The 69,057-nt window shown below is 56.4% G+C and overlaps 3 protein-coding genes across 5 annotated transcripts; 2 read left to right on the plus strand and 1 right to left on the minus strand.

Annotated features, from left to right (window-relative positions):
• Positions 1 to 9,165: 9,165 nt before the first annotated feature.
• PLIN3 (perilipin 3) lies at positions 9,166 to 28,913 on the plus strand. 3 transcript variants are annotated; one of them, XM_080799578.1, is made up of 9 exons: positions 9,166 to 9,204; positions 11,879 to 11,959; positions 14,795 to 14,993; positions 15,169 to 15,251; positions 19,218 to 19,503; positions 24,436 to 24,635; positions 25,899 to 26,024; positions 28,080 to 28,354; positions 28,511 to 28,913. In XM_080799578.1, exons 2-9 carry the CDS (start codon positions 11,897 to 11,899, stop codon positions 28,545 to 28,547), a joined length of 1,269 nt encoding a protein of 422 aa, XP_080655704.1. In that variant the 5' UTR covers positions 9,166 to 9,204; positions 11,879 to 11,896; the 3' UTR covers positions 28,548 to 28,913. The 3 variants fall into 3 exon arrangements, with proteins under 3 accessions (XP_080655704.1, XP_080655702.1, XP_080655703.1); XM_080799576.1 differs by having other exon boundaries at positions 28,080 to 28,913; XM_080799577.1 differs by having other exon boundaries at positions 28,083 to 28,913.
• Positions 28,914 to 38,327: 9,414 nt separating this feature from the next.
• Positions 38,328 to 55,747, plus strand: TICAM1 (TIR domain containing adaptor molecule 1). Its single transcript, XM_080799500.1, has 2 exons — positions 38,328 to 38,396; positions 46,957 to 55,747. The coding sequence occupies exon 2, from the start codon at positions 47,088 to 47,090 to the stop codon at positions 49,506 to 49,508; it is 2,421 nt and encodes an 806-aa protein (XP_080655626.1). The 5' UTR covers positions 38,328 to 38,396; positions 46,957 to 47,087; the 3' UTR covers positions 49,509 to 55,747.
• A 2,680-nt stretch (positions 55,748 to 58,427) lies between these two features.
• On the minus strand, positions 58,428 to 61,648 carry FEM1A (fem-1 homolog A). Its single transcript, XM_080799536.1, has 2 exons — positions 59,194 to 61,648; positions 58,428 to 58,901 (listed from the first exon to the last, which is right to left on the minus strand). Exon 1 carries the CDS (start codon positions 61,547 to 61,549, stop codon positions 59,546 to 59,548), a length of 2,004 nt encoding a protein of 667 aa, XP_080655662.1. The 5' UTR covers positions 61,550 to 61,648; the 3' UTR covers positions 58,428 to 58,901; positions 59,194 to 59,545.
• Between the last annotated feature and the right edge of the window lie 7,409 nt (positions 61,649 to 69,057).

The raw sequence follows: 69,057 nt of genomic DNA on the forward strand, positions 1-69,057 counted from the left end.
CATTTGGGGTCACATAACTCCATTTATGGGGGACAATCCTGTGCGAGGGAGGACGATGAACAGCATCTCCTGTTTTTACCCACTGAATGCCAGGAGCGTCTCCCAAGCTGTGACAACAGAGATGTCTCCAGATGCCGCCAAGAATCCCTTGAGTGGGCAGAATCACCCTCAGCCGAGAGCCTCTAGTCTACTCTTATCATACAAGTGGCTACATGTGTGGAGGCCTTTGGACATTTCAGGGACGGGGGGGGGGGGACCTCAGTGCGGCCACAGCTGAACCTGCCATCTCGTCTTCTCCCCACCCCAGCCCCACCTGCTCCGTCCGTCTTCATGTCCCCAGGTCATGAAGACCCCTCCTCTGCCTTTTATTCTCCCAAGTCCTGTTTGTCTGACTTCTTAAGTACCTGCTCAACCTGTCCACTTCTCTCCATCTCCTCTGCCACCACCTGAACCCAGGCCACCATCAATGCTCACCTGGATGATGGCTGTAGCCACCTCCCAGGCGCTGTGTTCTCTCACCCCTGCACCCTTACTCCAGCAGCCCGAGAGGGAGAGAGAGAGAGACAGTGAGAGAAAGCGATTGCAGGCTTGACTGGGGCTGGAGAAGCCCCTCCCAAGAAGCCCCACCCACACTGGCGCCACCAGAGCCTCCTGGGTGTCCTTGCAACACGCCCGCTGGCTTCCTCGGCAGCAGTTGATCCACGATCGGGCAGGGAGGGCACCATGACTTTTATGACCCAGTCTCAGGGGTGTTGGACACCATCACTTCTGCCATATTTGTTAAGAAACAAGTCACTCAGTGAAGCCCACACTCTGCCTTCTTAAAGGAGTGTCAAAACATTTGTGGATTTTGTTTTTGTTTTTGTTTTCTGCCTTTTGGTTTTTTTTTTGTCTTGTTTCATTCTTTACTTTAAGTAAGCTCCACGCCCAACATGGGGCCCAAACTCACAACCTGGAGATCAAGAGTCACATGCTCTATGGACCCAAGCCAGACAGGTGCCCCTTTTGGGTGTATTTTTTTTTTTTTAAGATTTTACTTATTTACTTGAGAGAGGGAGAGAGAGAGAGAGAGCGCACGCACAAGCAGAGGGAGTTGCAGGCCGAGGGAGAAGCAGGCTCCCTGCTGAGCTAGGAGCCCGATTAGGGACTCAATCCCAGGACCCTGGGATCGTGACCTGAGCCAAGGGTAGACACTTGACCGACTGAGTTCCCCAAGCATCCCTCCATGGGTGTATCTTGTAAAGCCACATGTCCTGACCGATTGCTTGACAAATCCCATTGGATTCGCCTTTAATACCCTTCTAGGCTCTCTCCGCCATCACCACGCTGGTCCCGCAGCTCCAGTGCCCATGCATGGTTGGGCTAACAAACAAATGAGTCCATCCACGTGACGGAATATTACACAGCCTTCGAAAGGAAGGAAATCCTGATACGCACTACAACATAAGTGGACCTCCAGGGTGTTAAGATAGTGAAGGAGGCCAGTCTCCAAAGGACAATTCTCATCTACTTCTACTTCTAGGAGGTCCCTAGAGGCGTCCCATCCACAGAAACAGAGAGTAGACGGTGGGCGCCAGGGATGGGGACAGGGGTGGGGAGTCAGCGTTTCATGGGGACGAAGCCTCAGTTTTGCAAGAGGAGAATGTTCTGGAATCGGATGGTGGGGATAGTTGCACAACCTTGTGAATGCACTTAATGCCACTGATCCGTGCACTTAAAAACAGCTAAGACAAATTAAGGTAAGCTTATGTATGTGTATTTTACCACCATGAAAATGCTTTAATTATAGCGATGCCCAAGCCTCAGACAGTGCTCTCTGTGCCCCAGGCGCTGAGCTAAGCTGTGGGCTGCTTCATTTAATCCCCTCCATCATCCATGAGCCAGGACTCGAATGCCCCGTTTCACGGATGAGGCCCCAGAGGCTTGACATTTGGGGTCACATAATTCCGTTTATGGGGGACAATCCTGCGCGAGGGAGGATGTTGAACAGCATCTCCTGCTTTTACCCACTAGATGCCACACAGAAGCACAGGGGGTGTCCAGGCTCGCAAAGCCAGGACGGGATCCCCTAACCACCTTCAGTAGTGTCTCTCTGAGCACCCCGGAGAATTATTTTTGCTGCTTCAGCTAAGAGGGGAGGGACCCATCTCTAGAGACGCAGAGCTGAGGCAGGGGAATGGCCAGCCTGGGCCCCCAGCATGTGCCCAAGCTGAGATGGGGACCCAGGGTGGCCTGAGCCTGTCCTTGGGTTTGTGGGTTTGAGTTCTGAGTATGTCCCCTCTCTGCTCCGGGTCCCCTTCCTGCAAAGCTTACAGCGTGTTATGGAATCAGCCAAGATTCAGGTACCCGAGAAGGGCCGGGGGTCCGAAATATAGGCCCTGTGGACCTCAGTTTTCTCGTCTGTAAAATTGCTGAATAATTATTCTACCTAAAATAATATGATTAATGATAATAGCTGGTATTGTTATGAAAGGTTAATTACTATTATTCATCTTGGCACAACTCTACATGCGGGGCTGGGGTCACTCTCTGTGGGGGTGTCCCGGGCACTGTGGGCGTGGGGAGCTGGGCAGCATCCCTGGTCCCGTCCGCTCCGTGCCAGCCCCTGTCCACACGAGAGGGCTGAGGTCTATGTTGAGTTCGGGTAGCTGATGGTAACTGCTAATGAGATTCCCAGCTCTGTTATTTCTATGCTGTGTGACTTCGGGCAAGTCACTTGCATCTCTGAGCCTTAGTATCCCCACCCGTAAACCTCCTTCCCCAAGATGCTGGATTACACAGCCTACGTCTATAAATGTATCACCCAAAGTAAGCACTTACTCCAGGGCACTGCCGTTACTACAACTGAGGGCTTCTGGAAGATTCTGACTCACCATAGAGGGCCCCTGCACCCTCCCCACGGGCTGCCTCCCCTCTGGGCCCCAGATTCAGGAGGCCACACAGGACGGGCGTTGGGAACACTTCCTGTGCGGTGGCCTGTGGTGCCCACTGGGACAGGTGGGCCAACGGGAGAACACAGCTGGGACCACCCCACTTCCTGCCCTGGGGGGGCAGGGCGCTGCTCACGTTCCTGCGTCCTCCCACCCCCCAAAATAACACCTCCCCGCCAGGAACCAAAGCCACCGCACCAGCTGCAGCCTCCAGCTCAGGGGACATAGGACAGGCGGGGCCCAGCATCTGCCACCACGGCGCCTGCCCCCCCGCTGGGAATGTCCTCCCCCCTGCCGCTGCCACCTCCGGCATTCCAATCCCAAGGGGGTGACCTGGCCTCCCCCAGGGGCCAGGACACTTGAGCTCTGAGCAGCCAGGGCCGGCTGGGGGGAGGGCGCTCCTTTGCCCCGCTGGGGGACAGGGGACACCCTCCAGGGCCAGACCCCCCGACCCAGGGTGCCTTCAATCCTCACCTCCAGGGATTGTTTGAGGGGGAAGGGGCTGGTTGCTAGGGCAACAGCCCCCCACCTCTGCCTGGGAACAAAGGGGCAGCCAGGAGAGCCAAGAACAGCGTGTTCTTTCCCCGCCAACGTGCCTGGCACATCCTGGCAGCTGGCGCTTGGAGGGCCATTCCCCAAGCTGCTGGGCCCGGCCACCCCGGACAAGGCCACTCAGTGTGGGAGCGGTCAGGGAGCGGCTGTCGCGCTGAGGGATCTAGTTCCCGGTCAACCACCCCCAGGCCTCTGTCCTTCCGGTACATTCTGACGAGGAAGTCAGCCTGCTCTGCCCGCACGACTTCACAGAAAGGGCCTCAGCTGTCTGGCTCGGAAATGGACGGGCCACCAGAGCTGGGGGTGGGTGGGGGCGACCGAGGCCACACGGAGCCCTCCCAGCTGCCGGACGCTCTGGGGCGAGGGGTGCCCGGTGGGACCTGCCTGGCCTGGGAGGGGCTGGCCCAGGGACAGAGAGTGGGTCTCAGAGCAGCTCCCCTCCCCCAAGCCCATACCTCCCGTGCAGGGGACAGCGGGCAGCTGGCGCCACGAGGGCGGGGAGGGGGGGCGGGGACAGGCCAGGGCCTGCATGTTAAAAGAACCCCGGTTTCCCGCCGCGTGAGTTGGCCCAAGGAGACAAAACCTTGCCGTTTGGCCATCGGGCCACCGTCGGTCAGATTGTCCAGCCACTGGCTGGAACTGCCTCAGGTAAACAGACAAGTAAACAAATATTTCTTAGCATAAGTATGTCCCAACTATTGTAAGGGAGATACTTACGCTAAAAACGATTCATTATGTATCCGGAATTCACACTGAACTGGATATCCTGTATTTTTATTTGGTAAATTTGCAACCCCAGGCCGTGTGGGCTCTCAGAGAGGAAAAATTAAGCCCATTGACGTCCTCCCACACTTGTGTCCTCTACTGGTCCTAGCCCTGGGGATGGCCCAGGTGTCCTCCCCCTTCCTGGGTCCCTCACCAGAGGCCCAAGTCAGCTTCACCTTCTGACGAGTGGCCTGTCCACTCCCTGCTGTGGTCTCTCCCACCCACCGTCCCCCACCCCCGACACACACACACTCCTGCAGGCCTGGTCATGGGCCATCAGCTCCTGCCTGCCCTGCCCTCACCCCTGCCTTTCTCTGCATCTTGAAGTCTCCACCCCCCTTCCCCAGAGACCTAAACAGGGCCTCCCTGCTCGGAATCCAACACTTGCTCCCCACTGCTCCCACAATAAAGGCCCAAAGCCTCTGCCTGACATTCGAAGCCCCTTCCCCAGCGGGGCTCCCAGCAACCCCTACTCCCGGTTCCCAGCCCCCTCTCCCAGAAGGAGCCATGGCTCCCCAAAAGCTTCCTAATCTTTCAGGACCCTTGGTACAGACCGTTCCCCCCACCTGAGTCAGGTGCCCCCCTCCACAGCTCTTCAGGCCACCCACCTCCCTTGGGGTACAAGCCCAAGTCCTCCCCTAGCCCACCTGCCTTGTCCCCTCCCTGTCTCCCCCTGGATCACTCTGCTCTGGCCCCTAGGGCCTTCGCTGTTCTTCCAAGACACCAGTCACAGTGCTGCCCCGGGGCCTTTGCACAGGCTATCCTGTTGCTTAGAGCACATCTCCTCCAGAGAGCCTTTTTCTCTGTTTCACTGCTGTATTCAGTGGACCACACCAGAGGTGTTTAATAATTACTTCCTGAATGAATGATTCATCATGGTTCCTGGAATGTTCCCCCAGTCCCCCCCTTCTTCCATCTTTCTATGACTGCCACCTTTTCTTTAAGACTTACCTGAGGCAGGTGGGCTCATCTTCTTCTTCCTGATTTCCTTTATCCATAGGGGAGCCCAAAACATCTTTCCAGTGCTCCAACCTGCCCTTGCTGACCCCGCTTCAGAACGTCCTGTGGCTTCCTAATGTCCTCAGAGCTCTTGTCAGCCTGACCCTTGCCAAACTGTCCAATCTTGTCTCTCCCCTGACACCCCGCCCTCACCACATTCTACCCTCCAGCCTCGCTGTGCACGTGCACTCTCTGTTCCCCCTGCCCCAGAATACCTCCCCAGTACCTTCACCGGCCTGACGCTCAGCACAGACATTACTTCCTCCTAGAAGCTTCCCAGCACCACCCACAGCCCAGGCCCAGTTCTCCTCTGGACCCCCCCCCCCCCCCCCGTGCACCTGCAGCCCCGATCACAGTCCTGATCCTCTCTGTTTCATTCACTTGACCTCCAGAGCCAACTTATTCATCAGACATAGGAGACCCGGGGCCCATGACACTTTTAAGGGCCCATGGAAGGGGTTTGTTTTTAATTTAGCTTAAAACCAGAAGAAAATAAGGACTAGAAAACCAGTGCAATCATAAAAGATCATTTGCAGAATTTTTTCATGGGGGGAGGGACCCACAACGGCAAAAGGGCCTTAGGGCTGTGAATTTTTTTTTTTATTTTTTAGATTTTACTTATTTATTTTAGAGAGAGCAGGTGAGTGAGAGAACACAAGTTGAAGGGAGCGGCGGAGGGAGAGGGAGAAGCAGACTCCCCACTGAACAGGGAGCCCCATGTGAGGCTCAATTCCAGGACTCCAGGTTCATGACCCGAGCTGAAGGCAACGGCTTAACTGACTGAGCCACCCAGGTGTCCCAGGGCTATAAAAGTCTTAACACAGTCCTGCTGGTCCCATACAGGTCTCCGCATTAGATTATGAGTGCCTTGAAGGTAGAAGTGGGGGCTGAATCAGCAGGGCTGCCCAGCATGGACCTGGTAGACAGCAGGCACTTAATAATTGTTTGTTGAATGACTACATATCCAGTCAGGTCCTCACAGCCAGGCCTGGCCTGGCACACAATATTAGGAGATACTTGATAAATGGATGGATGGTTGCAAGGAGGGAAGGGTCAGAGGGTAGATTGGGGATGGGAGGGTGGACACCTGGGTCAGGAGACCAATCTGGGACCAGCAGCGCCACCTTGTGGCATAATGCTGGTCTGTCTCTCCTTCCCTTAGGCTCAGTGGGAAAGAAGGGAGAGTTTTCAGAGCCCTTCCACTGGAAAGTGTGGAATGAGGAGGAGGAAGAAGGGGAGGAAGAGGAGGAAGAGAAAGGGGAGGTGGGGAGCAGGAGGGATGGAGGGGAAGGAGGAGAGCGGGAGGAGAGGCAGGGTGAGGAGCTGGAGGGTACACTGAGATCTCCAACAAACTCAGGCGGTCCCTTTCTGGCTGTGTTACCTGGGGCACGTTAATCACGTCTGTAAACCTCAGCTTCCTCATCCAAAAAATGGGGAAAATAAAAATGAGGCCTCTGAATAATGTAATGAAATAAATCAGAAAACAATATGTTTCTTACCTCCCACGCTGGGAATCGTGGACAGGCGTCGGCCTCAAGGAGCCCAGCAAGGCTGGGAGGTGACAGTTTTCCGGGGGACACAGCAAAGGCAGAAAAAGGGATTGGAGTTTGAAGGTAGAGTTGTCACAGTTAGCAAAAACAAAAATAAAAAGGATCCCCAGCTCAATTTGCATTTCAGGTCAACAAGGAATAATTTTTGTAAGTATATCCCAGATATCTCATGGGATATACTGATACCCTCCAAATGTATTCCTTGTTGACCCGAAATTCAAATTGAAATGGGAACGGAGGTTTAGTCTGGCAGAGTTAGCCTTGGGGGAGACTGAGGAGGTAAGTTGGAAGACTTCCAGGAGGAGGTGGCAGTGGTGTGGAAAAGGAAGTGCTAAGGTCCCATGGGGAGGTGCCCTTTCCTTCCCTTCCCCCACCATGTGCACATGCGCAGTGGCAAATGTCCTTGATTGCACTCACAGGGAACTGGAGGTGGGGGTTGAGTGCCACATTAGGAAAGATGGTGAGCATGGCTGTTCTCCTTTTGTTGAAAAGATGTTGGGAAAAAAAAAAAAAAGATGTTGGGCAAAATCACCAGGACTTTATTTTGCTGATCAGAATTGCGTTACATCTCCTTAACCAGGAATATTTTGGCCACGTCGCAGCACTGAAGGCCATTCAGAAGCTCAAGACTACCAGACATTTCTCCCAGTGACTTTGGAGCTGTGTGACCTTGGACAACTCACTTAACCTCTCTGAGCTCTATACATCCAAGAACTCACTCCACTCCAGCCACGTCAACTTCCCGGCTGCATCTCCAACTTCCCAAGTATAGCCTGCCTCTGGGCCTTTGAACGTGCTGTTTCCCCAGATCCCTAAGTGGCTCTCTCCTCTCCTCCCTCACTTTTGCATTCAGATGCCAATCTGGGAAGCCTCCCTTGACCACCCCATTAAAAATTACACCCCCCCAAAAAAATCACACCCCACATTCTCCATGCCAGTCTTTTTCTTTTCTCAGTGAGCTGACCCATGATGCGTTCCACTCATTTCTCTCCTTTATTATCTGACTCTGCCATCGGCAGTGAGCGCCACAAGGCTGGGATCTCTTTGACCCGCTGCTGTGTTCCCAGCACCTAGCACAGCAATAAAAATTGCTGAATGAATGAGGAGGAAAATGAATGCATGAGTAGGAAAAAAGGCCAGCAGCAAACAGGAAATTTTGAACTGTTGTAGCTGATTGCTTTAATCCTTTTGGTGCCTCAGACTCACCTGAGAATCTGAGCGGCTGCGTGTGGCTGCTTGGATATGAATATTCAGTTTCTTGATGAGCAAAAGCCATGTGGTGCCGGTGGGCACCATACTGAGCGGTGCGGGGTTCTGGAGCCTCCCCATCATGGCAGAAAGCTCTACTGTATGGTGCGACCGTAACCACTGTCCAAAATATGCGCTCAGTCACAGACACCAGCTTTTCTTCCGTGTTCTTTCTGGAAGTTTCAGAGGCCCCGTCCCACCCCGCCCCACCTAATTTAGCAGAAGTGAGGCACTAGTGGCTCCTGAGCTGAATATGGCCACGGTTGGGTTTTATTTGGTCCAGTGGTTTTCTAAAAAGCAGGGCACCTTCTTTAGTCTAGAATCCCCACGGATATGGGAATCTCTGGGTGGGTCTTTCACAGGGCAACACTCTGCCATGCTGCCAACACGTTGGAGGAGGCATTTACTTCCTTTTGGCCCCCGGGGCCGTCTGAGTTTGAGACTTCATTTTATAGACCCAGAGGATAAAGGATGGGGGGAGGGGTGGAATCCAAGTGGTTGCTGCTTCAGGAAGGGGTTGATCCAGGAGTCAGTCCCAGCACTGCTCTAGGCTGACCGGCTCTGGGCCTCAGTTTCCCCATCTGTAAAATGGGGATGATAAAGGAACAGTTTTGGGAGGATTAATCGGTGCCACGCAGGTCAGGGCGGGAGGAAGGCACTCCGTATCTGTTAACTGCTGCGGCGAAGGCTGCTCATACTGCGGGGTCGAGCTCTGCTCCATCACCTTCCCGCCCAGGGCTAGGGCGTGGCTCCTCACGCGCAGCGGGGCAACGATCTCTCTCCGCCTCTGGAGAAAAAGGGGGCCGGGGGACCCCAGAACTAGGATAGCACCTCCCTGGGCCGAGTTCATAGGACCCCCTAGGTCGGGAGGGGGCGCCCTTGGCTGGATCAGGCGTCTTATAGGGGTCCCCCGGCGCGGGGTACCGCGCGGCCCGCACGCGCCACCCGCAAAAGTCTGGCCCTTCCCGGACTTCGCTTGTGGCTCCAACGTCCCAGACCGAGCGGGGGCGTGGCCCGGCGGCGGGCAGCCTCCCGATACGATTGGCCCTCCGGCCCGTCCTTCCCGAGCGCCCGCCCCCCCGACTATAAAAGCGTCCCCGGGGCGGGCCCCAGACGGTTTCAGAGCTGCCCGTCGTGCCGCGATCGTCCCGCTGGCCGCGGTAAGAGGAGGGGGCCTGATTGAGGTGGGGGGCGAGGTCCGCCGGGCCCCGGGGCGTCCCAGAGGAGGAAGACGGAGGGGAGAACCTTGCTGGGGGCTCTGCGGTCTGGGAAGGGGGTCTCCAGCCTGGGTTGAGCTTTCCCGTCTCTTCCCCCAACGCCCCCTCAAAAACAAAACAAAAAAGACCTATTTCTGGAGCAGAGTCAAACTTCCAAACTTTCTCTTTTCCGTTCCTGAGACTTTCGTTGGAGGCGACGGGGGGGGGCGCGCGTGAAAGAGCCCCCCCAAAAGTGGCAGTATGGAGAGGGGGGTAAACCCCCCTTCTAAAACACAGCCTCCCTAGAAAGTCGGCTTGCTTTGCTAACGCAGTTCGGAGGCGAGCCGCAGCCTATCCTGCACAGGAAATGGGCCCTCCTGGGTCCTCCGGGCGCCCCTACCCCCCAATCAGGGGGCTCTCTGCCCAGCAGGGACCCCTCCTCGGCAAATGGGTTTGCCGCCCGGGGGCTTAGCTCCTCCCCCGCCCGAGTTTCTGGTGGGCTCAGCTGACTCTGGGGAGGTCGCGGGCAGACCCCGCCCTCTTCCTTTAGGTGGGTGTGGCCAGGGGGGGTTGCTCAAGGCCGCTGGGAAGGCCTGCTGCCCCTTATCTGAGTCCCTGGGACCTTTGTCAGGATCGCTGGAACTGATGGACCTGGGACCTCGGTCTCTGGGAACTTTGGAAGTTGAATCCTGGCTGCCGCTGGGCGTCTGCGTGACTACAGCCGGTTCCAGCTAGCTCTCGCTGTGGCGGCTGGAGCCAAGTTCAGGCAGCTCGCAGACCCCACGGACTTTAATGGGATGCTGACATCTGTAGGGGCAGATGTAGGGGCTAAACCCGCTCTAGGAGGGATTGATGGGCCAAGGGGATGGGACAATGGGCCTCCAAGACGCCCAGGGAGGGAAGAGGGGAATGACCAGACTCCTGATGATAACCAGGGGCCGCTGTGCCGACTTGCTCCGCTTCCCAGCTTGGGGAACTCAGTACCAAGCAGAAGCTCATTCCTGGGTGGCTTCATCTGTGTGTGGAATGGTTCTGTTTCTTGAACACCTACTATGTGCTAGGTCCTGAGCTAAGCGCAACGTGTCGCTCTGCCCGTCTGTAGGGACTCTGAGCTAGGAATACGTATCCCCATTTCCACAGGTGGGGCAAGCAAGGCTCTGAGAGTGGGTGCTGCTTTCCCGAGCTCCCACTGGCTAGTGAGTTGCAAAGCTGGGATTAGAACCGCTTTGGACTCCAGCACCGGTGCTCGCTTTGGGGGACAGGGCAACATGGCAGCCAGGAGGATGGGCCCCCTTCCGCTAGAAGGAAATGTTCAGAGTCAAGGTCAGGGGTTCACAACAGGCTCATCCCAGAATTACCAGCGGAACCAGCCCTGAAGGCAGGTTCTACCTTTAGCTCCTTTGTGTAGGTGAGAGGACTGAGGCCGGGGAAGGGGAGGCTCCTTGCTCAACAGGGTACACCACGGGCGGGGCTCGGACTCTGCGTCTGTAGTCTGATGAGGGTTTACCCATGTCATCCCACCTGGCTAGGAAAATGGGAGACACCTGTGGTGTTTCCTTTAGTACCTTGCAGACGAGAGCATGAGCCTCTCCTGGGAGCCTCCCTGGTCCTCTCCTGCCCTCCCTCCTGAGTCTCACTTGATAGGTCTACCGTAGGGTTTTCTTTCCTTTTTTTTTTTTTTAAAGATTTTATTTATTTATTTGTCAGAGAGAGAGAGAGAGAGGGGGAGTGAGCACAGGCAGACAGAGTGGCAGAGGGAGAAGCAGGCTCCCCACCGAGCAAGGAGCCGGATGTGGGACTCGATCCCAGGACGCTGGGATCATGACCTGAGCTGAAGGCAGCTGCTTAACCAACTGAGCCACCCAGGCGTCCCATACCGTAGGGTTTTCTTAAGCAGTTTGTGGGGTGTTTTGTTTTTAATGCTTAACCTTTTTTTTTTTTTTGAACTGGTAATATTATCTGCCTGGCTCAAAAGTCCGAGGCTTTGTCCTGTCTACCTGATCTGCCCTGAAAGGTGGCCACTGTTAACAGTTTCCTATATCTAAAGATCCTGGGCAAACAAAGCACACGTTTTCGCCCTGTGCGCGGTATTCGTCTCAGAGTATCCTGGTCCATCCAGTGAGGTGTACGTCTCTACGCCGTGGCCACTGCACTGGGCTGGATCCTTGTTTTCTCTAGGGCCCTCCTGCGGGGGAACCAGGTTGTTTCCATGCTCTGGTTGTGGCTGACACAGGGGCCCACGCCTCTGCCCACATGACAATACAGGTGTGGGATCATCCCCTCAAGGTTTCTGGGTCACAGGGACGATGGCTCTTGAGAGCAGGTAGTCACTGGCAGATGGCTGTCCACGGAGGTGTTGGGCCACAGGTGTGTCTCCCCGAAGTACTGACTGTGTAGAGCCCTTGGAGTTGACCCTGGAGGCGTGGCTCCGAAATCCGCCTCATCAGCAGCACCTGAGGGCTGGTTAGGGCCCCAGACTCCCTGTCCCACCTGGCCCCGCATAGGGGCCCACAGGTGCTCAAGAATGTTTGGGGGGCGGGCTCTATGAAACGGGGGGAGGGGTCAGAGGGCCGCTGTGAACTTGTACTTCCTCCTGGAGGGAGGGGCGGTACCCTCACAGCCCGCCTGTCCACCCCAGGACCTGCTTCACAGAAACATGTCTACCAACGGGACAGAAGCCACCGCCAGCACCCAGGCGACAGAAGAACCGGTCCAGCAGGTGAGGGAGGGCAGGGACCCGTGGGGTGAGGCAGGGAGCTGCTGGCATCATGTGTCGGGGTGGGGGTGGGTGGGCAACAGATCTCTTTCTGCGGCTGAGGGCGAGCCATCACGCAGACCCCGGACAGGTGGGGGCAGGGGCAGAACGGGGAATCCCGAAGGCTCTGGGGGAGATCTGGGGTCCGCTCAGAAACCACCGCCGGCCTCCCACCCCCACTGCTGTCCCGTCTGCAGGTGCTTGGAGGGTCATCCTAGGAAATCAGCGCCCATTTCCTCCCCCCTTCACAGCTTCTGAACAACTATGTATAACGCATAAATAACACTACGAACATGTCATTTGCATATGATAAATGACATGAGCTTGGGAAGGGTGCTGCCCGGTGGTCAACTACCAAGTTCCGCAGGGATCAGCACCAAACACTGTTCGGATGATTCCTCCCTCCAAAGAGACCCCGCCCCATCAGAACTCCCTCGTGGCTCCTCCTCCTCCTCCCCAGCAACCGCTCCTGGGCTGTCTGGCTCCGTGGCTTTGCCTGTTCTGGACATTTCGAATGGAATCCGGCCAGCTGAGACCCCTTTGTGCCTGGCTTCTCTCAGTGAGCGTGTTTTGGGGGCTTATCTGCCTTGCAGCAGGCATCAGTGCTTCATTCCCTTAAAATTGTGGTAAAATAACACAACAAAAAAAAAAACCCTTATTTTTTTGAAGATTCACGTATCTGACAGATCTCAAGTAGGCAGAGCAGCAGGGGGGTGGGAAGCAGGCTCCCTGCTGAGCAGAGAGCCCGATGCGGGCCTCGGTCCCAGGACCGTGAGACCTTGACCTGAGCTGGAGGCAGAGGCTTAACCCACTGAGCCACCTAGCCCCACCCCAAAAAAAACCTATTTTGAAGTGTCTAGTTTAGTGGGAATAAGTACACTCGTGATGTACAACCACCGCCATCAAATTCCAGATGGGAACCCCGTCCCCATTACCAGTAAGTCCCGTTCCCTCCTCCCTCCAGCCCCTCGCACCCACTCATCTGCTTTCTGTATGAATTTCTCTCTTTTGGACGATTCATGTAAGCAGAAACATAAACTTTTCTTAATTTTTATTTTTTTAATTTTTATTTTCTTAAAGATTTTATTTATTTATTTGACGGAGAGATCACAAGTAGGCAGAGAGGCAGGCAGAGAGAGAGGAGGAAGCAGGCTCCCCGCTGAGCAGAGAGCCCGATGTGGGGCTCGATCCCAGGACCCTGAGATCATGACCTGAGCCAAAGCCAGCCGCTTAGCGACTGAGCCACACAGGTGCCCCGAGGCTATGGATTTTTAAAAACATACTTTGTACCACCTGTTCTCTAATCCCCTCACCCAGCGATGGACATCTGGGCTGTCTCCACTTGGCCATTCAGAATGAGGCTTCGGGAACATTCATGTGCGCCTTTTGAGTGGACATGTGTTTCCTGTCCTGGGTTTGATGCCTGAAAGTGGGGTTGCTGGATTGGAGGGGAGACTTGGGACTAAATCCTGTGAGGCCTCGGGGGTAAACCCTGCAGGCAGCTGGCCTGAGTCCATCTAAAGTTCGCAACTGTAGGTGACTTACTCTTTCCGTGCCTCAGTTAATAACCTTCCATAAAATGGGTGAACACTCCCTATCTCCAGGGGCTGCTGATTGAGTGAGTTCACACACAAGCTGTCCACACATCCCCTGTAAGTTCAGGCTTCTGTCAGCACCTTCCCATGAGTGATCTCTGCGACTCCTGCTGGACAGGCATGATTCCCCATGTGGTGCGTGGGGAAACTGAGCCTCAGAAGGGCTGTCTTGACTCTATTCCGCTCTTAAAGCGTGAATGAATGGGAGTGGCTGTGTGGCATTAAAGCTTTATTTGCAGAACCAGCCAGCAATGGAATATTAGCCCCATAAAGGAATAAAGCACTGACCTCTTCCACGATGTGGAGGGATCCCGGGGACACCGAGCTCAGTGAGAGCAGCCAGACCCAGAAGGACACATTCTGCAGGACCCCACTCCCAGGAGGTCCACACAGACAGGAGATAGTGGGAGCCAAGGCTGGTGCAGGGGTTGGAGAGTTCGTGCTTCATGGGGACAGAGTCTCAGTTTGGGGAGATGGAAAGTTCTGGAGATGGGAAGTGGGGGTGGCTGCGGGACAGCATGAGTGTGCTTCATGCCACTGAGCTCTGCACTTGAAATGGTTAAGATGGTAAGTTTTATATGTATTTTACCACAATTAAAAAAATTAAACACTGATGGGCGCTGGCCCGGGCATGGACCCCGAGCGCACGACGTTCAGGGAGGGAACCAGACACAGAAGGCCACATGGGGTGTGAGTCCATGTGTGTGACACGCCCAGAACAGGCTCCTCCACGGACAGGAAGCGGGCTGGGGGAGGGGAGAACGAGGAGTGACCATTTTCTTGGAGTGATGGCAAAGTTCTAGAGTTAGCCACAGCCATTGTGCAACCTAATGAAAATACTGAAAACCTTGGAATCGTGTGTTATCAGATGGTGGCATTAATGATCTGTGAACTCGATTCAGCTGTTAGGAAAAACCGGACAAGGATAAGGAGATCAGGTGTGGGCCCTGTGGGCTGTAGCTTGCCGACCCAGGGGTAGACCCGAAGCTCGGTGAGAGCCGGGCTCTTGTCTCCGCCTGGCGCGAGGTGGGGGTCAAGTACACGTTCAGGCAGAGGAGAAGCAAGGCTAGGGTAGAGGAAGCGCCCGTGGGGCAACCTCGAAGCAGTGGCTTGTGCAACCACCTGGATGCAGGGCGAGCCCCACCCCCACCCCGCCCGGAGCCCCAGGCCCAGGCCCAGCCCGCTGAGCTGCTTGTCCCCGCAGCCCAGCGTGGTGGACCGCGTGACCACCATGCCCCTCATCAGCTCCACCTGCAACATGGTGTCCGCCGCCTACACCTCCACCAAGGAGAGCCACCCCCACGTCAAGACTGTGTGCGACGCGGCCGAGAGGGGCATGAAGACCCTCACTGCGGCTGCCGTCAGCGGGGCCCAGCCTATCCTCTCCAGGCTGGAGCCACAGAGTGAGTGAAGCCCCGGGGAGCCTGGGACCCACCTCTGGGCTGTTCGGAGGGGGCCGGGGGGGAGGTGTCTGCCCCACCCCTGGCCCTGTTCCCCCAAACCAGCACCAGCCGGCCTTCCGGGCCCCGACGGGCGCGCACATGCAGTGACTGCCGATTCCTGTCTTGTCCCGTGTAGTCGCATCGGCCACTGAATACGCCCACAGGGGTCTGGACAAGCTGGAGGAGAACCTGCCCATCCTGCAGCAGCACACGGAGAAGGTAACTGAGCTCCACCATCAGGAGCCGGTGGGGGATGCGGGCTCCGCGGGGTGGGGGGCCTCCTGGGCTCTGGGATCTGTGGTCCTGACCCCTCCTCTCATAGATTAGACTCATGTGACCGCTCCTCCCTGACCTGTCTTGGGTCTGTCCCCACCCCCACCTTGAATCTACTCCCCACTGGGCCTCTAGAGGAATGATCGAAATCCCAGCCAGATCTGTTCAAAACCCCTGTGTGTCTGTCCCCCGTCCAGCCCCACCAGCCTCTGCATTCTGTTGAGGAGCATCCATACCCAGGTGGACAGGACACATGTCTAGAAACAGTGCCTGCCTTGCGGAACTTTTATTCAGAGGAGGCCCGGGGAAGCGAATACAGTAAATGCTTCCGTCCCAGTCCTACCCCAGGCCCTTTGCACGTGCACTTCCTCCTTCATGAACCAGACTTTCAGGTCTCTGTTCAAATCCTACCTCTTCAGTGGGCTTCCCTTCCCTCTTAAAGAAGGTCCTTCTAGCTCAGCTCTGTCGAGAACTGTCTCCGATGTCCATGTTCTTTCTCTGCACCATCCAGTATGGAAACCGCCAGGTATATGTGGCTACAGAGCACTCAGCGTGTGGCTGATGTCACTGAGGAACTCAGTTGGCAACTTTAAATAGCGGCACATGGCCCGTGGCCAGCATCTCTCTACCATGCCATGGACAGCTTCCCTGAGCCATGAGTCACATACCACACAATGAGCTCATTGAAAGTCTACAACTCAAGGGTTCTAGTATATTCATGTTGCGTAACTGTCACCACCCATTTCAGAACATTTCGCCACCCCAAAAGAAACCCCATATCCCTGAGCTGTTCATCTCCTTCCTGCCAAACGCTCCTGGCAACCGTCATCTCCTTCCCGTCCATGGAAGGGCCTGTCCTGGGCGTGTCACACGTTTGGACTCACACCCCTCCCTGAGCATTGTGGGCTCCGGGTCCATCTCCGGGGGGAGTGCCTGTCCGCAGCCCAGTGACAGTCCTGTGCATGGGGGACACGTTGTATGTATCCATTCATCTGCTGATGGCCGTTTAGGTTGTCCCCACTTCGGGGCTGTTGGAATATCGCTGGATATTTGTGTTCCAGTTACATTAATTCTCTTAGAACAGAAAATCTGTTGTCTTTAACCATCTCTAAGTGCACAGCTCTGTGGCATGAAGCACGGTCACACCGTCCTGCAGCCCCCCCCCATCTCCAGAACTTTCCATCACCCCACATGGAGACTTCTATGAAGAACGGACTCCCCACCCCCTGCCCCAGGCCTGGCTCCCACCCTTTCCTCCCTGTCTGTGTGGACGGGACTCCTCTGGGGACCTCATGGGAGTGGGGTCCTGCGGGACGGGTCCTTCTGGGTCTGGCTCTTCTCGTTGAGCCCCGTGTCCTCGGGGCCCCTCCGTGTCGTGGCAGGTGTCAGGGTCCCTTCCTTCCTGAGGCTGAACAATATTCCGGTGTGTGGACGGATCTTGTTTTTTTCCTTGCACCTGTCAGCGTATTGCTCCCACCCTGTGGGGCTTGTCAGTCAAGCTGCTCTGAATGGGGGTGTCCCAGTTGTAGGGCCTGTAAGGCTCCCCGCCATCCCAAGGGCTTTTTAGCTGCGTGTTTGTCCTCGCGAGTCGGGGAGGGCCAGGCTGCTTGGTTGCTCTGTCTGGTGCCCACCATCTAGCATGGGGCACAGTAGATGCTTAATCTCCACGTTCGCCTCTGGGACACATGGCCACGCTCTTCGTGTCCCGCTGTCTCCCACCAGAATTCAGTGGTGCGGCTGCTCTGGTTCCCCCCGGGCTCTGCCCCCAGGGCCCCCACCCGCTAGCGGGCGCCCCGTGTCAGCCAGAGACTGCTCTACACCACGTCCCCCAGAGGCCGGCCCCACGGGCTCATGCAGGACTTGGTGCAGCCGGGACAAGTGTCTCCCCAGCAAAGGCCATGAAGAGGCCGGGCATTGAAGGTAGAAACTGCCCAGTTCACAGAAGGCTGGAGAAGCTTCCCCGCAGAGCCAGCTCAGCTCCTTGGGGCCGGGCGCTTGCGAGCATTTCTCGTGTCCTGTTGTTGCCGTCCCACAAGGCCAACATTCCTTCCGTTTATAGAAGGGATGAGCTGGGGTGACGCTTTCCAAGGTCGTCCAGCAGAGCTGCTCCCAGCTCAGAGGCGCTGTGCTCTCTGGACTCCTCTGATGTCACCTCTGCCCCGGGGATGCCCCAGGAGGAGACAGCGCTCCCTGGTTCTGCCAGACGCGGTGTGGTCAGCTGGGGGACAGTGCCAGTGGGCACCTTTTCCCACCCCGAGGAAATGAATTCCCGTGGACACGGGAGGTCTAGGTGTTCCGAGGGGTGCCAGCTGCCCCCCGAGAAGGGTGGGAATGGGGTGCCAGCTGCCCCCCGAGAAGTGGTGTGGTTTTGGACTTTGCGGAGAGCTCTCCACCTAGCGGTCTGCTCAGGCTGACTCGAGCCTCACGTGCGGTCCGCGAACACCCACTGTGTGTGGCAGCCTCTTGCGAGATCCCAGGACCATTCTCGGGCGGCAGGTCCGGCCCTGCACCTGCTGTGCTAAATACAGTTTTCGTTGCACGTGGACACACCCACGTGTTTCCAACATCCAGGGCGGCTTTTAAGTCGTTAAGTCGTTGACACGGAGATGGCCAGCCTGCCCAGCTGAACTATTAACCACGTGGCCCATTTCCAGAGAAAGTTACCAGCCCCGTGACTACCCTGCTGCTAACCGAGGTTAGGGGCGGTGGAGTCAAAGTACCAGGTTAACATCCAGGTTCTGCCTTTGGGCCTGGACCTCCCTTGCCGAGACAGGCTGCTTAGCCTCCCAGCCTCAGTTTCTTGTCCGAGGAATGGGTACGCGCCTTCCTCTTAGGGCTTTATAGGGCGGAAGCGGGTCCATCCTCTGAAGGCTCAGAGCAGCGCCCGTCTCGTAGGGGGTGTTGGTTTTTACCATTTTAATACAAGCTTCAGGAATAAGTCCACAAGCGCGGTGACCTTTTGGGGCACAGAGCCCCATTTGCCGTGCAGAGTTGAAGGTGGTTACTGTGTTCTGCTGGGAGTTCGTGGTGCCAAATTTTAGACACCTGCGTGCATCCTCCGTGTCGCTTTGCTTTTGCTTGAGGCGCCTCTGTCCTGGTCTCCCCTCTGGGCACCACTGACTTGGGGCGGGGTGTTCTCTGGGGGGCGGAGCAGCGTCCCTGGCCCCATCCCCTCGATGGCAGGGGTCCCCGCCCACCCCTTCGCCCCCGCGTGACAACCAGACATGTCCCCAGACACTGCCCAGCATCCCCTGGGGACAGAATCACCCTAGATGAGAACCACTGTCCTAAGGGATCTTGCCCACAGATGGTCGCTCCTGCCGGGATTATGGTTCTCAGCACGGGACAGGGCGGTCACTTCTGAGACTATCTTAGTGTCTTCTGCCCCACACGGATGGAGCCCTTGAGCCAAGCACTGGTCTAACCCATCGTGTCCATCCGCTGAGCTGCTGACCCAGGAACTTCCTGTCCCCCAGTCCCGGAGGCCAGAAGTCCCGGAAGGGTAGCCGTTTCCTCTGGAGGCCCCTGCTTCAGTCCCAGACTCTGGCCTCGCCTGGCCTCCCCTCTGTGTCCTAGTCTCTTCTCTGAAGATCTTCTCTCCAAATAATCACATTCTGTGGTCCTGGGGATCAGGGTCCAATGCACAGTCCCATGTAACACTGTGGGTAAAGAAATGGAAGCACAGAGAGGTGGAGTGGGTTGCCCGAGGCCACACAGCTAGGACCTAGCAAACCAGGAGTCACCCCAGGCTCCAGAGCTCAAGGTCTTCACTGCTGGGTCACGTGTTGACCGTTGGGAGTTACCCAGGAACTGGAACTCCTCCCTTTGGGGGTCCCCGGAGGCTGGGGTGTGGGGGTGGGGGTCCCCAGGTACAAAGGGAGGACAGAGATGCCGATGCTGCCTCTGTTGTAGGTTCTAGCCGACACCAAGGAGCTCGTCTCGTCCAAGGTGTCGGGGGCGCGAGAAGCTGTGTCCAGCGCCAAGGACACAGTGGCCACGCGAGTGACTGGGGCCGTTGACGTGACCCGGGGTGCTGTGCAGACTGGTGTGGATGCGACCAAGTCTGCGGTGACCAGCGGCGTCCAGTCGGTCATGGGCTCCCGTGTGGGCCAGATGGTGCTGAGCGGGGTGGACACGGTGCTGGGCAAGTCGGAGGAGTGGGTGGACAACCACCTGCCCATGACGGATGCTGAGCTGGGTGAGTGCAGCCCTCGTGCCCGGACACCCCCGCCCCTGCCAGACCTCCCCCCACAGCCAGCTGGGGTCTGTCCCTTAGTGCCATCTCAACCCTGCCACCTTTCCTTCAGATTTGCCGTAGCCCCTTTTCAGTGCCCCCCCGGACCAGTGAGTGCGGTGGCTGCCTCGGTGGCCCCAATGTCTGTCTCCTTGAAGCAACCACTAGAGGGCCCCTGTGAGCACCGGAGCCTGGTTCTGTCCTCCTGCCCACAGCCATTGAGGTCTCCCACCTCCTCTTGGGTAGAAAGCCAAGTCCTCCCCATGAACCCCCCATGTACTTATCTACCTCCCCTCCTTCATTCTACTCCAGCCACACTGACTCGTTGCTGATCCTGGCCATGCTCCCACCCCAGGGCCTTTGCACCAGCTGTTCCCCTCCACTGGGAGCATTCTTCCCCTAGACACCCTTCCACCTCCAGCTCCGCTCAGATGCCACCTCCTCAGTGAAGCTCAGATCATCTCCTCCCTTGTCCAGACTGTGTCCTGAGGCCTGTCCCCATCCCCTCCTGGCTGGGCTCTGTTGTTTCTCTCTGGCACTCATCATCAGTTCCACAAAGCAGCTGCGCGCTGTCTTGGCTGCTGCTGTGTGCCACGTCTAGAATGGGGCCTGGCACTCAGCAGGCATTCAGACTCTTCTCTGTCATCCCCCCGCCCCCCAGCCCCAGGCACGCATTTGTCCATTCGGATGTTCCTTGAGCATCAGCTGTGTGGCCAAGTCCTGGGGACACTGCAGTGGACAGAATGCTGCCCTCGTGGAACTCACAGTGTAAAATATAAGGAAATCAGGTTAAAGGAGAGATTTTGAGGGGAGAGGATTGGGTAGATATTTCTGAGGAAGTAACACGAGCATGAATGGAGTGAGGTAGGTGGGTAGGTAGCTCCGTGGATGTCAGGGCGGAGAGAAGTGGCAGTGCCAAGGTCCTGGGGCAGGGCCTGCCTGGTGGGTTACAGGAATAGCAAGGCAGAGTGGGCGATGGGAGTGGGGGAGGGGGACAGGGCAGGTCCCGCACGGCCTAGGGAATCCAAGGGAGGACTCGGTTCTACCCCAGGGAGGTGGGAGTCCTGGAGGGCTGTGGGCAGAGAGGTCCTAGGACCTGACTTGTGTGCACATGAGTGCCCTCTGGTGGCCGCCGAGGGAAGGGCGAACTGGGGTTTGAGGGCAGGACTGGGATGCGGTGGAGGGGACTGCGCCAGGCTCCCGCGGGTGTGGTGGAGGCTGGTCCAGGTGGAGGCAGGAATAGACAATCCGGGGACAAAACTGTTGAGACAAAGCAGCATCCTGTGTGGCCCACCATTGGCTCTCGTACCCGTGGCTCTTGGGACTTTGGCCACGCCGCGTACAGACTCTGGTGCCCACAGCAGTAAGGGCCCGCGGGGCTGTGTGTGAACTAGACGCCACGGGTCCATCCGACTTTGGCCGGAGGTGGTTGGTTTGGATAAGGAGCCAGACATTTGGAACAATTAGAAGGAGCTGCAGGACAGATCCGATTGGGGATTCCTGAGGGCAGCACCGTGGGCGTTCGGAGCCGGGTCGTTCTTTGTGGGGGTGTCCCGGGTGCTGGGCGGAGGTGGAGCAACGTCCCTGGCCCCACCCCCTCGATGCTGGGAGCACCCCAGGGTGACCAGGACAGGCATCCCCAGACACTGCCCTGCAACCCCTCCCGGTTGGAATGCCCTGCTTCCCCTGGAACTTTGCGCAGAGGGAATCATGTGGTTCCCTGGTTGTGAGCACCTCTGCCTCGGTCTCCACCTCCTCATTGGACTGGGATTGGGATCACAAGATGTCGCTCCTCTAAATGCCCCTTCTTTCTCCGTTAGCTGGAAGATTGTCGTGGAGGGAGTTCTCTGGGGCGGCTTGGATGAGCCCAGGTGTAGACTGTGGAGGAAAAGCAGGGCATGTGGCTGGCCGCCCCCCTTTATTTTATTATTTATTTATTTAAAGATTTTATTTATTTATTTGACAGATAGTGAGAGAGGGAACACAAGCAGGGGGAGAGGGAGAAGGAGGCTCCCCGCCGAGCTGGGAGCCTGGCATGGGGCTGGATCCCAGGACCCCGGGATCATGATCTGAGCCGAAGGCAGACGCTTAAGGACTGAGCCCCCCAGGCGCCCCTCCCCGTCTATTTATTTTGGCATCATGGGCTGGTTTGCCAGCCTCGCCCACTGTCAGTAGTGGGTGTTTATGTTATGGGTGTGGGTGCGAAGATTCACGGGACAGATCCCAACCCTACACACTCACTTTATTGACCTTTCCCTTATCCCGCTACTTTTGGCTGTTCAGAGACCCCCGTCAAGTTGGCTCTGAGTGTCCATGATTCTCCTTGGGAATCTTCCTGGGAGCGGGGTGGTCCTTTGCTCTCTGGAGAAACTCGATGTCTCAGGTGGGCTGGGGATCTTGAGCCCTGAAGCGTGTGGCTTGAGCATGGCATGTCACTCGTCCTTTGAGGGTCCAGAACCCAGCCCCGAGCCTCTCGAAGGAAGGGCGCTGCTGGCCCGTAGTCGGTGCTGAAGCCAGGCAGAACCAGCTGTGGGTCTTGGCCCCTGAAAGGAGGGGGAGAAGGCAGGGTCTGCTGGGAGGAAGGTCCTGAGCCAGGCTGGGGGGCCACTGCAGAGAACAGATCCTTCTGACCAGCCCTGCTTCTGTATTGGTTCCTTGTTTCCGCCGGGTGAGGGTGAAGCCGTTGTACGTACGGGTGCTTGTGGTTTTGGGGGGTGGGGATGTCTACGGGGGGGAACGTATGAGCTTAATTTTTTTTAAAATGTCATCGTGAAATGATTTCTTCCATGGCGTCCTCTTCCCCAGCCGACTGACTGGTCAGACTACCTCCACACCACATCTGGCCCACCACTTGCATTTGTAAATAAAGTTTTCTTGGCACACGGCCACACGCATTTGCATGCATGTGGTCTGTGAGTGTTTTTGCATTGAGGTGCGGTATAACTGCCTGCAAAGACCAAAACACAGACTGTCTGGCTACATACAGAAAAAGTTTAGCAACCCCTGGGTTACGATATGTTCTTCTGGAATTTGTAATGTTCATAGAAACAATTTCAATTCCCGGATTGAAGGCTTACCTTGATTGAGCAACGGGTCAGTGACTGCCTGTGGGATTTTGTTCCTTGGTTTTCCCCATGTCTTTCGTTTCTGGAACAGTGGCTGGCCAAAGGAGAACTAGAACTAGGTGGCTAACGTGGAGAGCTCGCTTACCAGAAGAGCCAGGCTCTTCCTGCCTGACTAGGGGCACATCTGTGGTACCCTGGTCCCATGTTCTGTAGTATGTATTTGATAAACTTTTTTAATTTTTTTTTTTTAATTTATTTATTTGTTAGAGAGAGAGAGCGCGAGCGAGCACAGGCAGACAGAGTGGTAGGCAGAGGCAGAGGGAGAAGCAGGCTCCCCGCCGAGCAAGGAGCCCGATGTGGGACTCGATCCCAGGACGCTGGGATCATGACCTGAGCCGAAGGCAGCTGCTCAACCAACTGAGCCACCCAGGCGTCCCTTGATAAACTTTTTTAAAATCTGCTTTTCCAGATTCTTATAGAAAGGAAACTTTAGCACTTACGGAAAACAGGACGCCGTACCATCTGCTATACATTGATCACAAAAACACATAATGTTCATCTGGGTTCCTTTTTACAGTACCAGGTCCAAATGTCACAATGCAGACAGCTCCGACTGTGGTGGTCATAGGGAAGGGGGGAACTGAGGCTTATTGGCAAAATCACTTCGGTGTAGAGCAGGGAGTGGCAGATGTTTTCTTAACCAGATGGTAAATATTTTTGGCTTTTGGGAACAGGCAGTCTCTGTTGCAACTAGTTAAGTCTGCTGTTAACACAGAAGCACAGAGGAGAGGTAAATGAACGGGTGTGATTGTGTGCCAATAAAACTTTATTTATAATAGAGACGGTGGCATTCGGCCTGGGGGCCGCAGTCTGCAGACCCCTGCTCTAGGGCGTTAGTCAGGAGGTCTGGAGTCGAATCCTTATCAGGTTATTTACAAAACTCAAGCTTATACCTACTCTGTTAACAAAGTTTAAAAGGAGCAGATCCGCTAGGATAAAATCAGGACGAGCAGTTTCCATCCTGCCCTGTTGCAATGACACAGGCTCTCTCTGGACTAGATAGTCCTTCCTTTACCTGCTGCTAAGACAGTTCTCATGTGGCGCAGACCTGCCCCCGTCAAGTATTAGGGTTAAGAACACGGTGTCCGAAGGCCTGGCTTCAAATCCCAACTTGCCACTGCCTGACTGCGGGACCTCAGGAAGTCACTTCACCTGCAAGTCCCTGTTTCCTTGTCTGTAAAAATGGGGTAACGGTGCCTCCCTCATGGAGTTGTTGAGGTTTAAAGAGAACAGCAGAGGAAGCACCTAGAACCTTGTGAAAGATGGGCCACGTAATAGGTGCGGGCTGCTAATACAGGACTGGCCTGCTTTTTTCCGCAAAGGAGCAGATAGTGAATATTTCAGTGTCCACAGGCCAAGAGGCCACAGACTCCACCACTGTAGTTTGAAAGCGGGTGTAGACGTATGTAACTGACCTGCAGAGCTGTGTCCCAGCGTGGTGCAAAACCGGAGGCTGGGCGGATGTGGCCCGAGGGCCTTGGTTTGCAGACTCACACGCTTCATCCTGGCCACGTCAGTTCCCAGCATACCCATTTCGCAGATGGGGAAAACCAAGGCCGGGGACTCCCGTGCAAGGGTTCCCAGCTTGCAAGCGGCAGCCCTGGGACGGAGAACCCTCAGCAGCGTGTGGGCAAGCCTGCGCGGGCCACGCAGCCCGTGTGTGCACCCCGCGCCTCGGTGCCCCCTCCTCGAGCCGGAGCTGGGCGCGCTGCCGCCGCCGCCGCCTCCGCCTCCCGGCCTTGACGCCGCCTCTCGTGCTTCCTCCCCGCAGCCCGCCTCGCCACGTCCCTGGAGGGCTTCGACATCGCGTCGGTGCAGCAGCAGCGGCAGGAGCAGAGCTACTTCGTGCGCCTGGGCTCCCTGTCGGAGCGGCTGCGCCAGCGGGCCTACGCGCACTCGCTGGGCAAACTGCAGGTCACGCGCCAGCGGGCGCAGGAGGCGCTGGTGCAGCTGGCGCAGGCGCTCAGCCTGGTGAGCCCCCCCCCCCGCCCCGTGCACCTCCGCCTGGGCCGGACCGCACACCTGGACCGCTTGGGGGGGCGATAGAGGCTGTCTGCTGGCTCGGGGGTGGGGGGGGTCAGGGCCCCGCGTAGGCAATGGGGGATGCGGTTCAGCCACGACCGCGCGGGACTGGCCGGCGGAGGCCCTCCCAGCTGTGGTCCGAGGGACCAGCGTGCGGCGAGAGCGTGAACCGCTGAGCGTGAGTTGCGTTCTGGTGGCGATTCTGTTTAAAGCCCCCAGATCGCCCGTTTTTAAGCGTAGGGTTTGGGGAGTTTGACCAGTAGAAACAGACACGTAACGAGCACCGCAGTCCAGAAGTGGAGTGGAGGCCATCACCCGGGAAGGTCCTCTCCACTGTCACGTCCTGGCCCCGCCCAGAGTTCTCTGTCTCTTCTGGAAAGAGCTGAGTTCCTGCCGCCTGCCTCTTCGCTTAGCCTCCTCCACTCAGGGCTCGCCCCTCTCTTTGTCAGTTTCTGATCGGGGTAAACTACACACAGCGTGAAATTTACCATCGTAAGCATTTCCAGTGCACAGCTCGGTGGGTGGCATGAAGCACACTCACACTGTCATGTAACCATCCTCACCATCCCGTTTCCAGAACATTCCATCTCCCCGCACGGAGACTCTGTCCCCGTGAGGCACAGAACCCCCACTCCCTGCCCCAGCCCCGGCTCCCACCAGCTCCTCTCTGTGTGGACGGGACTCCTCTGGGGACCTCCTGGAGTGGGGTCCTGCGGGACGGGTCCTTCTGGGTCTGGCTGCTCTCGCTGAGCCCCGTGTCCTTGGGGTCCCTCCACATCGTGGTGGCCGGGGTGAGGGTCCTTTCTTTTTTAGGGCTGAAGAACATGGCACTGGAGTCTTTTAAGGTCCTGTCTGTGTTCTTCCTGCTTACATTCTGTTGGCCAAAGCCAGTCCTGTGGCCCAGGCCCAGGCACAAGGATTCCGTCTGGTTCTCCTTGTGCCAGACAGACTGGTAGGAGCTGCAGAGGATTTTGGCCACTTCTTGCACGCACGATGGTGATGAAACCATAGCCGTGCAAAGCCTCTGTGAGAACAGCATCCCTCCCGCCTTCCTTGCCTTCGCGGACCAGCTCATCTTGGATAGGAGGAGGGTGCTGTGGGCTGCTCCTGGGCTGTGCATGAGGCTCTGCTGGCCGTGGTCAGGTGCTGGAGGCAGCCGCTCTCCTCCTGTGTCTGGCTCTCACTCTCTCTCTCCTTGCTCTCCTGTCCCAGATGGAAAGTGTTAAGCAAGGAGTCGATCAGAAGCTGGTGGAGGGCCAGGAGAAACTACACCAGATGTGGCTCAACTGGAACCAGAAGGAGCTCCAGGGCACGGAGGCGAACTCTGCCAAACTAGAGGTACCAGCCTGGGGGACACATGGGATGCTTAGGGCCCTGACTTCCCTCTCTCTGCCCCTGCTGGATGGACTTACCTGCGTGGAATACTTTCCGCATCCTCTCCTCCCATTCACTGCCTTCAGGACACACCTCCTCCAGGAAGCCCACCTAGATTTCCTCTCTTGGGTGTGGGTGTTGCTTTTGAACTGTGACACACTTGACAGTGACGTCTCTCAACCTGCCAAAATTCTAAGCCACATCTCCTTCACCTTCTCCCCTGTCCCGGTGTCACTGAGCCCTCCCTACTTCCCTGCCTGGCTCCTTGTGATGACTTCTCACTAACGTCCTCTGGTCTGTCCCATCCGTCCCAGGTGTTGGCCTCTCCTGCCGCGCCCTTTCACCGCCTCTGCCGTCACTTGTGGACACTTGCCTTGAGTCAACACCTTATGTGACTCTCACGCCCCATTATGAACGTCCCTCGGTCTCAGCGTTCGTGGGGGTTGGGGGAGGTGCTCAGGGCCACCTGCTCCGTGGGGATGAGGTTTCTTTGGGGGGAGTGATGGAATGTTCTGGAGGTGGAGGTGGTGGTTTGCACAACCTTGCGAATATACGAGAAACTATGGAATCGCACACTTAAAAGGGCGAATTCTCTGATCTGTGTTAACACTCCTATGTAAAAAAGTTGAGTTCCTCTGTCACGTACACACAGCATCACACATCGATGTTCAAACAGGTAGCACCAATATCGGTGCACACGGTTTGCCTTCAGACCCAAACCACCTAAAACCGTCTCCCTTCCCCCCACTGCTGAGCACGGCCCCAGGAGCTGTGGATGTTGACTCTGATCAGCTCCTCCCTGCCACGTTCAAGTCCAGAGCGCTGTGTCACGGGTGCGGGCAAAGTCCTGCCGCCCATCCTGCCCTCTTCCCTTATGGGGGAGGGAGGTTAAGGTCACGATTTGCACATGGACACTGCGGTCCTTCCAGCCACGTACGACTTCTGCCTGGAAGGTTCTTCCAGACCTCTTTTTTATAAATAACAACAACAGAAACAAACAAAAACACTTTAAAAGTGGAGATAAAAAGTGCAGTGTCTTATACTTAAGAAAAAAAGTTTTACTGAGATACAATTCACAGACTCGAAAGTCCCCCATCTGTATAATTCAGTGGTTTTTAGTGTATTTGCAGGGTTGTGAGACCGTCCCCGGGGCCCCTTTTGGAACATTCCCGCCAACCTGAAAGGAGATTTTGTCCCCATCAGTAGTCACTTTCCCTTCCCCAGCCCCTGACCCCCTGAGCCGCCTTCCCGTCTGTGGAGGAGTCTGCTCTGGGCGTGTCACACCCATGGACTCACACCCCGTGTGGCTTTCTGTGTCTGATTCCGTCCCTGAGTGTCGTGGGCGCGGGGTCCGTCCCCGGGGCAGCGCGTGTGGGCGCCTCGCTTGTGTGTGCAGCTGCGGCACGCGCCAGTGCGTGGGTGGGTCATGTGTTTTTACCCGTTTACAAGGTGATGGACGTGTGGGTGGTCTCCACTTTGCCTCCTTGTGGACAATGCCTTATGAACCAGCCTTGTACGGAAGTGCGTTTCTGATTTTCTTTGGCGGGGGGGGGGATTCTTAGGAGGGGAGCTGCTGGACTATTGGCAACTCGGTGGTTGGCCAGTTGGAAGGACAACCAGGCTGTCTTCCAAAGTGACCGCACCACCAGCCACGTCCGGGGCCCCCGGGTCCTCCCCGTCTTCGCCAACACCTGTCACTTCTTGATCCTGCTCGTCCTTGAGGGTGCGAGGTGACGCCTCCTGGCGGGCCTGCCCCTGTTTCCCCGACGGCTGGCGGAGTTGAACCTGGCTGTGCTTGTTGGCCGCTGCTGACCGCCTTTGGAAGGATGCCTCCGCCTCTTTCCCACTTTGGTACATGGGTCTCGTGGTTCCAAACTCAGAAGAGCTGGTGTCCTGGACCACCGCAGGGAAAGGCTCCTGGGAGGTCGGCCGGAGAAGCCCCGGCTCCTCTCCTGTGCGCCCGGCTTGGGCTCCAGCTGCCCCCAGCGTGCGCGGCCCTGATCGCCCGCCCCTTCTCAGCAGGTAGAGACCCGGACGCTCACCATGTTCCGCGACGTCACACAGCAGCTGCAGACCACCTGCGCCTCGCTGGGCTCCAGCATCCAGGGCCTGCCCAGCCACGTGAAGGACCAGGTGCAGCAGGCCCGCCGCCACGCCGAGGACCTCCAGGCCACCTTCGCGGGCATCCATTCCTTCCAGGACCTTTCCAGCGCGATCCTGACGCAGAGCCGGGAGCAGGTGGCCAAGGCCCGAGAAGCCCTTGACCACATGGTTGAGTACGTGGCCCAGAACACGCCCATCACGTGGCTGGTGGGACCCTTCGCCCCGGGTATCGTTGAGAAAGCCCCGGAAGAGAAGAAGTAGGACGGGCAGGAGGAGGCGGGAGGGCTTAGTCTCTCCCGGAGGGGCCGGCCGGAGCCCTGCGCCCCCTCCCCGCCCCCTCCCCCCAGCCCATCTCAGCTGGCACCCTGGGAAGTGGGGAACTGACCCGTCCTTCCCCCTCCGCGCTCCAAGGCAGCACGGCCTGAGCCTCACCTCCTCGGTCATCAGGGAGGTTTCCAGAAAAAAAAAATGCTTTTTAGGAGGTCCTAAGTCCCCCGCCCCCCCCCGGTTTCTTTTTTCTTAAAAAACCAGGGACAGATTTCTTCTATCCCTGCCTCCTTTTCTAAATCACACCCCTGGATAGCAGCCTTTAACTAACAGGCTTGGGACTTCCGGCCTCCGAAGTGGGGGATGGGATGGAGGCAGAGCCCCTGAGGCCCATCTTAGAGCAGTTGGGGGCTGAGGTCGGCCTGGCCGGCCGGAGGCGCCGGAGGCTTCAGCGTTGCCTTAATAAATTTTACCTGCAGCTAAGTGTGGCCTGTGTGCATGTGTGTGTGTGTGCGCGCACTCGTGTGTTCCCCCGAGAGCTGGGCAGTGCAGGGGTCTCTGTATGGCCTTCTTGGCCCCTCCCCTGCTCTGCTCACAAGCCGGTGAACTGGACAGGGCCAGACCTGGAGCGGGGCTCCAAGTTCTCGGACAGGAGAAGAGCCAGACATCCGGATCCTCCATCTCCCCGACCCTGAGCCCTGCCCCCTGTGCCATATCCTGGGGCATCCGGCAGAAGCAGACCTTCCTAGGTGTGTGGGGGAGGGGTGTGGCAAGTGGCCCCCCCAAAGATGGCCACGTCCTGATCCCCAGGATCTGTGACTGTGGTCCCTCAGGTGGCGGAGGGGACCGTGCAGATGGGATTCAGTGAGGGATCTGGAGATGGGGGCAGGATGGCCCTGATGATCGGGGTGGGGGGCCCTCATGTCATCATGAGGTTCCTTATGAGTGGGAGGCTGGAGGGCGGGTCGGAGAGGGTGTGAGGACAGAGGCAGAGGTCAGGATTTGAGATGGGTGGGTGTTCTCTTCACCCTGAAGATGGGGGAAGGGATCTGGGGCCTGGAGAAGTGGCAGAAGTCAGGGAAATGGGATCCCCCCACCCTGAGGATCCAGAAGGATCCAGTCCTGCCAACACCTTGGTCTTAGCCCGGTAAGGCTCATTTCAGACTTCTGACCTCCAGAACTCGGAGGTGACAGGTTTGTGGTGTTTTCAGCCTCTGAGTCAGCCTTCCTTGTTAGAGCCGCCCCTGGAGACTCGTCTCGGACCCAGGGAACTCCTGGTTGCCCCCGGACAGACCCCAGCTTGGAGATTTCCGGAAGTTTCGTCCCGTTCTGTGCCTGGCCGTGTGCCCACTGCCGTGCTCACATCTCCTTAGAAAACTCTGCAACCGAATCCTCTCGTTGTGCCCACTCTGGCCCAGGGCTGTCCCACTCATGTCACACACCAACCCTCTTAATCGCCTCCGCTCTGCGGGTTGGGTGTCCCAGCTTTACGGATGAAGGGCGGGGAGCACACCGCCGGGCGGGGGCTTGCCGCTCTCGGGGCGCCCCTGACGACACAGTCCTGTTCCTGTCCCTTGCACGCTCCCGAGGACCGGCGTCCTGTGCTCCAGCTTGGGGGTGGGGCATGGGTGTACCAGCCAGCTCCCTGGTCCCCTTGTGAGTGACCCTCTATCTAGCCTTCAGGGTGATCACCCGAGGCCAGCTTCTCCCAGACCTGGAGCAAAGATTGCGGAGGACAGCGCGTTTGAATAACCTGGTACTTAGGTTTTCTTAGGGTCACCCCCGCAGCATCCGTGACATTGGGTTTGAGTTGCTTTTCTGGGGGCAACCCTGGGCACCTTGCCCCACACACTTGATGTCAAGGGCACTCCCCCTCCCCCAAGTGGTGACCACCACGGGTGTCCTCAGACATGGGCCCCTGGGGAGAACCACCAAGTCAGCTGGCTTTGCCTCAACACTTCTTTTTTTGCCTTTTTTTGCTTTAATGAGTCCCCGAGATTTCCCATACGGACCCCCTAATCTGTCAGGGAGCAAATCTCTTTCTGCACCTAACAGTGCCAAGCCAGCATTGGGTGTGGCTGGGAGCCGGGCGCTGCTCTGAGCCCCTGGCCAATGTTCCAGCCTCGTCCCAACCCTCACACCGAGCTTCCCATTTTGTGGATGGGGAAACCGAGGCAGGTAGTAGTCCAATCGTTTCCTCGAAGTCTCCCGGTCAGTAAGGGTCTGGCAGGCGGGTCTGGGCTCTTGTCTTCTTGCGCGCATCCCTGAGGAGGGATGCGCGCAGGAAGGAGCTGGAGGAGCTCAGCGGGTGGGCTGCCCCACCAGTCCTCCGTGGCTCTCTCCGCAGGTGGGGTGTACTGGTTAGCTCTCGCTTCGTGACAAGTCAGCACTAACGTCGTGGCTTTAGACACATTCTCTCCCATTTCTCTCACAAAGTCATCGTGATGTCATTAGGGGACCGTTGCTTGTCATGGGTCGCATCCGTTCTTTTATGTCCGTTCCTGTTCCGACGGATGAGAGACTGCAGGCTTTTCTTTATGTTAAAAAAAAAAAAAAAAACACAAAGTAATGTCGATGGCCCTGGGATAAAATAAAGGGGGAGGTGGGAGGGTCTTTTCTTTTGCAAACTCTGAGCTCTTGGTGTGTCAAATGCGGGGGACGTGGGTGGCCAGGTTGCCAGTGGGGAGGGCGAAGGGAGGGATGGCAGGTACAGGGGAAGGCAAGACAGGTCTCCTGTACACTTGATCTTGACCTTGGCTATTTTTCTGGAGGTTGGGAATTCTCCGAGCAGCTTTGCGCTCTCCTTGGTCTCCCTCGTTAGGAGCTGGACTCTCTGGGGTCTTAAATGTTCCTCTCGCCTGCTTAGCTCACTCCAGCAACTTGTCCAGAAAACACATATGAGAAGATCCCAGCCTGGCTTGGGGAGATCCTAGAGAGCAGCGTATAAGGACGTCGGTTCTGTACATTTCAGCTCTGCCCCTTTCCATGGGACTTGGCCAGGTCACCTCTCTGGGCCTCAGCAGAGTGGGTATGAAAAGCCTCCTCTGTGCCTGGGTGGCTTAATCGGTTAAGCATCTGCCTTCTGCTCGGGTCATGATCCCAGAGTCCCTGGCATGGAGTCCTGTGTCAGGCTTCCTGCTCGCTTCTCCCTCTGCCCCTCACCCCGCTCTCCTGTTCACTCATTCACTCTTAAATAAATAAATTAAAATCTTAAAAAAAAAAAAAAAAAGCCTCTGCCTGGTGTGGGAGGCCGCGCAGTAGCTTGAGAGAGAACCAAACCAGCCCCTGACTCGCGCCTCCTTGAAACCTAAGGGTTAAAGCAATCCTGTGGTTAATAAGTTGAGGTGCTTGAGAATGGGCCTGTGCCATGGGTCTCACGCTCTCCTGCGCGACCACCCTCTGGGGCTTATCTGGAACAGGACACGCAGGCCTAAAGCCGTGAATCAGTAACTTGACTTGCTGTCCCTGCAGGGGCCATAAACCGCACCGGATGCCCTTTGGCCCTTCTCTGTCTACTTATCTATAGGGAACTCATCTTCAAGCAGCCCTCTTGGCGTCAGGATGTTTGCACATGAGCCTTAAGAAACCTTCTAAGGGGAACCGGTGGAAACTATTTTAATAATGTAATGGATCACTGCTTCCTTGTGATTGTCTCTGTATGATATATATACCAGAGCACTCTTCTGAATAAACTGGCATTGCTTGGACATCATCCACCTTGCCCCTCCTGTCCCCATCTCTTTGTGTCTCGTCTTCATTTCACCATCCTCTTACCCTCTCGCCCCTGGTCGTGTTGTCGTGCCGGCCGCGACAGCCTAGCGGATAGAAGGGGCTTGGCACAGTCCCTTTGTCACCCGAGACCCCCACGCTCACTGTTCTTAGTGCCTCGTGAGTGTTTGGACGTACATAAAGTAGACGGTGGGGCGCCTGGGTGGCTCAGTGGGTTAAGCCGCTGCCTTCGGCTTGGGTCATGATCTCCGGGTCCTGGGATCGAGTCCCGCATCGGGCTCTCTGCTCGGCGGGGAGCCTGCTTCCCTCTCTCTCTCTCTGCCTGCCTCTCTGTCTACTTGTGATCTCTCTCTGTCAAATAAATAAAATCTTTAAAAAAAAATAAAGTAGACGGTGAAAAGAGTTGGCTGTATCCGCTTTTGCTGGATCTGAAGATTAAACATTGTGGGTGGAGGGTGAAAGTGGGTGAGGGGGTACCAAAGGGTACAGATCCCAGATAGAAAAGAAATCAGTCCCGGGAATGTAACAATAGCGTTGTGACTGTAATCACCACCGTATCGTAAACTTCAAAGTTGCTAAGAGAGTAGATCTGAACCCTTCCCATCACAAGAAAAACAACTGGCTGGGACAGACACGTACTAGACTACTGGCCACTAGACTTATGGGCAACATAGACCCCTATCAAATCATTAGGTTCTCCACCTAAAAGGAATACTGTGCTCTCTTCCAAATGTATCTTAGTTAAAAAAAAAAAAGATTCAACATTTTTGGACAATATGAGAATAAGCAGACGCAATCACAAATTCAAAATTAGATACACACCAGAAAACCTGCCTCTCAAACTTGGTAGTGAATACTTTCTACGTGCAGTTGCTGTGCAAAATGATTTAGACCCAAAGCTCAAATGCTCACAAGCCAAAGGGCTATTTGTTCGCTTGTGGGTTTGCCTGGCCTGTGAGCTCAGAAAAGTTTACTTTTTCCTTTATTTATTTAAGTAAGCTCTACCCCCAATAGGGAGCTTGAACTTGTAACCGCCAGATCAAGAGTCCTATACTGAGCCCGCCAGGTGCCCCAGAAAAGTTTTCTTTCTTTCTTTTTTTTTTTTTTTTAAGATTTTATTTGTTTATTTGAGAGAGAGATCACAAGTAGGCAGAGAGGCAGGCAGAGAGAGGAGGAAGCAGGCTCTCTGCTGAGCAGAGAGCCCGATGTGGGGCTCGATCCCAGGACCCCCAAAAGTTTTCATTTTTAAAGGGTGTTAAAGCAAACAAAAATATGCAACAGAGACTGTGCCCCCAAAGCTTAAAATACTACCTGACCCTTTATAGGGAAAGCTTGCCAGCCCCTGCTTGACCCCTTCCTGTCATGTCTTACTGCTTAGACAAGAATATTTTTCCCAGTACTTAAAAGCTGCAATGTGTTTCACACTCATGGTACTAGGGCTAAGGGTGTGGGCACACCTCCAGCAGAGGGTAACAGTGGCGGTTTGGGGGGGCAGGAAACAAATGACCCTCTACGTTTTCTCATCAACAAAATGGGATGCTGTCACCTTCTCCCAGGGCTCTGGGTTTTGACAAACTTTTACAAACCTTTATTTAAAAAACAACCTGGGGAAAACAAAAACAAAAACAAAACAACTTGGGACACTTTCCTTGTTCTAGCACTCCTGTTCTGAGTTGATACCCAAGCTCGGTGTTGTCAGATGTCCACATAAAGGACCTCGAATGTTCACGGCCATTTTATCCTTAATAGTTCCAAACTCAACTTTGTATCCAAAACAGAGTAGATAAATAAACCGGGAGAGACTCATATGATGGAATATTACGCTGCAAAGAACATGGATAAATTACCAATCTTCAAAATGTGAAAATTAATAAAGACATGCCTACCTGGCTCAGTCGGTGGGGCTGGGGTCTCTTGATCTTGGGGTCATGAGTTCAAGCCCCACATTGGGTGTGGAGTCTACTTTAAATAAATAAAAAATATATATTTTTTAATCAAGAGATATTTGTTAAAAAGAAAAACCTTAAAAAAATTAATAAAGAGAAACCTCATCTAGAATGGAGTCAGAGGGGCGCCTGGGTGGCTCAGTGGGTTCAAGCCTCTGCCTTCAGCTCAGGTCATGATCCCAGCATCCTGGAATCGAGCCCCACATCGGGATCTCTGCTCAGCGCGGAGCCTGCTTCCTCCTCTCTCTGCCTACTTGTGATCTCTTTCTCTGTCCAATAAATAAATAAAATCTTTTTAAAAAAACAGCATGTGTATTAAAAAAAAAAAAAAAGTAGAATGGAGTCAGAGAACCCAGAAAGGGGGAGCACTCACACAGGAACGTTGGGCAGAAATATGCCTACTTTACTACTCCAGCAGGAGAAAGATTTTCTCCTGCCCAGCAACAGCCCAGCCAGCCAATAAGGAGCCACCACCACTCAGCCAATGAGAGACCACCACAGCTCCATGGGATGCCATCCTCCCGATGACTTCTTCCCCTCCTCCAATGGACTTTGCGTCCAAGCCTTCCCTCCCAGCTTCCTCCTCCCCTTTGTTCTCTGGACTTGGCTATGATTTGCCATGTCTTGCCATCCGAAGTTGCGATTCCTGTGCTATCCCTGAATAAGCTCATTTTGCTGGTAAAATCACTGGCTGTTTCATTGTTTTAAGGTCCAGAGCAACATCATGGGTGAAACTCACAGGAGCCATGTTGAGCAAAAGAAACCAGACCCGAGATGAACCCAGACTCTGATTCCGTGTTAGCGAAGTTCCAAAACACGAGCTCGGCTATGGTGAAAGAAATCAGGCGAGCGTTGCCCACGGAGCTTTCCAGGGGCCGGAAATGACGTGTATGTGTCTCAATCTGCGTTGGCCACAGGGAGTGTATATGGATGTGAAAGTCCACTGAGCCGTCCGGTCGAAATTTACACTCTTTAGGGCCTATGATTTATCCCTCAATACAAAGTAAGAAAGAGAAAGCAACATAGGGAGGTGATGGGGGAAATGAGCCCTTGTGGTCACTTCCGGTGGGAGTGTAAGTGGAGAGTGCTAATTTGGAGAACGGTTGGGCAGTATTTAGTAAGAGTGAGAATGTATGTTCTCCATGTCTGGGGAGAATTCTGCGAAGTTCCCCTTCTCCACAGCCGTCCTAGAGAAACCCCGTCCACTGAGTCACCTAAGCCTCTCATCGACACCACGAGGCAGGTGCTGTTAGCATCTCCAGGTTACAAGGGAGGGAAACTGAGGCACCATTCAGAGGGCTCACGCTCGGCCCCACCTCACAGCTATAAAGTGTCAGAGTGAGGATTTGAACCCAGCACTCAGACATGCCCTGCCTGGTGTTCACAGCCACCACCTTAGAAGGTGGTGACTCCTGTGTCCTGGGGAATAGTGGAAGCAAGTGGTGTGTCCAGTGACTGGGGACGCAGTAAGGTGTGATACGGCCATGCTTAGTGAGACCACCACAGGCGCTCCGATTTACTCATCCGCAGCTCAGGGTTTCCCCTGGAAGCCTGGATGCCCCCTCCATGTTACTTTCTCTGAGCCTCAGTATTCTCACCTATAAAACGGGCACATTCCAATCCCCCTGGGAGGGCTATTTTAAAACATGGGTCGGTGATCCCCAAGATGTGTTTGGTGTGGGGTGGCCAGTACGTAATGAAACTCCAGAAATTGGAGATGGTGGGACAATGGTAGGGGCAAAGGAAGATGGGCTTAATGCCTTCTCCCTCCCTAGCTCAGGGACCCTGAAGGTCGGGACCACTTCTTTCTTCCTCCCCAGTGGATCCCCAGAGCCTAGACGTGCCTGGATGACAGTAGGTGCTCAATAAAATTTCTCTCCCACCAGAGACACACACTAAGTGCACTAGGTGAGGAGGAATTAGCACTCATTTAACTTCCATTTGCTCCTGCTCTCATGACTCTTTTTTTTTTTTTTTAGATTTTATTTATTTTTTTGAGAGTGAGAGAGAGCATGAGAGGGGAGAAGCAGACTCCCCATGGAGCCGGGAGCCCAATGCGGGACTCCATCCCGGGACTCTGGAATCCTGACCTGAGCCAAAGGCAGTTGCTTAACTAACTGAGCCCCCCAGGCGCCCTGCTTTCATGACTCTTGACACAAACTTCAGTGTGTGCTTGTCCCACGGACCTCGTGGGAACCTGATGATGGAATTCATGAAGTAATGGGGGGAAAAAAATCACGTCTTTATTTTCACTGACCGATACTTGCCATTTCCTCAATTATGAATGAAGGCACTGGCAGGACTTGTGACTTTGTCCCCAATAGAAACTCACAGATATTTTCATATTTGATTGCTTTGGTGCGAACACCTCGAAATACGACAGACACCTGTGGTTATTAGATCTTGTCAGTTAATGTGGTGGTAAAAATAAAGACATAGCCCGAAGCCTTGTTTGTTTTAGCGTAGCTCTATTTGAAAAGGATTTTAAAGTGATTATCTTACAAGTATTAAACACAATTTTTAAAATTGTGGTAAATATACTTAACATGAAATTTACCACTTTAACCATCTCTAAGCGCACAGCTCCCCGGCACCAAGCATCCTCACACTGTCGTGCAAGCAACCCCACCCTCCGTCTCCAGAAATTTCCATCTTCCCAAACTCAATATCTGTCCGCATGAAACATGGACTCCCCTCCCCCTCCCTCAGCCACTGGCTCCCACCATCTACTTCCTGTTTCTATAAATTTGACTCTTTAGGAACTTCCTATGAGTGGAATCAGACAGGATTTGTCCTTTTGGGTCTGCCTGATATCACTGGGTAAAGTGTTCTCAGGGTCCATGCACTGTGTAGCAGATAGCCGATTTCCTTCTTTTTGAAGGCTGAATAATATTCCCACATACAGATGGACCACACTGTGTTTATCCATTTAGTGATATTGGATCACTAAGTCATTTAAAAAAATACTTTATTTTTTATATTTTTTTAAAGATTCTATTTATATGACACACAGAGAGATCACAAGTAGGCAGAGAGGCAGGCAGACAGAGGGAGAAGCAGGCTCCCCGCTGAGCAGAGAGCCGGGCTGAGCAGAGAGCCGGACGCAGGGCTCGATCCCAGGACCCTGAGATCACAACCCGAGCCCAAGGCAGAGGCCTAACCCACTGAGCCACCCAGGCACCCCCCAAAAATATTTTAATAGATGTATTTCAACATAATGGACTTCCTCGAAACTTCTTGTATATCGTTTGACACATCTACAGATGGTATTTTGGGAACATACTCTGAGCTTCTCCAAACTAACCAAGAAACCTGGTCAAAGGCATTATGACTTTCCTAGGTCCTTGTCCGTGAAAATAAATAAACGAATACAAATTATATTTACAACCATGTTGGTATAAGGGCAGTTATAATCTGGGATGAACCATATTCATTGTTTTCTTCCTGATTTGAAAAGAAATGAAAACTTTTTTGTGGGTCCCTAAAAGTGTGATGGTGCCACATTTTAACTATGCCCAATGGACATGTGGGGGCTGGATCTGGGACCCCAAAAGTTTAGGATCCCTTATGAATGTTTTTAAAGATTTTTATTTATTCATTTGACAGACAGAGATCACAAGTAGGCAGAGAGGCAGACAGAGAGAGAGGAGGAAGCAGGCTCCCGGCTGAGCGGAGAGCCCCATGCGGGGCTCTATCCCAGGACCCTGGGATCATGACCTGAGCTGAAGGCAGAGGCTTTAACCCACTGAGCCACCCAGGCGCCCCCCCTTATGAATTTTTAAATGTGTTTGCAGCTTCAAAATATGCCATCTCGGCTGCCCCTCTTTCAGGCACCTGGGGATCCCCAAAGCCCTCCAGGGTGGCCGATTTCAGGTAGCCCCCCCCCAATATTACCCTATCCCCCCGTTCTGCTCCGTGGAAAGCCTTATCACCGGTTGAGATGGTCTAATTTTTAAATTGTATTTACTCTCTCCCTAGACGGCGGGCGCCCGGAGGGCAGGGCTCTGTCCCCCTCCTGGTCCCCAGAGCCCGCGCGGGAGGGGTCCAAAGTCCCCGAAGATGGCAGCTCGCGGGGGCGCTCGGGGTGTCGCAGCGGGGCGCCTCTGGGACTTTCCCCGCCCGGCGGGGAAAGTGTGATCTCACTTTCCTGCCTCGCTCCCCGCCGGACGCGGAAGGGGCCGGCGGAGGCCGGGGGCGGAGCCGCCCTCGCGTCTTGGGCGCCCCGCCACCCGCGGGCACCGTCGCCAGGCCGCCAGCCCCCGCGCGGAAGGTCGATGGAGCGGGACCCCGGGTAGGTGGCCAGGGCCGGGGAGGGTGAGGCTCCTCCCGGGGGTTCTCGACCAGCCGCACCCCCTCCCCGGCTCCAGGAGCCCTCGCGCCCCTCAGCGCTCGGCTCCCCTCCCGGGTGGGCCTGGTCCTTCCTCCCAGACCCCGATTCCTCCTCGCCGTGTTGCCCCCCAGCACCCCAGATCTCTCGCCAACACCCTGAACTCCTTTCCGACGCCTCGAAGGCCGCCCAACCCTCTCGGATTCCTTCCCGCCACCCCGGGTCCCTCCCCAACACCCCAGTTCCTTCCAAACGCCACTGGTTTCTCTCCAGCTCCCCAGGTCCCTCCCGACCCAGAATCCCTCCCTGACGGCCGGTGCTTCGCCCCAACACCCCGGATCCCTCTCCAGCACCCCTCCCCCACCCTCCCTATTCCACACGCGCGGGCTTGCTTGCTCCTAATTTCTTCGGGAATTTCTCCCGAGCCTGGAGACGTTGCCCTCGCGCCCCACCTTCTTCCTGCCCCGCCTGCGCCGCCCCTCCCCCCAGCTCCTTCCGGGCCCCGAATCCACTTCTCGCGGGGCTCCCGGGACCCCCTCCCGCGGCAGCAGCGTGCTTTCCTCGGCTCCAGTCCCCATCAGAGAAGATCCGAGAATCTCCAGGCCCCACGCCTCCCCCCTTCCGCTGGGGTTTGGGGTCGGCTGCTCCCCGCGTAGGAGCCGATGCGGGTCGGCCCAGTGCTGGCTGCCGTCGCCACTCAGAGTCGGGGGGCCCCAGGACAACCTTACGGGACCCCCGCGCCACTTCTTCCCTTTCCCCGTGGCTGAAGTAGGAGGAGGAGGTCGGGGAGGTCGCGGAGGGGGCGCGGTTGTGACTCCCAGGCAAGCTGGAGGTCCCCGGTGTGGGTTCCAGCCTGCGAGGGTGGGTCGGTGGGTGCAGGGGGCTCGCGCCGGGGCCTCCGTTTCCTCCTCTGCCTAGGGGTGTGTACTCATTCTGCAGCAAACATTTTTGGAGAACCAGGGGCAGAGTGGTGGCCTCGATTAGCAAGAACCGTGATGGGTCGTGGTGATGCGTGCCCGAAGCAGAGAGTGGGTATCCCGCAGCTCGTCCGCTGGCCCGGGAAGGGGCCCCACAGAGTCGGTACTCGCTGAATAAGGGCGGGTTCCCTGGAGCGGGGCTGCCTGGTTTCAGTCTTTGCCTCCTTACTTTCCACCTGTGTGACCCAGGGCAAGTGTCTCTACCTCTCTGTGCCTCCCCTTCCGGTGTGCACAGGGGCAGCCCAAGCAGCCCTAACTTCTAATGTTCGCGTGTGCTTCATCCTGTCTCCGCTCCCTAGTAAGTGCTCAGCAAACAGGACCTGAACAAATGCCCCTCCTGTCTCCATAGTTTTCAGGGAGAGTTTGGCTGTGTTTTGCCTTCCGTGTCGTGTTGTAACATTTCTTAATAAGCCAAAAGCAGAGAGAATGGTGCCTCGACTCTGCGCCGGTCCTGGTGGGAGCCGATTAGACTTTTTGTCTGGCTGGGGAGAGGATTCAGCAGGAAACATTTATGGAGCGCTCACTGTGTGCCAGGGGCTCTCGGGTGCGTTCATTGATTGATCCCATCCGTCAGCATTTATTAAATGCCTCCTGTGTGCCTGTTGTTAGATGCAGCTGTGAATGAGACAAGCGAACACTCCTGTTTTAGTGGTCTGACTCAGGTGGCAAGCGACGCATTCTCAACGAAGTAAGTTGGTAGATCTATAGTGTCAGGAAAGGAGGAGTTGGAAGGAGGAAAAATAAAGCAGGGGGGCGCCTGGGTGGCTCTGCCTTCGGCTCCGGTCATGATCTCAGGGTCCTGGGATCGAGCCCTGCATTGGGCTCTCTGCTCAGCAGGGAGCCTGTTTCCCTTCCTCTCTGCCTGCCTCTCTGCCTACTTGTGATCTCTGTCTGTCAAATAAATAAATAAAATCTTTAAAAAAAAAAAAAAAGAAAGAAAAAGCAGGGAGTGTGGGGGAGTGGGCTTCAGTTTTAAGCAGGGTGGCCAAGGTTGACCTTGATGAGGAAGTGACATTTGAGCTGAGACCTAAAGGAGGCAAAAGAGCCAGCCATGCGGCTGTCTGGGGAAGGGTGTCCTAGTCTGAGGGAACAGCAGATGCGAAGGCCCTGAGGCAGGATCAAGCAGAGAGTGGATATCCCGCAATTTCTCAGTTGGCCTGGCTTGAGGATTCCTCAGATCCAGGCGCCTGTAATGCACGAAGGTGCTAGTAGATAGGGGTTCTCAATGCTCCCATTTCAGAGATGAGAACACTGAGGCACCCTTGTGCACATCGGCCTACCCAAGGGCCTACCTTGAGAGTGGTGGAGCTGAGATTGGAACCCCAAGGGCATTTTTTGCCAGCCATCTGCTCTCCCTTACCCTGGAGGTGACTCATTTCAGGTGGGCGTCACATGGATGAGACAGACGTTGGTTCTCAGACAAGGACAGCCACTGCCCTGTTCTCCCTGACTACATTGTTGCCAGTGGCGGAGTTGGAGAACTCTTTTTGAATTTTTTTCCTTTTGTTATTTTAAAAGCCTTTATTTATTTATTGGAGAGAGTGAAGGAGAGCATGAACGGGGGTGGGGGTGGGGGGTTGGAGGGCGCAGAAGGAGAGGAAGAAGCAGACTCCTGCTGAGCTGGGACCCCCCCAAAGCAGGGATCAGTCCTAGGATCCCGGGATCATGACCTGAGCCGAAGGCGGGGTTCCAATCGACTGAGTCACCCAGGCGCCTTGAACTTTTTCTCTTTTAATTTATTTATGTACAACCTGAATTCAGAATAGGACACAAATCCGAAGTCTAGAACTTGGTGAATTTTCAGAGCAAACGCAGCGCAAAACAGAACGTGACATCCAGCCCCCGCCCTCCCTGTGCCCTCTCCCAGGTGCTGTGCTTCTGCACATTTTATCTGCCGTGCCTTTTATCTCTTAAACATTGGAGGGCACATGGGGTGCCTGGGTGGCTCAATTGGTTGAACTGCTGCCTTCGGCTGGGGTCATGATCCCAGGGTCCTGGGATGGAGCCCTGTATCGGGCTCCCTGCTTGGTGGGAGGAGCCTGCTTCTCCCTCTGCCTCTGCTGCTCCCCCCTGCTTCTGCTCTCGTGCGTGCTCTCTCTCTCTCAAACAAATTAATAAAATCTTGAAAAAAAGATTGGAGGGCACATGTCAACACATCTGGGCTTTTCTCATTTTAAGCTGTGTACACAGCTGCTCCCAGGAGTCCTCGGGAAGTGGAAAGAATGGTAGATCTGGGACTCGTTGCTGTTGAGGGAGGACATCAGACCATATTCGAGTAGCAATCTTGCTCATTTCAGAAAGACTTGACAGTGGGTCGTGCAGGAGTCGCACTCGAACGTTTTATCCTGTTACACAGCTGGTGGGGGGGAGAGTTCCCTTCACCGCTTAGGAGGTGCTGTAGGTCTCTGCGTCTCATGGCTCCTCGCACCTGTAACCCTCCAGCCAGTCTCCCGGTAGGGAGCCAAAAACACAGCCGGTAAGCAGCACACAAAAGCAGCATTTCCTGTGTCAAAAACGCGATGATCCCAGCCTTACTGGGTCATGGTGCCAACGTGTAACTCTTCGCTGTCCCGCAGGAACATAACGTGGGGTGCCTATGCCATTTTCCACTCCCCAACAGCGATATTAACAAAAGGAAAAGTGAAACAGGTCAAATCCATTCTCTCCATGCATTTTATGTATCATAATAGAACCAAGGTGTAACCGATACAGATGCCTAATGAGGCATCTTACCTCTCGTGTGTGTGTGTGTGTGTGTGTGTGTGTACACACTGATTCTTCAAAATCTGGTGTGTCTTTTACCAGACCTGGATTCCCGTGCTCTATTTCCAACAGTTTCCAAATGGAATCTGGTCCTTCCAGAACAAGACTGCGTTTAATGGGGACAATATTTTTTTTTTTTAAGATTTTATTTATTTACTTGGCAGACAGAGATCACAAGCAGGCAGAGAGGCAGGCAGAGAGAGGGGGAAGCAGGCACCCCACTGAGCAGAGAGCCCGATGCGGGGCTCCATCCCAGGACCCTGAGATCATGACCTGAGCCGAAGGCAGAGGCTTAACCCACTGAGCCACCCAGGTGCCCCTAACGGGGACAATATTTGAGGCTTCCTCGGCTTATCATTTTCAATTTGGATTAATTAAAAATGAACCCAGTTTCAAATTTGGTTTCTCCTTAGCAGTGGCTACATTTCTAATGCTCAGTAGCCACGCGGCCATGCCTTAAAATACAGAGGAGGAGGCTGCTTACACACCAGAAATGTATCTTCTCGGGGTTCAGGTGGCTGGCAGTTTGAGAGGAAGCTGGGGGCAGGTTTGGTTCCTTCCGGGGTGTCTCTCCTGGGCGTGCAGACGATGCACCCTCACCGGTCTTGACACCGTGCGCATCTGTGTCCTCCTCTCCTCTTCTTCCAAGGAGGCAAGTCACACTGGATTCGGATCCACACTGATGACGTCATTGTAACTTCAGCACCTCTGTAAAGACCCCAGTCCCAGATGCATGTCACATTCTGAGCTCCCGGGAGTTAGGGTTCCAACCTGGGAATTCTTCAGAGCGACACAGTTTGGGGTAACAGCCTGTTGTGCTTTGCAGTAACTGTATGGGCTAGAGAGAGAGTTGGGTGGTCTGGTTACAGACACACGTGTGTGCACCAATGGCTTTCACTCCGTCTCCGCTGTGCTACCTCAAGTCAAGCTCGCCCCTCGGAGTGCGGAAAAAAATCACATACCTTTTTCCCGCAAAGGGCCAGAGAGTGAGTATTTTTGGTGCCGCAGGCCACACGGTCGCTACTGTGACCTTTCAGTAGGTGGACAGTGGCCACGCACTGTTGTGTGCCAAAACCCACGAGAGCAGCCAGCGACCTCTGTCCAAGGCAGCGATGCACAGTGTCCTGAGTGTCACTGGTCTCTGTTCTAGGCCATTATGTGCAGTTGTGTGTGTGTGTGTGTGTGTGTGTGTGTGTGTTTAAACTAATCTCTACACCCAACAGGGAGGGTTGAACTCGCAACCCTAAGATGAAGAGTTGCACGCTCTACCGACTGAGCCAGCCGGGCACCCCATCGTCAAGCTAATCTTGATTTTTTAAAAATCTGCAAATAAAATAAAATGGGGAAAAAATCTGGAGGAGGACAGGGAATGAGCGGTGGGGGTACCTGGCAAAAGCTTTGCAGGCAGAGGGAACAGCCAGTATAAAGGTCCTGAGGCAGGACCGTGCCTGGCGACCGGTGGCCTCGAGTAGGTCCTCAGTTAAACGGACCCATTGCTTATATGTTATCTATACATATACCTGCTTTTTTACCCTATTATGTATATGTCCTATACATATCATGTAAATATCATGCCCACTGGACTGTCATCTCCAAGAGGAAAGAGTCTGTTTCTGTTTTCTTTTCTCTGACCTGGTGGGTTCAGCAGAGCCTGATACTTGGCAGATGCTGGAAAATTCCTCGTTGAATGAATGTTTGCCTTGCTTCTTACACACTTCGCTATGTATCATGCAACAAATAACGTTTGGAGTTTTTACTTTGCATATTGGCCCACCTTTTTTTTTTTTTAAGCTCACAAGGTGTCTTAAAAATATTTGAGGGGCACCTGGGGTGGCACAGTCGATTGGGCGTCTGACTCTTGGTTTCGGCTCAGGTCATGATCTCAGGGTCGTGAGATCGAGCCCGTGGGGGGCTTTGCGCTCAGCATGGAGTCCGCTTGAGAGTCTCTCTCTTCCTTTCTCTCTGCCCCTCCCCCTGCTCAAGTGCTCTTTCTCCCAAGTCCATCAATAATATTTTTTTTTATGATTTTATTTATTTGACAGAGAGAGAGACAGCGAGAGAGGGAACACAAGCAGGGGGAGTGGGAGAGGGAGAAGCCGGCTTCCCGCTGAGCAGGGAGCCCAGTGTGGGACTTGATCCCAGAACCCTGGGATCATGATCCGAGCTGAAGGCAGACGCTTAATGACTGAGCCACCCAGGTGCCCCTCAATAAATCTTAAAAAAAAAAAAAAAAGTATTTGAATTGATTGCCAACTTGGCAAAACTCAGCATTGTCCTAAAACTCTGCATTTCTGGCTTCTCTTGAAGTATTCACCGATGTGGTCCCGTGGAGTTGTTTTTCTTTGTGGCAACACACATAAGCCACAGCCACCACACTGAGACAGGTCTAAGGTGGTTTAAAGTTTCAGGTCCCCCCTCCCTCTGTGTGAAAACCCAAGTCCTCCCCCCATGGCCCACACAGCCCTGCAGGACCCGCCGGTTCCTCTCCCTGCCCTCCCCTCCTCCCTCTCTCCCCCTTGCTCACTCAGCCAAGCGGGCATCCTCGTTGCTCCTCCATCAATCCTGACTGGTCCTGCCCCAGGGCCTTTGCACATGCTGTTCCCCCTCTGCCTGGAACTCTCTTCCACCAGGTGTCCCTCTGGGTCCCATTCATATGTCCTGTTGAAATTTCTCTTGTCATCGAGGCCTCCTTGAACCCCGTTATTTAAAACTGTGAACACCCCTATCCCTGAATCTCAGGGTTCGTGACCCTCCTTCCTGTCTCGTGTTTCTCCCTGGCATTTATTCCCAGCTGATGTGCTGTGAATGTCACTCATTTGTTGGTTGTCTGTCTTCCACATGAGGAAGTCAGCTGCATTTGGGGAGATCTGTGCTGTTTCTCTCTCCGCCCCCTCCCCCGGCCCATACATCCGCGTGTCAGCATCTTGGGCCACTTCTATTTCTGAAACAGCCAGACAACCACTTGCCTCTCTACATCCGTCCCCCCAGCACCGCTCCCTCTGCCCCTTCTCGGCCACTTCTCTTCTGCCCTGCTCAGGGGGCAGCTCAGTCCTGTCCCCCTTGCGTTCTGCCCCCATCCCCGGTGCCGGTTCTCCCCGTGCTCTCCCTGGCCTGCATCTGACCTTCCTGGAATCTTGGACCTTGGCCCTGGGGCCCTAGTGGGCTGCATCTCCTCAAAATGAATTTAAAAAAAAAAACAAAAACCCTGAATCATTTTTGCACTGAGTCTGTGATTCATGGTCTGTGATCCATGAGTCAGCTTTGGCTCTAGACTAGGTCTTCAGTGACGGGGTCATTTCCTCTCGGGGTGCCATCCTGGGCACTGCTGGAGGGAGGGGGAGTGAGCAGGATCCCTGGCCTCATCTACGCGATGCCAGGCGCCCCTTTCCCTATGGTCGTGACAACCCCTGATGTCCCCAGATGTGGCCAAGGGTTGGGGGTTGGCAGTCAGAGGTGTTCTTGGTTGAGAAACACTGCTCTGGGCTTCACGGGTGTCATTGTGGGCACTAGGGTGGACCAGACAGAAGTCCCAGCCCAGCTGAAGGGCACGTAAAGGCTTCTCAGTTTCCTGGAATGGATCTGAACTTGTGTGTTTTTTTCCTAAGACTGATTATGATGTGCTTTGAGCACCTGGCGACCTCAGTTACGGGATTTGGAATCTTCTCCCCAGCAACCTGTTGCATGCCCTTAGGAAAGGCCTTTTTTTCTTTTTTTTTTTTTAAGATTTTATTTATTTATTTGAGAGACTAAATGAGAGAGAGAGAGAGAGCGAGCAGAGGAGCAGTAGAGGGAGAGGGAGAAGCAGACTCCCCACATGGGCTCCCCGTGGGGCTCGATCCCAGGACCCCGGGATCATGACCTGAGCCCAAGGCAGATGCTTCACTGACGGATGCCACCCAGGTGCCCTGAAAGGCCTTTTTCTGTGCCTGTTTTTTTTTTTTTTAAGATTTTATTATATTTATTTGACAGGCAGAGATCACAAGTAGGCACAGAGGCAGGCAGAGAGAGAGAAGGAAGCAGCTCCCTGCCGAGCAGAGAGCCCAATGCCGGGCTCGATCCCAGGACCCTGAGACCATGACCTGAGCTGAAGGCAGAGGCTTAACCCACTGAGCCGCCCAGGCGCCCCAAGCCAGTGTCTTATAATCTGATGTCCCTAGTGACCGCCCATCACTTCCACCGGAGTCCATCAGTCACCGAGGTTGGCTCTGGCTCTCCGCTGGAGGGGCCGCCCTGGGCCGTGAATACCAGGATGGAGGTTCAGGGGGTCATCTGGGAGCCCGATCGCCTCCCTAGTGAGCAGGTACTGAGCGCCTACTGACTTCCGGTCGTCGGGCTCAGAATTTTCCATACGTGAAGGCAGCACAATTCCCTGAACCGATCCCACAAGTAAGCTTATTATTATTCCTAACAGACAGTATACTCTTGTGGTCGGGCCCTCAGCCTCTGGAGCCGAACTTCGTGGGTTCCAATCCCAGCTCTGTCCCCCACTGGCTGTGTGACTTGGGGCAAGTGACCTCCCTTCTCTGGCACGCTTTTTTTTCACACGCAAATGGGGAAAATAGTAGTGTCTGCGTCTTGGGTGACACCGGGCAAGTGTGGACCGCTTTCCTCTTGCAGGAGGGGAAATGGAGGCGGGGCGGGGGGTGGGGAGCATGGCAGGGAGCTTTCCCAAGGTCACCCTGATGTGTGGGGGTGGCACCGGAGGGCAGGCAGGTGGCCGAGTCTCGGCCACCTCCTGGAGCCGCCCCCTTTCTGGAGGTGACCGTGTCGCTGTTGCTTCACAGGTCTACGGCCGTGTGCCCCGTGAGACTCGGTATGGTGAGCCCGTAGGGGACTCCAAGCATGCGGGAAGGCCAGTGGTGTGGAACATGCCTCCGCCACCCAGTGCTTCTGCTTCCCAGGGCCGCACCCACCCATGCCCATGGCCTGCGCGGGCCTGTCGCTCTCCAGCGCCTTTGACATCCTAGGTGCTGCGGGCCAAGGCGAGCTCCTGCGTCTCAAGCACAAGCTGAAGGCCCTGCGGCCGGGCTGCCGGGGGGCGGACCTCCTGCACGCCATGGTGCTCCTGAAGCTGGGCCGAGAGACTGAGGCCAGGATCTCCCTGGAGGCACTGAAGGCGGACGCGGTGGCGCGGCTGGTGGCCCGCCAGTGGGCCGGCATGGACAGCACCGAGGCCCCAGAGGAGCCCCCAGACTTGTCCTGGGCAGTTGCCCGGGTGTACCACCTGCTGGCTGAGGAGAAGCTGTGCCCGGCCACTATGCGGGACACGGCCTACCGGGCCGCCCTCCATACTTTCCGCTCCAGGGACGACCACCGGCTCGCCGAGCTCCAGGGAGAGGCCCAGGACCGGTGTGGGTGGGGCATCATTGGGGACCTGGGGAGCTTCCAACCCCTTCACTCTGACCTGGGCTGCTTGCCAGCCTCCTCAGTGTCACCCTCGGGCACCCGCAGCCTCCCACAGCCCATAGAGCACCTCTCCGGCTGGAGCAGGGGGCGTTCCCTGAGATCCACGGGCAGCCCCACCTCCCTGGCCAGCAATCTGGAAATCAGCCAGTCGCCCACCCTGCCCTTTCTCAGCCATCCCCGCAGCTGCCACGGGCCCAGCAAGCTGTGTGACGAGCCCCGGGCCAGCCTGGTGCCCGAGCCTGCCCCCACGGGCTGCCAGGAGCCTGAGGAGGTGAGCTGGCCACCGTTGGAAGAGACGGTCAGCCCCCCACGGAGGGAGACGGTCAGCCCCCCACGGAGGGAGACTGTCAGCCCCCCACGGGTGGAGACTGTCAGCCCCCCACGGGGGGAGACTGTCAGCCCCTCATCTGGGGAGAGTGCCAGCCCCCCACTGGGGGAGACTGACCGCTCCCCATTGGTGGAGAGTGACAGCTCCCGGGTGCTACCAAACAGCCCAGTCTCTAGGCTTACTGAACCGGTCCCAGATGCAAGCCATGCTGGCCAGCCAGACCCCCCCAGAGCTCTGGAAAGCAGCACCCACTACCCCGTGGAGTGCACCGAAGAGTCGGGAGGCCCGAAATCTCGCTCCTTGGCCTCCAGAAACCCTTGCCCTGACAAGGACCAGACCCCACTCCCACTTCCTGTCGAAGATGCGGCTTCCCAGGTGGCCAGCCCACGCCCACCCACGCCGCCAGCCCCGCCCGCGTCCTCTCCCTGCCCTCCTCCGTCCACCCTTCCTTCCCCGGGCCCGGCGTCCAGCCCCTGCCCCCCTTCTCCCGAGCCGGAGTCAGAGCAGAAATTCTACAACTTCGTGGTGCTGCACGTCGCCGCGGATGAACACATCGCCCTGCGGGTCCGGGAGAGGCTGGAGGCCCTGGGGGTTCCCGACGGGGCCACCTTCTGCGAAGATTTCCAGGTGCCCGGGCGGGGCGAGCTGCGCTGCCTGCAGGACGCCATCGACCACTCGGCCTTCGCCGTCCTCCTGCTCACCCCCAGCTTCGACTGCCACCTGGGCCGGCACCAGGCCAGCCAGTCGCTGATGAGCAGCTTCACGCGGCGCGGGTGGCAAGACTGCGTGATCCCCTTCCTGCCGCGGGAGAGCTCCCGGGCCCAGCTGAGCCCGCACACGTCCAGCCTGCTCAACGGCCTGGTGTGGCTGGACGAGCACTCCCAGATCTTCGCCAGGAAGGTGGCCAACACCTTCAAGCCGCAGAGGCTACGAGCCTGCAAGGCCCAGTGGAAGAAGGAGCAGGATGTCCGGGCCCTGCAGGAGCAGCGCCAGCGCGTGGAGGGCGAGCGGCAGCAGGTGGCCAAGCTGAACGCCGCCTACTCGGCCTACGTCCAGACCTGCTGGAGCTGGCAGGAGCAGATGGAGGCCCTGCGGGTGGCCTTCGGGAGCCACATGCCCTTTGGGACACAGATGCCCCCCGGGGGCCCGGGGCCTCTGGGGGGCCCCCCGCCCTTTCCCTCCTGGCCGGGCCACCAGCCGCCCCCGGAGCCTGCGTGGGTGGCCGGCTCGCCCGCGCCTGCCTTCCCGCCGCCCCCGGCCTTCCCGCCGCCCCCCGCCTTCCCGCAGCACCCGGCCTTCCCGCCGCCCCCCGCCTTCCCGCAGCACCCGGCCTTCCCGCCGCCCGGCCCCGCGCCCCCCCGGAGCCCCGGGATGCAGCCCCTGATCATCCACCACGCCCAGATGGTGCAGCTGGGCCTCCACAACCACATGTGGAACCAGAGAGGGACCCAGGCGCCCGGCGACAAGACGCAAGGGGCAGAGGGGCCGCGCGGCGGGCAGGAGGACCCGGACCTTGGGGACGCCCCCACCGCTTCCGAGGGGGCAGAGGAGCGTGACGTCGGCCGCCGCTCCGCAGAAACGGTGCAAAGGGGGCCCCGATGACTTCCTGGCGCGCACGGCCGGGCTGGACGTGGCATTTTCGAATTCTGCCCTGGGTGGTGGTGCGGGCAGCGGGCGGGGGATGTGGCTACCGTGCTTTAACTGTGATAAATATTTATTGAATGTTTCTGCGGTGCCGATCTCCTCTGGGGGACGACTTCTGGTCCCCAAAAAGGGAACCCGAGGAGAGGAGCGGGCTTCCCCGTGTAAGGCAGGGACCGGTCACGGTGTGCGGTTCCTCGCGTATCATTGGCCAGAGCGTAGTCACGCGGTTCCTCGGCTGCAAGGGACGTTGGGAAATGTAGTCTTCTGCTGGGCCAGGCGCTTTGCTTAAAGTTTTGGTTCTAATACAAGAGAACAGGGAAAGAAAAGACACCGGGGACATTTAGCACCCACTGCTGTAGCCCCTCGTTTTTTGGGCTTCTTTGGGCCGCGGGGTCGTGCTTTGATATGTCGTGTCCGCCCCCCCCCCCCCGCGCCCTTGGCTCAGATCTGACCACGTGATCTTGGGCAAGGGCCTCGGGCTCTCCCAGCCTCCGGTTCTCATCTGAGAAGTGGGTGTGGTGTTTCAAGGTCAGCAGATCCTGCGCGAGACACTGAAGCTCGCAGTGTAAGTGCTCATTAACTGCAGGCCTGGAGAGGAGGGGGTTCATCTTTTCTCAGCGTCACAGACCTTTGAGAAAGAACAGAATTAACACTTGTTGGGCTTTAAAGATCTAAACGTATTTTATTTCGTTTTCATTTTTTAAAGGAATCTCTGCGTCCGAGGGGGGCTCCGACCTCAGGACCCTGAGATCAAAAGTCACATGCTTCACCCACTGAGCCAGCCTCGCGCTTCTGAACCTATTTTAATCCCCCAAATTGGCCTCTCCTAGGGTAGAAGCTTATAGTGTTGGGCTCATTTTAGGGATAGGGCAAATGGGCTCAAAGGGGTGACTTTGAGTCCCCACTCGTCACACAGGTCAGAAGTGGAGGAATTATAATTTCCAAGGGAAGGAGTGCAGGAAGGGTGAACTCCAGCCGCCGGAGCCAGGAAGCTGCCGGCCCCTCCCGCACAACATGCTCAATCACAAATCTCAAACATTAACTTGCAAGCCCTTTCCTCCGTTTCCTGAGGCCCCAGAGGGCGGGTGTGGCAGGCCTGGCTGAGTCACCCACACGGTCAGATACTGATGGTTATTTTAGCCGCTGACTCAGATTTTGTTGGGTGTCAGCTTTCTGGAGTCTCCGCAGCACTGAAGTGAAACTGAGGGAGGAGCCTGGGACCAGCTTCCAGGATGGGCAGAGGTGGGCTGGGTTCGTGGACAGATGGTTGTCTGATAGTGGAGGCCAGAGCTAGCTGTAAGTAACTGGATGATGGTGGTGAAGAGACCATTTGTTCATGTGAACATTTATTGAACACCTACTGTGTACCCAGATTGACCCAGGCACTGGAGTGCAGTAGGGGCAAAGGCAGAGGCAATCTATCCCTTGCTCTTCTTTTAGTTGGAGGTGGAGGGGAGGGGACAGTGGTTGAGTCATCACATGAAATGAGATAATTTCAGAAAGTGAAGAGATATCAGAAGAAATGAATGGTGAGATGGTGGGAAAACTTTGGCCCGAGTGGCCAGGGAGGGCCTCTCTGAGGAGGTGGTGTTAGAGCCAAGACCCATAGGAAGAGGAGCTGACCATGATGAGACTAGCTTGAGGACCAGGGTGATTTTCTGGGCAGAGCTAACAGCTGTGCAAAGGTCCTGGGGCAGGGGCCTGCCTGGCATGTTCGAGGAACAGCCAGGATGCCTGTGTGGCTAGAGGAGAATGAGAGAGGGAGGAGGGCAGGGAGGGGACGGTAGCAGGTTCCTGCTGGGCCTTGCGGGCCTCCGGGAGGACCTGGGCTTTTCCCTCAGGGAGGTGGTGTCCCTGAAACGCTGTGGGCATAAGCCGGCAGGAGCTGACTCAAGTGTTCATCGGCGCCCTCTGGTGACTGCTCTGGGAAGGCCAGGGCCGGAAGTTGGGGGGCCCAGTCCTGAGCCTGGGACCAGAGCAGTGGCAACAGAGCAGGTCCAGGCCAGCCTTGATGGGGGCTGGACCCAGGTGGAGGCAGAGGAGGGACAAATGGGGATATTCAGAGCGTGAGTCTTTATTTCATCCCTGAGACATTGTGAGACTTGGGACAAGTCACAGCCCTTTCCTGGGTCTCATCTTTCCCATCCATACGCCGACCTAGTGACTTCAGGTCTGGGACTCCAGTACTTTGGATGTCCCCGTGTCACTGCAGCATACTTAAAGGACAGGAATTTTGAAAGCCCTGGGCTGAGGCTTTTACATCCTGGCTGAGCTTATTTTATCCTCCCAACAGCCCAGGAGCCGGAGACTATCCTTGTCCCCAGTTCACAGAGGAGGAAACTAAGGCCCAGAGAGGGGAAGTCACTTATCCAAGGTGACACAGCACATAAGTAGCCTCTGGGGGCAGAGGAAGGAAACAGGTGTCTCTACTGGCTTCCAGCCCATATGGAGATTGTGCAGACGGCTCATTCATGACCTCCATTGTTTTCTTTTTATTCTGTGAAATAGTCGTGTCCCTCTCCTGGCTCCTGCATCTGTCTGGGTCACTGTAGTGTCCCCGGCGCCCAGTGTGCAGTAGTTGCTCTGTAAGTGAATCCTTTTGAGGAACAGTATTCGGAGCATCTGAGGTGGGCAGGCCTATGCGGGACGCTGGGGTTCACAGGGCGGTGGGTGGAGAGGATGTGGACTCATCCCTCTCCATACCCAAACCACATTTATTGAGCTCCTACTGGGTGCAGCCCCTGTGGGCACAGTGGTGACCGTGTGGTCACCATCCCCCCAAGGTGACCCGAGACAACTCTGTCCTGTTCTCCCAGGGCTCCGGGTCAGCTGTCAGAGACAGAAACAGTGACAGGGGATTAGTCCTGTGATGGAGACGTATAGGGGCCTACTGAGGCCCAACGGCGACCGCTGACCGGCCTGGGGGGATTAAGAGAAGTTTCTGGAAGGAGGAAGTAAGCGGAGCCCTGAGTCGTATGTCGGAATGAGCCGTGGGCTGGGAAGAGAGTTCCTGGAGGCGCGCACAGCACGGACAAAGGCCCCGAGGCGGGAAGGCCGGCGAGGACAACTTCAGGCACGGCCGTGGATCCCCAGAGCGGGAGGCTCAGCCGCAAGTCCTGTTGCCCTAGCGCCCCCTGGTGGCCACTGCTCCAAGGTGGCCACCAGGCCTGGAGTGTTTCCTGGGAAACCCCCTGCCCCCGCTAAGAAAAACAGCCTCAACGAAAAACAGGGGGGAATTTTTTGAAAATTTCCGCTTCTTCAAAAACTGGGAAGCACGAATCAGTAACAGATGATTTGTTTTCGGAGGTTCATAGCTTTGTCCCTGCTTGGAATGATGTCTTTCTGGGATGATTAGATCTTGTACAAATGTCCTCCCGCTCTCTGGGCCCAGAGACGGCAATGCATTGCCCAGTGTCACCCGGTGCGTGCGTGGCTGCCACCCGGCCCCGGGCGGAACTTGAGGGATTTTGAGTTGGAATTTTGCAAATCTTCTGCGTCTCCGGCGCGATCTGGATGGCCCACCAGAGGACGCCCGTGAGCACCTCCTCCGCCCGCAGTCCTCCAGGGCTCCTACCTCTCTGGGGGACAAGCGGGAGTCCTCCTGGCCGCCTCCAAGGCCCGGCTCGAGCTGCTCTCCCCACCGCTCCCTCTCCCCTCCCCCTCTCCTCCCCTACCTAGTCTGTACGAGCCCCATGGGCCTCAACACACCAGATGTGGTCCTGCCCCAGGACCTTTACATGGGTGGTTCCCTCTACTTGGAATGTCCTTCCTCCAGAAGCCTACATAGTCCCCTCCTCACCTCCTCCAGATTTTGGCTCAGATGTCATCCTCTTACTGGAGGCTTCTCTGAGCGCCCCATTTAAAATCATTTACAACCTTGTCTACCAGATCCTCCCATCCCCCCCCCCCCCATTCTATTGGTCTCACTTTGAGGCAAAAAACAGTGAGTCACTTATTCACTGAGTACATTATCATCTGCCTTCCCAAGAGGATGGGAATTTTATCTGTTGATTTCACTGCTGGACCCCGGTACCTGGCACACAGCAGGTGCTTAATAAATGAACTTAAATCAATGTGCAAATCTTTTTATCATTAAAATAACCTCTTTGTTCTGTTTCCCTCCTCCCTGCTGGTGAATGAACTGTTCGTTCGCTTTGTCATCTGTTCATTGAACAGTATGTATTGAGCATCTAATGTATGCCAGGGATGGTTTCAGATTTGGTGGACAAAGTGTTGACTGTTTTTGCCCTCACAGGACTCACAGCTCTGTGAGGGAGACAGACACACCACTAGGTGGTTGCAGTCGGGGTGGTCCTGGGTGTGATGGGGGACGCAGATGCCACTGTGGGGGCCCTGGGGCTGGGGGCAGTCATGGGAGACTTCCTGGAGGAGGCATTCCAAAAAGGTAAGGCCACTGCAGACTGAAGGTATAGCCCATGCAAAGACCCCGTGCTGGGAGGTAGTTTGGCGCCCCTGAAGGATGGGGAGGAGCCCATCGACCTCAGAACCTGTGTCACATATGTGCCCCCCCTTCCCCCCGGAACAGGATGCCGCGTTTATTTGCGGAGACCCAGAAGGTGCTGCAGTGCGTACTCTGCGCCACCAGGGGTCGCCATGGGATAGTGATTCCAGTTCTCCCCTGCCTGGGGCTGCAGAGACGCCGGAGGAGCAGAGACAACCCCCCCACCCCCACCCCCGCAAACACCCTAAGAGAGTGCCAAGTTTCAGGACATGCTGGCAGCCCTCTTTTCCCGCTTAGAGCCTCCGTAACAACAGCCGCCGTATACATATCCCCATTAACTGGGTCTTTGGAAATTGTCCAGTCTAATGCTGTTGGGGATCACAGCCCAGAGAGGGCAGACACCTGCTTTAAGTCACACAGCAAGTTCCATCCACACCGTGCCCCCTCTCACCCCCAGTGCTTCTGGGTGGGGATCTTTTATTTTTAGCCTGGCCAGGGGATATGGCCTTTTTATAGCCCTGGGAGGTGCGAGGGTTTCCAATTTCCAAGCGAAGTTTAAAAACTTGTTCTCTTCCCAAGAAGAGGAGTTTTCTGACCTCCCAGAGGGGGCCTGGCCTCAGACCTGGTCCCTCAGACCCCATACTGGGCTCTGTGCAGGCCCCCATCCTGGGAACCCCGTGCCCCTTCTCCGCGGGCACCTGGGGGCTGGCAGCGGGCAGGCTGGGCTCCGGAGCCCTGCTGTCACACGGGGCCATCACATGGGGTCATCACGCGGGGCTGTCACGAGCTCGGACACCCTCCCGGCCACCCCCCACCCTTGCTCACCTGCCTCCTGCCCCCTTCTTTGCTTCTTTTCTATTTCTTGAGTCATGTGACCGTTTTCTTTAAATTGGCTTTAACACTGACTGCCCCCCCCACCCCCCACCCCCGCTTTTCTCTCCTGGAATTGGATCGTGGTGTTGACTACACAACCTTGGGACTGTAATAGCCACGGAACTGCACACTTCAGAACAGTGAATTTTCTCCCAGTGGAAACTTGTAACTCGTCTTTATTTTGGACTGTGGGCCATTTGCAGTATTAACACTTCTAAACTCACATGCTGTCAGTGGTGGGGGGAGGCTAGCTAAGCTTGGCTCCCTAAGACGCATTCGAATAAATATATGAATACCGTGAAGCTCTCAGAGCCCACCCATAGCGGACGTGGAAGTGAGAGTGCAGGCAGCGAGCACTGTGTGTCTCCCGTGCCCCAGGACATTTTCACCGACCGTCTCAGTCCTTCCTGCCATGCTGCCAGCAGCTGGTCCTGTTCACCCGGGATTACAGAGGACACTGAGGCACGGGGAGGGGCGGTGGCATTCCCAAGGTCATGTGGCCACTGTCCTGACCTCCACCCGGTGTGGCCCAGTGAGCATGCTCCTTCCCTCCGTGAGGAAGCTGGACCCCGTCAGAGCTTTGAAGGCGGGTTGGTGGCCCCAGGGCAGAAGCCGCACTGCACGTGTGTTTCACTTAATTTTATATGACTTTTATTCTTAATAAAGTATTTTGTTGGGGTGCCTGGGTGACTCAGTGGGTTAAAGCCTCTGCCTTTGGCTCAGGTCATGATCCCAGGGTCCTGGGATCGAGCCCCACATCTGGGCTCTCTGCTCAGCGGGGCGCCTGCTTCCCCCTCCCTCTCTGCCTACTTGTGATCTCTGTCAAGTAAACAAATAAAATCTTTAAAAATAAATACATAAATTATTAAAAAATACTGTTATTAATAATGTTTTTAATTGCAGTGTCGTTAATAAGTGATACTCGTTTCCAGTGTACGGTCCGGCGACTTGACACTTACTTCTAGGCTTTACTCGGGGCTTGTTGTGTCAATTTTATTTAACTTTTAAAAGAACCAGCTTTTGGGATCATTGGTTTTTCTCTATCGTTTGTGCATTTTTAAAAAATTTTTAATTTTTAGAAAGTTTTATTTAAGGACTTTCTACGCCCTGCATGGGGCCAAACTCACGACCCGAGGTCAACGCTCGCTCCTCTGACCAAGCCCTTGGGGAGTCCCTCGTTTGTGTCTGTTTCCCTGACTTCCACTGTTTTTGTTCCTGGCTTCCACGCACTCCGGGTTTAATTTGCACTTGAATTTCCAGCTTCCTGAGGGGACACTTTAGACTGGGGCTGGCGCGCTCCTCTGGAGAAGGGCCTTGCAGGCCAGATGGCTGTGTGGCCACTGCTCACCGGGGGACCCCCGCAGTCCCCCTCCGTCCTGTTCCTGCAGCCACCGCTGGTGACCTCCAAGCTCCACTCTGCACATCTCTCCTCGCCCCGGGGGTAGAGCGCAGAGTGTGCACCGCCCGCCTGTGCTCCCCCCGGGCCCCCCAGCGCCTCCCACCCTCACTCCGTGTGGCCACACAGGCTGCCTTGTGAATGCATTTATTCATTCAGCAAACTCCTGTGTGTCAGGGCCTGGGCCACAACAGGGAATGAGCTGGTGCATGTGGCGTTCTAGGGAAGGGGACACCAGGAACAAGTAAGGAAGCAAATGAAGAAAATGATCAGGGTCATGCCAGGGGTTCAAGTTATACGTGGGGGCTGAGAAGGAAATAACCAAGGGGGATGGGGATGGTTGAGACGCTTTCCACGATCCGGGAGGGCTTCTTGGAGGAGGGGACATCGGATCAAAATTACTGCTCCATGAGCTTTTGGTAGAGGACACGAAGGCCTCGGGCAGGGGGAGAGGTTGCACTGGGGGGTCTCAAATGTCCCACCCAAGGCACATTCAATGTCTGTCCTGCAGCCTATGGGAGGCACAGGTGCAGGGGTCCCGGATCTGGGCTGGGTGTTGCCGAATGCTCACGGTCAATGCTCATGGTTACTGGTCGGTGGAAAGGGCTCCTTGTCCAGTCCCCGCTGAGTTCCCCGCAGGAATCCACAGGACAGGACTCGCTCCAGGACAACGGCGTCAGCACCCTGCTGTGCCGGCCCTGAGTGCCGGTGTTCCCAGGGACTGGTCACCTCCCCTTTCCAGCTTGTGACGTGACTCTGAGCCAGGCTATCTTTAACCCAGGGCCGGGACGCTCTGCTCCCCTTCCTGTAAACACCGCTCAGATGACAGTCCTGGAATCCTGTGAGCGTGGCGGCCCCCGGGCGTGCGGGGCCCAAGCTAGAGGCCCCGGACTCCCAAGGGGGTTGACATGCCCCTGTGAATCCACCCGCCCATCACCCCCCTCAGCACATGGGCTCCCAGGACCCAGCCGTGACTGACACCGCGTGGGGCTCCGGAAGTCTGAGACAGGGACCCACTGAGCAGCTGGCCGCGTGGGTAGAACCCAAGGCACTGACCCCAGCTCGGGGGGTGGGACAGGAAGCAGCTCCCATGGGCAGGGGACCCCTCCGACCCCTCACCCTGAGCTCCCAGCCTGCTCAGCTCCTCGGCTCCCCTGCCTCCACTGTGTGGCCTGGCAGCCGTGGCACCTGTCCCTGCATTTCACGCAGCCCCGCCTTCACTCAGACCGCAGAGGTTTGGGGACACAGGGTGGAGCAGTGTGCACACCGGGCTCCCGGCCCACTGTGACTGGTTGGGGCTGAGGGGAGCGAGAGCGGCCCTGCATCTTGCGGGTCGCTGCCTGGTGACACCCCCCTGAACTCAGAGTGGCCTGCGCGAGCCTGGGGCTGAAATCACAGTTCTCATGTCTAAGCTCGGGGAAAACAAACAAACCATGTGGCGGGGGTGGGAGACAGTTTCCTCTGTGGCAGGTCTTGGAACACGCCACAGCCCGCGTCCCCAACTCGCAAAATAGGAAGAACACCGACTTCCCAGAGCTGCCCCGAGCGGCTCACGGATGGAGCCTGGCAGCCAGCAAGGGCACAGTATATGCTCTGGCCGGTGCAGTGTCTCCCGAGGCCACTCGAGCACCTGCTGATTCAACGGCCACTCCTCCAAGCCAACGATGTGTTCACACCGCAGCGCCTCGGGTGCTCCCTGTCCCGAGCGGGTGGGCCCCCCGTGAGGCCAGGAGACGGAGGCCGGGCCTTCCCCAGGCGAGCGGGGAAGGCCACACAGCAGGGCTTGCACTGGGCTGATGTGAAGAGACCCTGATTCCCCTCCCCAGGCCAGAACCGGCTCCAGGAAACCCGACGAGCTCCCCCGCGGCCTCCTGGGCGCCCCCGCTCCCCGAGCTCTCCCCCGTCTCAGGAGGGCCATGCCACCTGTTCTGCGCCTGCCCAGCCACAAAGCAGGGGTTCGGTCTTACGTCTGTGGCTCTCCCGTCTTTCCCACGCGCAGGACAGGCCACTCCTCCAAATGTCCCCGGTGAGAGACGGTGGCTTGGGGGGCCTGGGGTCTCCACGAACCCACCCCACGGGGCTCTGCACTCCGCAGCGGCCTCCCCACCCCCGCGCAGGACCAGAGCATGGGCGCAGAAACACAAGGTGAACTGCCTCACTGCTTTATTCCGTGCTTTCAAGGGCCAGTGACCGTCTCCCGCCTGGACAGGTCAGACCCAGCCTTGAAAATAAATAACGTCCTAACTCACACTGCAAATCCAAACGAGGCCGAGCTTCCTCGAGGGGCGGGCCCCCCGGGGAGCCTACGGTGATGGGGGTAGGGGGGCATGTCGCTGCCGCCCCGCACCCCAGGCTGCGGGATAGGACCCCCCCTCTCCCGGGTGTGACCCTCCTCCGGGGCCGGGGCAGCTGCTTCTGTCCCCTTCGACTGTCCCCTGCTCTGCGGCTCCGGAGAGACCTCGAGGTCTGCAGGCGGCAGCGTCCCCGGCAAGGGCGCGAGACCCTGAGTGATGGGAAACCGAGACCCCGTAGCTGGCAGCTCGTGGACATCCGCCGTCTGCTGGCTCGACAGCGTCCTTGGAATCTGCTCGGGAACGCCCGGACTCAGGCTTTCAAGCAGCTAAAAAAAGGAAAAAGAAAAAGAAAAAAAAAAAAGAGAGAAAATGGCTGGAGCCGCCGGACGGCCCGGCGGTCGGTCGGCGTGTGCGCGGCTGCGCGGCCCCGAGTCCGACGCAGAACCCGGGGGAAGCGCACCCGAGCCGGCCACGCTCCTTCCCCCCGAGCAGGGGACAGACGCCGGGCCCGGAAACGCCTCTCTGGCGATCAGCGCCCCGTCGGGAAGCCCGAGCAGAAGGCAAACGAGTGAAGCTTTAAAAAAACGCCGCAGGCACGCTCACGTCCACCGGCCTCACCCCTGCGCGCCGCGAGGCTCACTCCCGACCGCCTCGCCGTCTCGGGCGCCACGGAAACGAACTTCTTCAATCTGGCCACACATTCTTTAAAAAAGAAAACAAAAAACAAAAAACAAAAAACAAAACACGGCGGCGAAGCCTCGGGACTCCGGTGCCCCACGTGTAACTTGCTCACTCGCGAACCGGAACAGCAAAGCATCAGAAGGCGCGCCTGGGGGCAGGGAGCGGGGTGCACGGGGCAGGGGGAGGCCAGACGGCCCTTCCGCGTCACGCCACCCAAGGGCTCACGCAGCGAGCGGGAGTGCGCAGGCGGCCCCGGCCCTCCCCGATGCTCCTCTCTCCGGCGCCGCCGTCAGTGCAGCTCGATGAAGGCCTCCAGCTCCTCGGGGATGAAGCCCTTGTAGGGGATCTTGTTCTTGTCCAGGGCGCGGGCGGCAAGGCACTGCAGGGAGATGTAGTTGAAAGGCTGAATGGTGCTCCTGGCCGGGAGCTTCTCGTCCAGCAGCTCGTAGGCGGTCTTCTTGAAGGCATTGGTGGCATCCATGTGGGCACCCGCCTCGATGAGGGCGTTCATGACCCCGGGGCAGTTGTTCTGGGCCGCTATGTGCAGCGGCGTGTTGTTGTCAAAGTCCCGGCTGTCCGGGTCCGCCCCGCAGTCGAGCAGCACCTTGACCACCTGCAGGGAGGGGAACCGGCCCACCGGGTAGCGGCCCACGTTGGTGGTGTCCTTGTCCACGGCCATGTGCAGGGGCGTGAAGCCGTTCTTGCCGCGGGGGGCGCACTTGAGCAGCCGGTAGACCGTCTGGTGCTTCAGGTGCTCCTGCTCGGCCGTGCACTCCACCTTCTCCAACAGGTAGAGCAGGTGCAGGATGATGGCCAGGGCCTTGGTGAACTGCGCCGAGTCCCCCGGCTCCTTGGGCAGCTGCAGCGCCCGCTCCACCTCGCGCACGCCCTTGCACAGCACCCCCATGAGGTCTGCAAAGCCGATCTGGGTGCCCAGGCTGCCCTTGGCCGCCCGGTCCTGGAGCACGTAGGAGAAGAGCTCGGCGAAGGACAGGAAGCTGCTGGCGGTCATGGGGCTCAGGGGCTCCAGGTTGCTCTGCTGCATGTCCAGGGCGTACTTCCACAGGCGGATGCAGCGCTCGAAATTGCCCGAGTCCGCGTACACCGCGCCCCGGTAGCGGATGTAGTAGGAGGTGTCCGGGTGAGAGGGGCCCAGGATGCGCTCGCGGATCAGCAGGGCCTGCATGCGCATCTCGTCGGGGTCCGTGATCAGCGCCTCCAGCTCCTCGGCGGTGGTCACCTCCCGGGAGCAGTCGTAGGCCAGCACCAGCTGCGGGGGCTCGGGCTTGGGCAGGTACGCGCCGCCCTGGTGCCGCAGCTCCATAGCCCGTCTCCAGTGCTTCAGGGCCCCGAGCAGGTCCCGCTTCTTGTCCACGTACGTGGCGCCCAGCAACTCCAGGGCCTCCACGGCAGCCTCCCGGCTGGTGGGGCAGCAGCTCTCGTAAGAATCGCTAAGCGGCTCCTCGGGGGCGGAGCGGCAGCAGCGGGCCCCCTGCGGCGGCGCGCTTCCCGGGGGGCCGGCGGCGGCGGCGGCGGCGGCCTCCCCGGACAGCGCCGGCCGCACCTCCTCGCCGGCGGGCTGCTCCTGGATGAGGTACTCCACGATGTTGGTGTGGCCCGTGACGCTGGCCGCCAGCAGCGGGGTCATGCCGTAGCCGTCGCGCTCCATGCGGGCGTTGCAGCCCAGCAGCAGCTGCAGGATCTCCAGGCTGCCGGACTCGGCGCAGTCGTGCAGGGCCGTGTTGCCCTTGGCGCTGCGCCGGTTCACCTGCGCGCCCTGCTCCAGCAGGTAGCGGGCGATCTCGCGGTGGCCCTTGTAGCAGGAGATCATGAGGCACGTGTGGCCGTGCCGGTTGGCCACCTCCAGGTCGGCCTGGTGCTCGCCCACCAGGTAGCGCACCACCTCCAGGTGCCCGTCGAAGCAGGCGGCGCGCAGGGGCGTCGAGTTGGTGCGCGTGGTGCGGTTCACCGAGGCCCCGCGGCGCAGCAGGCTGCGCACCACGTCCAGGTGGCCGGCGGCCGAGGCGGCCCACAGCGGCGGCGCGCCCTCGATCGTCTCGCCGTCGAAGTGCACCGAGCCGCCCGCCTCCACGCTCGCGCCGCACCGGTCCACCAGGTACTCGACCACGTCCAGGTGGCCGTAGCGGGCGGCGATGAGCAGCGGCGTCCCCCCGCCGGCCACCTCGCCCGTCAACTCGTCCAGCTCCTCCCGGCTCCGGCCGCTGAGCAGCTTCTGGAGCAGCTGCAGCTTGCCGTCGCGGGCGGCGTTGTACACGGCGGTGCGCAGGTCCATGGTCCGCGCTTCCGCCAGGCCATGGGCCGGCCGCCGGGGGACGCGGGGAGCGCGGGCTAGCGCCCGGAGGGGCAGGCGGCAACCTTCACCGTCTCCCCCGCCGCCATCTTAGGGGCCAGTCTGGCGGAACAAAATGGCTGCCGCGGCCCGGCGCGGCGGGGGCGGCGGGTGTGCAGGGAAATGTAGTCCCGGGGGCCGGCCTCCCCCGCAGAACAGAAGAGGAACGGAGAGGGCCAAGACTACCACTCCTAGAAGGACGCGCACCTGCCCCGGCGAACTGGGACCACGGTGCATGGTGGGAGTTGTCGTTCCGACCAGGAGGACAGAGGCGGAGACTGCCCACAGGTGGACTACAATTCCCGTCGCGCAATGCCATTACGATGACTTCTGGAACCCGGGCAAGTTTGGCTACGTACTTCCTGTAACTCCCTCAGGCCCCCGGACCACAGGAAGCGCAGACGCGGGCCGAGAGACTACATTCCCCTTAATGCATCGCGAGCAACTCGGAGCCAATCAGGAGCGAGAAGGAGGGCTAAGCCGGCCAAAAGGCCCGGTCTGATCTGGGTTTGGCGTGGCCGAGCCTCTGGTCGGCAGGGGGCGCTCGCGAGAGGCGGGAAAGCCGGCGGCGCCGGGGCATTAGGGGGTGCAGGGAGCACAGGTGGCTCTAAGGGTCTGTCTCCCGCGCTCGTGCTCGTTTACTTCTCCGTACTTTTATTTACTCACTCATGGATTTAATCGAACGTTTCATTTTCTCTCCTTCAACACTCGACACCCTAAATACAAAATCTGAACTTGCTTTTTAGATTGCCTAAGCCCTTGGTCATCTGACCTAGGAGTTCTCCAATATCCCTGTGAGTAAAACCTCTGGGGTTGGGGGCTTTGAGAATTTCCACTGTCCCAAATTGATTAAGAATTTCCCGATGGTGCCGACAGAGCATCAGACCCAGCGTGGGGCCCTCCTGAGGCTGGGGAGCAGGGTGATCGCACACACGGGTCAACACCCAGGAATTGTGAACCCCACCCCCGAGTCAGACCTTTCACCCCACACTCCCCCGCCTCCACTTTGCTGCTGCCTGCCCCAAGATTATTGAGAATAACGGGAAAGAGGAAGGCTGTTGGCATGCTCGCGAGGGTTCAAGGAAACCAAGGTGTTCTCTCACACCTCCCGAGTTTTGCAGGTGCTGTTCCCCCTTCCTGAAACACTGTTCCACGCCTTATTTACTTGGCTACCAAACGGTCCTTCTTGAGGTATCAGCTGAGATTCCAAGGCTTCCTGTATGAGCCCCTGACCCGGTGCCCCCTGGGTGCCCTCCCTGGCACCGTGATGTTCTTCTGGAATCTTAGGGAAATGCTCTGAGTCAGCTCAGGCTACTGTAACAAATACCACAGACAGGGTGGCTGTATTAGAGAAATAGAACCCACAGATATGTGTCCTACACACACACGGAATTGGCTCACAAAATTACGGAGGCCAAGAAGCCCTCTGATTGGCCATCCGCAGATTGGAGGCCCGGGAGAGATGGTGGTGTGATTCGGTCTGAGGCCAAAGGCCCGAGAACCAGGAGCTCTGACTCCTGAGAGCGGGAGATACAAATGTCCCAGCTCCAGCAGGGAAAGTGAATTCTACTTCCCTCCACCTTTTCATTCTATCCAGACCCTCAACAGATTAGATGTGGCCCACCCTCGTGGGTGAGGGCATCTTGTTCACTCAGCCTGCGGAGTCCAATGCTCCTCTCTTCCAGAGATGCCCTCAGAGACGTGCCCAGAATAGTGTATTACCTGCGATCTCGGCATCTCGTTGTAGCCCAGCCCAGATGACACATAAAATTAACCACCCCAGTGCCTGGAACGACGAACATTTATTTCCCACAGTTTTGCTGGCTAGCAGTTGGAGGTCAGGGCGCCAGCGTGGCCGGGTTCAGGGAGAGCTCTTTTCCTGGTTTGTGGATGCCACCTTCTCACTGTGTGCTCCTATGAAGGAGAGAGGGCTCTGGTCTCTTTGTCCCCTGATAAGGGCACTAATCCCACCATGGGGGCCCCACCCTCGTGACCTCATTTTAACCCTGACTGCTGTCAAAGGTCCCACCTCCAGGAGTCATCCCATTGGTGTCAGGGCTTCACAGACAGATCGAAGAGACACAAACATTCAGCACACAGCACTCTCCCACGTGGCATCCTGAGGTTCAGGGTCTGTTAATGGAATTTCTGGGTCGTTGCACAAAAAGGAGGGAAAAGATATCAAAGCTCCCAGGAGGGAGAGGTGAGGGCAGAACCCCTTGCACAGGCACGGTAGGGTGAGTTTCTTCCAGAGACAGGAGCAAGTGTAAATACGGGAGCGAGAGGCAAAAGCAGCTATGAATGTCCCTGGGTTCACAAGTGGTGGGACGGGGATTAGAACCCAGCTCCTCCGGCTCCAGACAGAACCTGTGCCCTTAGTCTCAGCATCATAGGTCCCAGAAAGCTGGAATTTTTTTTATGCTATTGACTGAACTTAGTTTCTACAGTCTTTCTTGTTGCATAAATGCTATATATTCTCTACAGAAAAAAACAAAAAAACAAAAAATAAAACAAAAACCAAAAAAAAAAAACCACCCCAAACCACCCCAGAAAACAAAAAGCAAAAACAAGTCAGGAAATGCAGACAAGCCAATGAGAGAGAAAAACTGTGAAAACCCTTTCTTTACCACATCCCCTGGCCAGAAACAAAACTGTGATTGATCTACAAACATTTCTTTCTTTTTCTTTTTAAGATTTTATTTAGATAATATCTACACCTAACATGGGGATCAAACTCATCACGTTGAGATCAAGAGTTGCATGCTCTACCAACTGAGACACCCAGACCTGTAAACACTTCTTTCCTCTGTTCAGAGCTCAAGTCTGAATTTCCTTCACTCTTACTTGCCATTAGTTGTTGAAAACAACACCTTGGGGGCACCTGGGTGGCTCAGTCCTTAAGCCTCTGCCTTCGGCTCAGGTCATGATCCCCGGGTCCTAGGATCGAGCCTCACATCGGGCTCTCTGCTCAGCGGGGAGCCTGCTTCTCCCTCTCCCACTCCTCCTCTTGCTGTGTCTCTCTGTCAAAGAAAAAAAAAAAAAAGAAAAGAAAAAGAAAAAAAAGGTAAACAATACCTTGAAATCAGAGGCAAAAGAAACAAAAAACCAGGCTTCCTCTTCGCAGGGAATCTGCTTCTTCCTCTGACTTCCCCCTTTCATGCTCTGTCTCTCTCCTTCTCCTGCTCTCAAATAAATAAATTAAAAAAAAAAAAAGAAATGAAAAACAAAACCAAAAAAACCACCCATAAAACCGAAGAGCGCCCCATGCCAGGCTAAACAAACGCATGGCTTTAAGTGAAACAGTTAGGTTTTTTTTTTCCTGATTCCTGAAACAATAAAAGATGGAGAAGTGGTCTTTTGGGAGATCAAGAAAATGCGGTGTCACCTTACCTGCTTTTTTGCACTTAGCCTTAGAGCTTGAAGGTTTTACCATTCATTCGACAGGTCCCGTGTTTTATGTAGGCAACCTCCTGCTGGTGGGCATTTGTCAGGCGCCCACTCCGTGCCAGGGGTATGACAGTGAACAAGACAAACAAAAATCTGGGCCTCGGCACGGCTGATATTCAAATAACGTAGATTTTCCAGCAGTATTTTAGTCTAGTATTAGTTTAGTCTAGTATTAGTCTAGTATTCCATAGTGTGGAAATACACTGTGATTTATGTAGGTAATTTTCCCTGTTATCAAAACGCCCACTGGCTTCACACTTGTAGCCACATACCTCTGTGTTTTCTTTTCTTTATTTTTTCAAATTGGAGCAAAATACACATAACATAAAATTAACTTTTTGACCATTTTTAACTGCACAGCTCAGCGGCATGAAGCACGCTCACACTGTCACGTGACCACCCCCACCCTCGGTTTCTAGAACTTTCCATCTCCCCAAAGGGAGACTCTGTCCCCATGAAGCACAGACTCCCCACCCCATACCCCAGCCTTGACTCCCACCCTCCCCTCTCTGTCTGTGTGGACAAGACTCCTCTGGGGCTCCACTCCACTCCACTCCACTCCTGGGAGTGGGTCCTGCGGGATGTGCCCTTCTGTGGTCCTCTCACTGAGCCCCGTGTCCTCGGGGTCCCTCCACGTTGTGGCAGTGTCCAGGACGTCGTAACCCACTTCCTGTCCGTGGAGGTGCCTGTTCTGGACATTTACATAGATGGACTCACACGGCACGTGGCCTCTTGTGTTTGGTTCCCTCACTGAGGGTCCCGTGCTTGGGGTCCAGCCACGTTGCAGATTCGATCTTCTTTAAGTCACCACAATTCTGGATTTTCTGACCCACGTTGGGGATGCATCCTAACTCTCCCGCTCTTAGGGGAAAACCAGAGGCCAGGGGAGGAAGGGCTGGAGTCTGAATGAGATTGAGGGCAGCCAACAGGGCAAGGCACCAAAGGAATTTGGGGGGCGGGGGGGGATCCAGGAAGTCGGCGAACCGACCTTGGAGTCATCTAGCCTCCAGAGAGAAGACAGAGAACATAATCTGGGCTTGGGAAAGGGGAGAGATCTGGAGGGCACCCCAGGTCCTGGAGCTTCCCGAGCTGTGCTCGGCCCTAGAGCAGAGTAAGCACATGTCCACAGCAACTTCTGAGGTCGCTGGCCCCTGCTCCCAGCTGTGGATGAGGACCTCAGGCTTCCCTCCAGGCTGGGCTCAAGCCCCCGCGAACCGGCTGGCAAGAGCTGATTGTTCCATTTTCAGGATTTTTGACAACTGGATGTTAAACTCAGGGGGTATTGAAAAAGAACTTAAAGGTACCTAAAAGTTGACAAATCATGTAAAAAGAAAGGTCATCAATGTAGAACCCACACCCCCTCCTCATTCATAAACGTTGCCATTAGCCACACCCTCCAGGTGGTTCCTCCCTCCTGTCTTTACACGGGGGAAATGCTAGCAGATGGTGTGACCCTGTACACCCCCCCCAATTTCCTGCTCTGTGACTCCACAACCCCTCCCTCACCCCCCAAACTGAAGGTCATCCCTGGTGGAAGTATCTATGGTCTGGAAATAGGCCGATAATAAAAATCAGCAACCCCCAAATCAACTTCCCCCCAAGACCCCCGACTTTGCTCTGTCTCCCTCCCAAGTCACCCCGACCACTGTGCGTCCTAACCTACTCCATAATTTATATATGTCACAGGTTATTCTCAGTCTGCCCATGGCGGTGCCGGCGCTTTCTGTCTGATGGTGCTCAATGCCCTGTGTTTCTAGAACAGTGCCTGGCACACAGCAGGCCGTCCACCCTTCCTGTCGGATGGATACAAGGATCGTTCCAGGAGCGCCACCACCCTGCCTGAGAACGGTGGCTGATACCCTGGAGCTAGCTCGGTCCACCTTCTCTTTCATTCAGGTTTTTGTTGCCGACCTCAGCTTCGGGGGAGGCAGCCACGGGGAGACAGGATACGGGCCGCTATTGGGCGGTGACTGTGGCCCAGGCCGGGCGACTGCCTCCTCCCCAAGCCCTCCGCGTCGGGGGAGCCTGTGGTCCCGCCACCTGTCCTGGAGCCCGGCCCAGCTGGCTGCAAACGTCGGGCCTCCGTGCGCGGGCACACCTGGGGCGCTCGGCCAGGTGCGCTCCGCGGGGCCAGGAGCGCTCGGTTAGCGCCCCACGTTGCAGCCACGGGCGGGCTCCGGCCACCTGCGCGAGGCCGAGCTCCGGGCGCACCAAGGGCCACAGAGGCCACAGAGACCGGTTGGGCGCGCCAAACCCCAGCTGGGGGGGTTTCATCCGGGAGCGCCTTAAAATCTATGTAATGCGAAAGTATTTTAAACGTTCAGAAAAATCGTGAAAATAAATGTGTTAGACCTCAAATCGTAAAAGCCAAAGGTTAGGCGGATTCATTCATTCCGTAAACACTTCATGAGGTGACCAGGTGTCAGGCACTGGTTTTAGGAGCTGGGATAGAGCTGGCAGAAAAAAATTATTATTATTATTATTATTATTATTAAAAATAAATAAAAATAAAAACCTTCTAACTCCAGAATCTGGTGTAAGTGGGAGAGGCCGGTGAGAAGTTATGTAAATAACCATATTCATTTGCTAGTACTGCGTTACTGGCTGAGCGTCCCCCCCTTCCCATTCAGGAGCTGAATTCCTAACCTGAACTTGTGCAAAGGCAATGGTTTTAGGAGGTGGGGTCTTTGGGAGGGGCTCAGGTCAAGGGGCCGGAGCCTCCATGAATGCGGTGAGCGCCCTTAGGGGAGGCCCCCCCGAGAGCTCCCTGCCCCTTCCTCCCGGTGAGGGCGCACAGTGAGAAGTGGGCCATCCACCCACCATGCTGACGTTGCACTTCCCAGCCTCACAAACTGTAAGAAATTGATATCTGCAGTTTATAAGCTACCCAGACAGACTGCCGCAACAAAATATCACAGATGGGGGCGGGGGGGGGCGGGGGGGGGGCGAGGGGCGAGGGTGGGTGGGAGGGGCGCTTGCAGCAGGAATGTGTTCTGGAAGCTGGAAGTCAGGATCAAGGTATCAGCAGGGTTGGTGTGTCCTAAGGCCTGGCTTCTCCCACACCGCTTCCATTTATAGACTTTATTTATTTATTTGAGACAGAGAGAGAGAGAGAGAGAGAGAGAGTGAGAGCGCACAAGCCGGGGGAGCAGCAGGGAGAGGGGGAAGCAGGCTCCCCGTGGAGCAGGGAGCACGACGATGCAGGGCTCCGTCCCAGGACCCTGGGATCAGGACCCAAGCCAAAGGCACATGCCCAACCATCTGGGCCACCCAGGCGCCCCTCCCACGCCCTTCCAGACCAGCCATCCATTAGCTGCCCCTATCCATGCATAAGGGGAGAAGCACCCCCGCCCCCAGCTGAGGTTTGCCTGAATCCCTCACCGGCAGAATCCATGAGATAGGAGAAAAGGATGATTATTTTCAGCACGTGTGTTCTGGGGTAGCTGGTGATGCAGCCACAGGGACTGAACAGCGTTAAATGTAGCTCCGGGCTTGAATTTGCATGTCTATAATTACTACCCAAGTCACACGGTTTGTTTACTACCTCTGTCCCCTCCCCCGGGGAACTGCCTGCTCTTGGGTGGGGGGGGGACATCTGCCACCATTTAGTTCCTGAGACACGGTGTCAGAGTGTCCTGGGAGGGAGTCGACAGGTTTCTGTTGCTGAGCACAGCCTTGGCTCCGTGCATCTGTCCCGCCGCGCTTACTGATCTCCTGGCCACCTATGAGCAGGATCACGAGCTGAAAGCGGGGGACAGAGCAGCGGACTAGCCAAACACCCTTCTCGAGAGCCCGGACTCTGGCAGAGGGCGATCACTCAAGTCCTCCTGCCTGCGTGGTTAGGGACGCAGGAGCCCCGGGGATGGACAGACTGTCCCCGGCCTGGGCGGGAAGGAGGAAGCTAGGAGATGCTTCTCTCATGCGCGTGGGTTTTCCAGGTAGATTTGTCGCAGGAAGTGGTGTTCCCCATCATTCTAGCTACCTTCTGGCTTCACAAACGACCC

The sequence above is a fragment of the Martes martes genome, assembly GCF_963455335.1.
Source record: "Martes martes genome assembly, chromosome: 1".
In the NCBI taxonomy this organism is placed as follows: domain Eukaryota; kingdom Metazoa; phylum Chordata; class Mammalia; order Carnivora; family Mustelidae; genus Martes; species Martes martes.

Bases quoted from the DNA above. Each gene is read 5' to 3' on its own strand.
- TICAM1 (XM_080799500.1), top strand. From the start codon at position 47,088: ATGCCCATGGCCTGCGCGGGCCTGTCGCTCTCCAGCGCCTTTGACATC.
- FEM1A (XM_080799536.1), bottom strand. From the start codon at position 61,549: ATGGACCTGCGCACCGCCGTGTACAACGCCGCCCGCGACGGCAAGCTG.
- PLIN3 (XM_080799576.1), top strand. From the start codon at position 11,897: ATGTCTACCAACGGGACAGAAGCCACCGCCAGCACCCAGGCGACAGAA. The intron at 15,252-19,217 runs GTAACTGAGCTC...CCTCTGTTGTAG, and splicing joins TGCAGCAGCACACGGAGAAG to GTTCTAGCCGACACCAAGGA. The intron at 26,025-28,079 runs GTACCAGCCTGG...GCCCCTTCTCAG, and splicing joins CGAACTCTGCCAAACTAGAG to CAGGTAGAGACCCGGACGCT.